Source organism: Quercus robur, chromosome 11 (genome assembly GCF_932294415.1).
Source record: "Quercus robur chromosome 11, dhQueRobu3.1, whole genome shotgun sequence".
Lineage (NCBI taxonomy): Eukaryota > Viridiplantae > Streptophyta > Magnoliopsida > Fagales > Fagaceae > Quercus > Quercus robur.
In genome coordinates, this window is record NC_065544.1 from 39348672 (window position 1) to 39420760 (window position 72089).

The 72089-nt window shown below is 37.4% G+C and overlaps 2 protein-coding genes and 1 long non-coding RNA gene across 4 annotated transcripts; 2 read left to right on the top strand and 1 right to left on the bottom strand.

The window, feature by feature from the left end:
- Nucleotides 1-18368: 18368 nt before the first annotated feature.
- LOC126707190 (uncharacterized) lies at nucleotides 18369-20464 on the top strand. 2 transcript variants are annotated; one of them, XM_050406788.1, is made up of 2 exons: nucleotides 18369-19721; nucleotides 20372-20464. In XM_050406788.1, exons 1-2 carry the CDS (start codon nucleotides 18463-18465, stop codon nucleotides 20454-20456), a joined length of 1344 nt encoding a protein of 447 aa, XP_050262745.1. In that variant the 5' UTR covers nucleotides 18369-18462; the 3' UTR covers nucleotides 20457-20464. The 2 variants fall into 2 exon arrangements, with proteins under 2 accessions (XP_050262745.1, XP_050262743.1); XM_050406786.1 differs by lacking the exon at nucleotides 20372-20464 and adding an exon at nucleotides 19843-19976.
- A 1683-nt stretch (nucleotides 20465-22147) lies between these two features.
- Nucleotides 22148-22602, top strand: LOC126706242 (uncharacterized). The gene is made up of 2 exons (XR_007648538.1): nucleotides 22148-22363; nucleotides 22563-22602. It is a non-coding gene; the product is annotated as an uncharacterized LOC126706242 (long non-coding RNA).
- A 5294-nt stretch (nucleotides 22603-27896) lies between these two features.
- On the bottom strand, nucleotides 27897-52192 carry LOC126705024 (uncharacterized). Its single transcript, XM_050403986.1, has 3 exons — nucleotides 52137-52192; nucleotides 51674-52043; nucleotides 27897-28017 (listed from the first exon to the last, which is right to left on the bottom strand). The coding sequence occupies exons 2-3, from the start codon at nucleotides 51931-51933 to the stop codon at nucleotides 27897-27899; spliced, it is 381 nt and encodes a 126-aa protein (XP_050259943.1). The 5' UTR covers nucleotides 51934-52043; nucleotides 52137-52192.
- Nucleotides 52193-72089: the final 19897 nt, after the last annotated feature.

The following is a 72089-nucleotide window of genomic DNA, read 5'->3' on the forward strand; positions in this document are numbered from 1 at the left end:
TCGCAAACTAAACAATTTCGTCAAATAAGTATTCCTCTATTTGCTGAACAAACTCGAACCAAGACTTCACCGGCTAGCAAAGTTCCAAATCATTTTAATGTTTTTAATTTATTTAATTGTTTAAGTAAATACCACACAAAATCTTTGAAAAAAGCGATTTTTTCCTGCCCTCTTTATGCTTATCAACAACTTCAAACTTCATAGCCACAGATGCTTCCATAGAATTATTCATCACCAAGAAACTCCACCAATGGCTCTCCCTCTGCAGTGAGAGAAGAAGTATTGAGCCGTACAAATCGATTCGGGCACCACAATCTATTGAAATTTTTGTCGGGTTTGATCAAGCACATGGATGAGACCATCAATTTCTACATGATTAGAACAATTTGTATGTGGCTTGATTTTACTCTATGAAAAATATCTAATTGACCATTAATTTCTCTTGAGAAGTTAGATTCCTCTTTGATAATAGAACATTCTAATGTTGATTTTTTTTTTTTAATGGATCATTTTGAAGGTTTTTTCTTCAGTTTTGTATTTTTTTGAGTGGATTCATGTTGTTAAACTGTCATTTCAATCCCATTTAAAACATGTACACCATGTGTTTGACAAAATGTCTCAATCACTCTTGTATTTTTGTTTTCATTCCCATTTAGAACATGTACACCATGTGTTTGACAAAATGTCTCACACACTCTTGCATTTTTCATTTTTTGATAATTCAATAATTATACTCCTACATTAGTTTAAGTCAACTTCATGGTTTGTCTCTTTATTTTAGTAGTCAAAGGAATCACTAACACACTGAAACACCACCCATGTGACAAACCAAAAATGCTATTGACAGTTGACAAACATGGCAGGTGTAACTTAAATGCAACTTGCACGAGTCAATCTAGAACAGCTCATAAGTAGTCTGATTCATTCATCAGCACAAGCAGCAAACTGAATGCCCAATAAAATAATATAGAACATTATCCCATTGCTTCCAATGTTTTTCTCCTTCCTCCAATTCTAGAGAAATACTTTGACATATTTTATCAAACAAGTCCACGCATTACACCAGAATGGCACACTAAATGCATTGAATGTACTAATATTGAATTTGAAAGAAAATTATATAGCTGTACATTATATCAAACAAGTTAGAGTGCTTGCAAATATTTTCATTTCAAAAAGAATGATGGCTTTGAAAGACAATTATTTAGCTAAACATCATATCAAACATGATGTGCTGTTACGTGCTAAAAAGTACAAAAACAAGTACTTCTCTTTGTATTGGAGACTAAATGTGCAGCCATAACTTATAAATTTTACTTGAAAGATGATCCACAATATTTTACCTATGAATAAGCTCAATCTTTATTGTAGGAAAATAATTTCATAATGCTCAAGTGAAATATGTGGGGATAGTGCAAAATTAGTGACACGTGAAATATAGGAGTGCTCAGAAGTGCCGGAAGTCTAGAGACCAACCATGATGTTTCCATAGGTATAGTGTTATTAGCAAAATGGGCATGTCATGGAGTTGGAGTTCATGCTAAATATGGCCTAGCTGTTATGGTACAATTAGAACCAAAAGTGGGTGAGTGAAGCTAGACAACAATGAATTTGGTGCAGATAGCTTCTAATCTTTATATGGAAATTTATGGAAGCTTAGAAAACTAATCAAACAAGAGTGGTTGTTGAAGAGTGTAGATAGAGACCTCCTGTAGGTATTAGGTATGTAATATAAGATAAATTTGGCCATCAAGGAATTGTATAACAATGCCTATCAAAAAAAGGAAATTGTAGAACATAATATGGTATGGTTCAAGAGTAGTTCGTGATAATGGAAGCCATTGTATAGGAGCTATGGCATGCAAAAAAAGTAGGGAATAACCAAATTTCCGTAATGAAATTGTCATGGTTGTTTGTAGTTGTTCCTATGAATGATTATTTGATTTAGATTTTCTTTCATTATTTACTTTTAGGTTTAGTAAGGTCTAGGACGAGTTGTTCACTTATCAAAAATAGGTCTAGGATGAGTTGTTCCCTTCACATGTTTTATAACATGTTGTAACTACTCTTTGAACATGAATGACTCATTATAATGGAGAGTTTTCATTTATCGGTTTTTATTAACAATTATTATTACAATTACAATAGTTCATATACAAATTTATTTTTTTGATAAATAACGAAATATCATTAATAAAAAAGACTCAAGTACATTGGGAGTGTACATGGATAGGAGTACATCAAGATGGTAAATTACAATGATCAAGACTAACAAAAAGAGAACATGAAAAAGAAGAAAAAACTGAGCACCAATCAAACAAATAGTGGAGTAGGAGAGATTTAATCTTAAGAATCAACCGTTGATAGTTCATATACAATTAGAAAGCTTTTATGTATAAATTATACATTCATAAGAATTTTGCCCGTGCATCACACGGGTTAGCGACTAGTAAAGACTAAAAAGAAAATAAGGCTAAGCAACAACAATGGTTATTCTTTACATTATGGCATTTTACAACATATTCTAATTTGGCTACACATATATAGCTTACTCCTTTTAATTTACTAATTCAGCAATCCAGCCCAAGGTAGGTTTTTTTGCTGCATTTTTTAGCTTCTCTCCAGTTCCTAACATCCTACTTTCATAATATTTTTTTAATTAAAACTAGCTTGTAACCTGTGTATATATATGGAGACATTTTAAAATATTAAATACATTTATAATTCCTATATATGTTAAATATGGTCATTATATAATTTTGTTAACTCTTAAAAAATTCTTGACATAATACTCTTTAGTAGAAAATTCAAATTGTTCATACTTGAGTATTTTATTTTAGAAAAAATATATATTATTTTACTTCTTAATGTAATTTTTGTTATTGTGATGTAATAAATTTAACATGTGTGCATTTTTGAAAAAATAAAAAACCAAGATCCTATCGAGAGAGTAAACGATGTCGTCTAGATGTGTAATAGAGAGGCGTAGAAGACCATGCCTTTGCATGTTGGGCTGCCTAGAACCAACTGCAAGATGAACAATAGCAACCACAAATAAATCACACCGCTTGCTTCCTATCCACACCGTTTCGTTATTAAGGATAAAAATATGAGATTTTATAATTATTAGCATTTTTTAGTTCTTTCATGGTCTCCATTTTGCCCGTTCATGTTCAATCCATCTTGAATCAGGAGATGATATTTTTGCCATCCACAAACCATGTCTCTCTCTCTCTCTCTTTTTATTTATATATATATATATATATATATAAATGTGTTATGAGTTATAACCATACTTCAAGTTTATAAATGTGATTTATTTATTTATTTATTATATATAAACCATATTTATATGTATGATAATTGAGTCATATACCAAATTGTACATTTATAAACCTTGAAATTAGCACAATTAGTATAATTTATAAAAGAAATTAAATTTTATAAGAATGCTATATAAAACATAGGTGTTTATATCCTCCAATCAAATGATGTCAAATCAGAATAGAGTAAGAGATGGTAGAGATGCAATTCATCATAAGGCTAATCCATTTATTATTAAAGCCCATTTTTACCACAATTTTTTCAATGAAAACCCATTCCACACGATCATAAGCCTCATTCATGTCAAATTTTACAGCCATATAGCCCTCTTTTCCGTATCTTTTTTTCTTCAATTAGTGCATAATTTCAAAGGCAACAAGAACATTATTAGTTATGAGTCACCCTAGGACTTTTGAGATGATTTTATAAGTTACATTACAGAGGCTAACGGGTCTAAATTCACTCATCTTAGATGGGTTGTTAGTTTTTGGGATAAGGACAATATTTGTTTTGTTTAGATCAGTTAGAGGAGCATTAGAGTTGAGGGTATTTAAAATGATATTACTCACATCTTCCCCTATAATATCCCAATATTTTTTTACGAAAGATAGTTGGCATATCGTTGGGGCTTGGTGCTTTTATCTGGTGCATTTAATTGATGACTTGGATGATCTCTTCTTTCTGGAATTCTTTTGTCAACTACTCATTCATTTCTTGAGTAATACATCTTTGCACTGTCTCAACAACCTCCACAACTTTCATTGGAAAGGATGTTGTATGGTATACAGCAAGAGGCCCATCTTCTCCTAGGCCTAATCCAACTCGGCCCATGAATAGTGTCTGGCCTTGAGCCCACTATTAATCAAGGCCATTCTTAAGTGGCCCAAAGGCGTCGGCCCATCATTCGGGAATTCAGTGCACGTCAAGACAGTCCTCATACATAGTAACTTGGTACCACTCTTGTTTGGCTATACCTCGGTGCATCGGGAGTGCCTTGGGAAACCTCGCTGTCGAGCAACATTCGGCGACTTACACTAGCTCCAACAACCACGCTTCTATTCACAACGCAAAATAACTTCTTGTTAGGAATAATCAAATTGGGCCCCACTCGCACGAGTGATGCTAGAGGGCAATCATTATCAGTCCATTACTATCAGGCTATAAATAGGTGAAGAGAAGATGAAGAAGGGGTTAGACACTGGAGAAGAGGGACTAGAAAAGTGATTGAGCATAAAAAGAAAGGTATTCGGTGAGAGAGGCTAGCTACATTAATGGGTTTCAAGTGAATCTACCCAGGAGCTACCCATTGTGGGAAACCCAAAAACCCACCAAATCAAGTAAATTGAGAGCCCAATTACCAAGTTAGCCCATCTGTGGAAAATTGGGTACGCACAGATGTTGTGAAAAGTTTCAAGAAATAATCAATGGCAATATTTGCTATCTCCCCCATGTTTTCACACCACTTCCTATAGCCCTTTGATTTCATTTTTCCTTTTTCTTTATGAAGCCCTGTGGTGAAAGTATTGTGTATTTCTATCCCCCGGTTTCAGCCAATCAACTCTTGATCTTTGATTCCATCTAATTTCTTCCTCATCAAGCAACTCATTAATCTCTCTTCTTAAACTATCAATTTCTTCCGCTTTGCTTCCATCTCGGTTTGCTTGAACAGCTTCTTGAAGTAGCTTCCTTTTTCCTTGAATCTTCTTTGAATAGAACCCCAAGTCATTTTGACTCCACTTTGTTAAATTATCAGCACATTCTTTTAGCCCTCCAATTAACTCAATTGGTGAGTGCACACCCAGTTGGCTTTTCCAAGCTTCTTGTATAATCTCCTGACATTTTTCGTGCCTAGTCCATGCTGCTTCAAAGAGAAATCGCTTTTGTCTATGCCTTTGGGGGTATTGTTGGTCTGTTAAGATTAGTGCACTGCGATTCGAGGTTAAGTCCACAACATAAATTACCCTGGCTTGGTTGTATTACTTCATTCAGGTGTTGCAAATACCCGATCCAGTCTTAACGGGGTTCTTCCTTCTCCCAATATACGGTTACACCAAGTGAATTCTGGCCATTCAAAACCCAAGTCAAGAAAGCCACAGGCATTCACTGCTCTTCTAAGGCCATCCATCTACTGTTGGGGTCTTTTTGGCCCTCCATTTTTCTCCAATGCAAACAAGATCACATTAAAATACCCTAAGTAGACCCAAGGCATCTGATACTGATTACTTAAGAATTGGAGGAGATTCCATGATTCCTTTCTTTGGTTTGTGTCTAGGTTTCCATAAAAACCAATAATTCTCCATTTGAACCTCGATCTCGAGTCAGTGACAGTTGCGTCAATATGGTTCCTTGTGTAGCTTTTTAGCTCAACATCCAAGTCTCTTTCCCATAGTAGGGCAATTCCCCCACTTCTTCCATACGCCCATTTTTATCACCCGTCGAATTGCTAGCTTCTATCAATATCTGGTGGATAATATCCGTAAGCGAATAGAAGGATGGCAAGCTAGGTATCTTTCGATGGCTGGCAAGGCCACTCTCATCAAAGTTTCGGTCACCTTTGTCCCGTTATACGCAATGCAAACCACGCTTCTCCCGCAAAAGATCTGCCACCACGTAGATAAATTGAGCTGTCACTTCCTCTGGGGAGACACCGATCATCACAGGGGTTGCCACATTGTTTACTGGGAGACTGTCATGCTTCCCAAAGAGGCTGGGATAATTATTGCATTTGGATTCCAATTCTAGTTCTAACTCTTTCCATTTTTTTGATGCCTACCTTCGTCTCCATCAAGAAGACAATTTTGGGATTCCATCGTTGCACTAGCTTATGCAATGCTTGAACTAACCAGGGCTTTCCAATTCCCTGGCAGTTCCAACTTAAGGAATTCATAGCTCTTGGCGGTGTTGCCTTGCAACTACTGCCGTTAGATTAAAAGGGTTTTTGACTCACCTGTGCACAATTTCTTTTGCTTGTCTTCATTTGTTGCTTCTTCCTCATTTCATAGACTTAGTTTAGTGCTTGATCAATTATCTGTTGTTTCCATCTCATGATATTACTATTGGGTTGGGTTCGAGCTAGCTTCTTCAGTCTTCCTTTTCTATTTTGGGCTTTTTCCCTTCCTTATCTCTACCCATTTCTTTGTTATCTTCATTAAGGCATTTTAATGGGTGGTGGCTTCCTAGTGCCCTTTATTTAAGTGGTCCCCTTGGCCCAAGTACATTATGCCACTCTCACAACCAATGAGAGATTCATAATCAGAACCTAGGCCTATATCCCCCCTTCTTTTCCCTACCTTTTCTTTCGTTGGAAAATACCTCTTTTTCCTAGCCACATCTTTTGAAATTTTTTGAATTTGAAATTATTCTGACCTTTGCATATTGTTTCCCCCCTCCTCTGACACTTTAATCAGGTGCCATTTTGCTTTTTCTCCATTGAGATTCCCGCTTGTCTTATCGCCACTATTGTCCACTGTTTGACCACCCATTTCAGCCATTTCCGGTGTTTTTTCCTTTCTCAAGTCTCCATTAGAGTTGTTGCCGAATAAGCTCACTGATGCTTTGAGTGGACCTTCCTTTGGACCCCTAGTTTTACTACTCCCTTGAGCTAGCAACCATTCTCTGTATTACAGTGGATCACTTGACTGATTATTATGGGTTGTGCAGTGTCGATCATCATGGCCCATCACTCCACAATAATAGCAAAAAATCGGTAGTCTTTCATAGCGGAAGAGAATTTGGGTTGCTTCTCCCTCTGGACTAATCACCGTTCCACATCTTCTTAATGGTTTGTCAATGGGGATATTAACCCTTATTCTCATAAATTTTGCTTGATCAACTAACCATGATCTTGTATAAGCTATTATGAAGGCACCCAAGTTGTTCCCAAAATGTCTCCCCAATTTTTCCGACATCATGTCAAAAGGCAACCCCCAAATTTGGACCCAGAACGGAAAGTGGGAGACATTGATGTTGTTTGCTGTCATTCCCCTCTCCCATCTCTTGAGGAGAAGGAGGTTGTTTTCATAATTCCATGGTCCATTTGTCTCCACCCACTGGATCTGAAACTCACTTGTGAATTTGATCTAGAGAATGTTGTTCCCCACTTCTACTATTTTTAGGTTTGGACTAATTTTCCACGTTGATCGTAGCGTATTCTTTAGAGCCCGTATGTTCTGCTTTCTATCTGTCAACAGTTTCCCAAATAGACTCAGAGAACATTCTTCAAATGCCTATGCGTTGTCTTCTTCTACAACAGAGATATGACCCTCTTCTTCCTTTGTTACATCTAGCTCCATTATCAGGATATTACATAGATTCTGAGAGTGGGACCGCTAACAGTTTATGAATGGGAAGAGATTGACTAGAGTTTTGGTTGATGACATCTATTCTATTCTATTCACTGAGGGAGAACTCACTAGAAACACAAGAGGAAGACTCCTAAGAAAGAGAGGACTCCTACTAGGGAGAGCTTACGGACATGTCTACATTGATGATAATTTGTGTACTGGAGAACTGTACAATGAAATTAAAATATTTAATCATTTATTCTTGTTAACTTGTTTGACAAGTGCTCACCTTGGTGTTCTTTGTGACAAGATTTTCAAAGAGCCTTATCACTATCAGAGATCTAAAAGTTAAATTCAAATAAAGGGAAAAAAATTTTTATGGTCAAATTGCATAGCTTATGTTGATTCCTTAAGGATGGTGCTCATCATCAAAACCTAACTCTTTATAACTACATAAAACTCATGACAATTTGTGTGTTCTTAAGAAGAACAAAACATAATATGGAGCTGAGCAGGAAGCATTTTATGTTAATTTCTTTCTTTATCATTCTTTCATGAATTATGGGGTTCAATCTCAAATTTTACAAAATGCTTCTTTATCATCAGACCAAGACACTAATCAGTTTTTAGTGTAGGCGGAGATTGAACCTCGAATCTCTTATACAACCATCAGAGACTTTACCAGTTAAGCTAACTAGAACCCACATCATATAATCAATATATATATATATATATATATATAACCGAAACCTTTGAAACTCCCATACCACTTCAGCATTATTTTAAAAAAATAAATGAATATTCTGATTTTCTTTCTTCTAAAACCTGATAATACAAAAGCCTCAATCTCATTAAACGCATACCTCCTTTCTTTCTCCTCAGTTGTTTGACAAATCTTCTTCTAACTCTTCCCTACGCAAGTCATCTTTGTCTTCCCATTCCCAATCCGCAGGCTAACCTATACAAGCCATCTTTATTTTCCTATTTGACTTTGAAGACCTTTGCTTTATTCCTCTAATCTTTGTTTTCCTATTTGACTTTGCAAATCTTTGCTTTCCTATTTGACTTTGCAAATCTTTGCTTTACTCCTCTGAGCTAAGGATGAGGAGCAAAAGAAAAAGATTAATGCTGAAGCATAACACCCAAATAAACGTACTTATTGCCTAGAAGACTTAATGGGAGACACAGGACAAGCATCTGAAATTCCATTTAAACATGGTACCAAAGATTGTGTTTTACGCAAGGAAGTGAAAATCGTACCGTACCAGCCGGTACGGCCGAAAAAATTCATGCAGGTTACCAAACCGGTATCGAAAACGTCTTAAAATGTATCGGTTTAAATACCGAATGTTTCGGTTGATACTAGATGGTTTCGTCTGTACCGACCATTTTGAATGGTATTTGTGTTTCCGGCCAGTATAAGAAATGCTCTTCAAACCTAGTCGCAAGCGCCTTCAATTTCTTCTTAGTCACTGCGTTATTTTTCTCCTCTCCTTTTCATCGACGTCAACAACTCCTTGTAATAGTGTCTTCATCGTTTCTTTCTTTTAGCTTCTCTTTCTATCTTTTGCTTTCTCTTTTTTACCCTACTCTTTTATTTCATTGCCTAGCTGTACCCCATGTTTCAAAAAGTCAGTGAAAGTATATGGTCTACCCACTAAAAAGTTGTGGACAAATCAATGAATTTATGTGGTTTGTCAACCTTCCAGGTGGCAAATACTAAGCTACTAATTATAAGTTTTGATTTTTTTATTTTTTTTTTCATTCTCAAATTAGTAGTTAATATATATTTATACTGAGTTTTAACACTTGGCTGGAGCTGAACATATTAATTTGGGATGGACTTCTCATCAAAAATAAATTTGGGATGGACTTAATTACAATTTTCAATATCTTTAATAAATTATATAAAATATTTATTAATATAATAATCAAATAGCAGTAAATCCGAAATGTTACACTGGTATTAATCGGTACCAAAACATACCATTTTTTTGCCAAACCGAAACGGCTTCCGGTATGAAATTGACTCTCTTGGTTTTACAACCATTGATCTTTGTACGTCCCTTTTTATTTTTTTAATCTGGGTTTTCTAATTCTTTTGCTTTATAAATATATAACGATTAACCATAGATCCTATACCTATGATTGTTTATGATTTTTTTTTCATTGCTTAAAGTTTAGACCCATTAAAAATTTTTGTTAATGGTTTTCCATGGATTTTTTTTCCCTTTTCCTTTTTTATTTTTTTATTTTTTTATTTTTTATTTTTTTGTAAGTTTGCTAGGAGCACAAACTAATAGGTGAGAAAAATATTTTATTTTATTTTATACAACTATGAATCACCAAACCATATACCTATAATTGTTTAATGATTCCATTTTTTTTTCATTATTTAAAGTTTAAACCCATTAAAACTTATTGCTTTTTATAGGAACATGTATTTCGCTTTTGAATAGTCATATATATTTTTGAATTGTTTGAATAACTTCTAGGCTCTAAATCTTCTAATTCTTTAATTTTGTGTGTGTGTGTGGCATTTTAGAAGTTGTAGAATCTGAATTTTACTTTAGTTTTTGCAATATTTGAACATGTTTGGTAGATTTCAACAATAAATTTTTCTCTTATATTTCTCTATTACGTAGTCATATATATTTTATTTTATTTCAATAATCTATAAGAAGTGAATCTTATGATTCTTTGGCCTTTCAAAAGTTTTAACATGTAGATTTTTTTAGTTATTTTTTTGTAATATCTAAAATTATTTGACAAATTTCAATAACTATAGCCATGAATTATTCTTTTGAGGATAACAAATCTTTCTCTTATATTTTCCTATTATGTAGTCACATATATAATTTTTATTTATTTTTGTCTATAATTTATAAGCTCTAAATCTTTTGATTTTTTTTATAAAAAATTTATACCTTTTGGAATTTTTTAAAATCTATATTTTTTTAGATTCATTTTTTTTGCAATATCTAAAACTATCCAGTAGATTTCAATAGTTATAGTCATGGATTATTCTTTTAAATTGAACATTCTTTCTCTTATATTTCTTTATCGGGTAATCATATATATATAGTTATATATATATATATATATATATTTTTTTTTTTGTTTAAATAATTTCTAAGATATCATTTCAGAAGTTTTAATATTTGAATTTTTGAGTTATTTTTTGTAAGTCATTACACGTTCAAACAATAACTTTTTTATTAAATTGTAACACAAATTGAAGTTAGATGAGTCTACCACACAACATGGTAGGTTCCCGGGTTTGCGACTAATTATATATAAACCCAAACAAAGCGGTACAACTTACTATACCATATTTACGTTTCATTATATATTATTATTTACTTGTCAGAATTTCATAATAGGAAATTCATAGTTGTTAGCATAGTTATTAAACCTGGACCGGGCGTTGACCCGGTCTATGAGCTGGGTCACTGGTTCAACTAGTGGGTCATAGGTCAAACTGCAGAGTCAATTAAAAAAATTAAAAAATTAAATGTATATAAAATTAAGTTTGAGAAATCATGACTTGAATATATAAATTTAAAAAAGAAAAAAAAAAAGGCATATGCCTAAATTAAACTCGCCATTATAATTCAAAATCAATATTTCATAAGCAATAGCATTAGAAGAAACAAACAAATTAATTTATATTTGTCAGTAAAGTTAAGGTCAGCTAAAACCTAAAGCAAAAAAAAAAAAAATTAAAGTAACAAAATAGTCAAAGCTCAAAGAAGAAACAAAGTCACACACTTACACTGCACATGACCAAAAAAAAAAAAAAAAACTTAAACAAAAGAAGATAATTGGTGGCATAGAGTTATATGGTCATACTTACATGGAAATTGTTGGCCGAGTACATTTGTTTAGACTTCAAACCATAAAAAAAAAAAAATTTATGCACAGTAGCAGCCCATAGCAGTAGGTTTTGAGAATTAAAAATTGAAAAGTGATGGTACATGTACAAATTACAAAGTACTAAGTGTGAATCTGTAGGGCACAGCGCAAGGAACAATTTTTTTTTTTTTTTTTTTTGCGTGGATTTTTTTAGGTTTTATCTTGTTTAAATTACCATACTATCACACATTTAAATAATAAAAGAGTCGATAAAATGGATCTATTAATGTAATTTTACACAATTCACAAGCCCGGCCAGGTTAATAAAACCCAACCGGGTCACATGGATTGCTTAAAACCCAATGGGTTTCATCGGGTTTCATCAGTTTTGACCGGGTTACATACTTTTCCGATCCACTCGATCACCCAGTCTGGTCAATGTGTTGGGTCACTAGTCCGACCGGCTAGGCCGGGCCGGGTTTAATAACAACGATTGTTAGTGATTAACTTTTTTTTTTTTTCCCTTCGAGAATCAAGTGATCAACAACTCTATTAAATTTCCTTTTTGTTAGCGACCTACTCTTTGCATTTTGATGCTAATTTTTCTAATAATAAATTTCTTGATAGTAAATTCATAGTTGTTAATGGTCACCTCTTTCTTTCATTCTCTTCTTCTTCTTTTTTCCTTTTTTTTTTTTTTTTTTTTTTTTTTTTTTGAGAATTAGGTGATCAACTCTATTAAAATTTCCTTTTGTTAGGGCAATTGCATCAGTCTGTGTGAAATTTTCTGTTTATTTTAGCATAAGAACCCACTGTTTTCTATTTTACACAGCCACTTATCAAAAGCTCTCACACCAGATTATCTATTATACACCCTCTTTTATTTAAATAATATCTTTTTTATTATTATTTTATTAAAAGATCTCTCACACTCATGTTTCTTCTCTCACTCTCTCATCAAAAACAGCAAAAACCTTCTCTCAAACTCTCTGCCTCTTTCTCATCCCAACTCCTCACAAAACTCTCCGCCTCTCTATCATCACAATCTTCTTAGCCGCTTGTCTCAAACCCCTCATCTCTCTCTCAGATTTCTCTTATGGCAATGGCTATGAAAGAGTGAGTGACGTCATACATAGGACTGTAATGATTTGGGTTTGGGTTGATGATTTTTCCGTTGATGGTTAATTTTGGGTTTTCCATGATTTTTGGTGATTTCGAGTTTGATTTTTCGTTGATTTTGGCTTTGATTTTCTATTGAATTTGTGGTTGGATTTTTATGTGCTGTAAAATGTTGTTGTGGGTTGTGGTGGTTGGGTGGTGGTGAGTTGCGTTGGTTGAGTGGTGATGGGCAAATGGTTGATCGGTTGTGCAAATGAAGAGAAAGAGAGTGTGAGATGAAGAAGAAGAAGAAGAAGGAGAAGAGAGAAGAAGGGATAAAGGGTTTGACTGTGAGAGAGAATAAAATATAATAAAATAATAATTTGCAAAATTACAGTAACTGTGCATATATGCACGGTTATTGTAGTGAGGTTGGATATAAGCAAAGGTATGCAAGCACTGATGTAGGTCTATTTTATGCTATATTGTGAAAATTTTTGCACATTTTGTATTTTAGACCCACTAATGCAATTGCTCTTAGCTACCCACTCTTTGCATTTTGACACTGATTTGTCTAACAATAAATTAGATGATAGGAAATTCATAATTGTTAGTGATCAACTCATTTTTTTTTTTTGTTATTTATTTTTTATTTTTTATTTTTGAGAATCAAGTGATCAATTCTATTAAATTGCCTTTTGTTAGCGACCTAATCTTTGAATTTTGACACTAAATTGTCTAATAATAAATTTCTTGATAGGAAATTCCTAGTAGTTAGTGATTAACTCTCTCTCTCTCTCTCTCTTTTTTTTTTTTTTTTTCTTTTTTTCTTTTTAAGAATCAATTGATCAACTCTATTAAATTGTCTATTGGTAGTGACCTACTCTTTGTATTTTGACATTAATTTGTCTAATTGTTACAATCTTTCAACCAACAAGGCCCTCGACTTGACAGTCACTGTACATATGACCAAGGCCCAAACAACCCTCCAACCACTTCCATCTTTGAACCCTTGTACTTGGCATTAGATGTGTTCCAACTAAACCCAATTGAGGTAAGAATTGCTTCTTCTATTTAAAAAAAAAAATGGAAAATACATTATATTAAATACAAAATTTCTTGTTGAAATTAACATATCAACCTTCCGATCATGATCAACATTGTATGTTACAATTGTTGTAGTATTTGACACTGGCTACCTTGTTGTTGAGACCATTATGTTTATTTAGTGATGAAGATCTTTCAAAGCAGCTAATGATGTCCTCTGAGAATTATGAGTCGGTTAAACAGGTTTACATCATATCCGAAAAAGATAAGGTGACAAGGAGGGATCTTCAATTGTGAACAATTGAGAGAAATCTACCCAATGATTTTAGGCCGAGTTTCTTTATACCCGAACCCACCCCGGGTTGTTTAAGAAATCTACCCCATGATTTCAGGCCGGGTTCAGTTCGGGTCGGGTATGCATAATACTTGAACCTACTTCGGGTTGAGTTTTTAAAACCCAAACCAACCCCATTTACTTAAGAGGTCGGGTTTTACCCGACCTATTAGGGTTGGGTCAGGTCGGGCCAATTTTGTCATTCCTAAAATAAGCCATTAGTATTATGGAACAAGTGATAAATATCAATAATCTTTCAAGGGGAGATACTTTTTTTATTGAATATATCAGTTGTGGAAGTGCAGTTTTCTTTCGCTTGTGAAATATTTTTTAATAATAAAATAATTATTATTTGTTCTAATTGACGTAGAAAAAGTGGTGTTGATGTCCTCTATGAAAATGATATTGTTTTAATAATAATTTATCATCTAAACAATTTATAATATTAAAAAAAAAAAAGTTGTACCCCTAAACTTCTGCAATATAAGGAAAAGTGATTGAATCAAATTTATTCATAGCATTGCTTATTTGTGTCTACAAAGTATTACTCTTACGAATTCTGAATGTTATTGGTCCCGATTTTTTTTTCTTCAATTTATTACAAGTAAAGAGGAGGAGGTTTTAAACCTGGGTAATGTCATTAAAAGTTACAAAAATCTTGTCATTTTCTACCCATTCAAAGATTAAATGCATTTAAAAATACATTATATCAAATACAAAAATCTTGTCACTAAAATTCAATTTATTTTAAAATGTTCTAAATTTATATACGTGGAAGATAATGAGGTTTTTTTTTTTTTTTGAGAGAGAGAGAGAGAGATTCAAATCTATGACATTTGCTCAAGATTATAGCTCTTTATTATCAGACCAAGACACCAATAAATTTTTTATGTAAGTGGGGATTGAATTCTAGATTTCTTATTTACCTATCAGAGACTTTATCAATTATATATATATATATATATATATGTGTGTGTGTGTGTGTATGTATGTTATATTTAAACCCCTTGAGGAAATTAACAAGATAATTTTTTTTTTTTTTTTTTTTTTTTTTTTTTTTTTTTTTAAGAATCAACGAGATAATGAGTTAATAATTATGGTGTATGGACTATGGAAAGAAGTATTATTAAATTTTTTTTTTTTTTTTTGGAAAGGAGTATTATTAATTAATTGCGTATTGAAACGTGTTCATTTTATTAGAATATATACTATAGGACTGTAGTAGGTGTTTTGGAGTTTGGACTTTGGTGTGCTTATTATGGTTTTATAATATATGTATGATAAGACAAATATGATAATACTAAAAGTCTAAAACCACTATAAAGTATTAAAAATGATATATCAATTTACAAAGTAGCATTTTCTAAAAAAAAAAAAAAATAATGACTTTAAATAAAATATAACCTCTCTTTTTCCTTTTTTTCTCCTCTCAATAGGAGCCTTCCTTCTCACCTAGGGTGAGTTTTCCTTACCCCACTTTCGTCAAGGGCGGAGACCATGGATTCCGATTTTATCGAAAGGCTGCAAAGGATCTCCTTAACAGAAGAGGAGGAAGGATTTATAGTTGTTCAGGTGAACCATCGTAAATAGGTTCTCGATGAATGTTCTTTGAGCTCATTGGGCCACTTCTAGAGCGTTAAACCACTTAACCTCAAAGCGGCAAAAAATCTATTACGTTTAGTGTGGAGGTTAGGGAATGACTTGAAAATCATCAAGGTGGGGGACAAACTGATCCAATTCAAGTTTTCTCTAGACAACCAACTGAGATGGGTCCTCGATAATAGCTTGTGGTGTTTTGATAATCAATTACTGGTGCTTCGGAGGTGGGAGAAAGGGATGACAATAATCAATGTTACCTTCCCCAAGGTACAACTTTGGGTACAGGTATAGGGGCTGCCATTTGATCTAATGAACGAAGAGGCAAGAAGGGAGATTAGTGGAAGCTTGGGTGAGGTCTTGGACGTGGATGCCAAATCCATCACCTCAGAATAGGCAAGATTTCTCCGGATTAGTTTTGATTTGCCGTTGGACAAACCTTTGCGAAGGGGAGCTCTGGTGATCAACCCTGAGGGGGACAAGTTGTGGGTGGCCTTCAAGTATGAGAGAATTGTGGGACTGTGCTACTCATGTGGACAGCTAGGCTAGAAGATGAAAACTTCCCCCATCATAGTTCATTTACTAGTGATATAGAAGCCGTCAACCTCCCTTATGGTGACTGGCTGAAAGCGGGTGGGCGGCATCGGGTGGATGAGCCTCGGGCCAATGAAAGTAGTCAGGCGACAGGGCATGAATGTGGCGGCGGTGGTACATCAAGTAGATCCTCTCCAAACCTTGGAAACCCTAATTCACTGGCTGGGACAACTGACACAAATGCGGGATATGCGGCGGATATCGTAGATGAGATTGGTTAACATAGCGTGAAATAAGGGTCTTGGAGCATGCTATTTCAGATCCACAATTAGTGGGGGTTGACCTAATGCAAAGTAGTGTATCCGGAATTGGTGAAGAATCTGTAGGAATCAATATGGATTGTCCCTTAACTTCGGCCCATCATTATGAGGGGAAAGTGGACGTGCATGGAACAAATGACGTGGTACATGTGAATGGTGGGGACAACAATACAATTGCCCCAGATAACGCGATTACTCCCAATACCAAGCAGCCTACATGGACAAGAATAATTAGACCAAAGTCTTATGAGAGTACGGATAAACATGCCGAGCAAATACAAAAAGTGGGCCAAAAAAGGGAGTTTGATGACAGTGAATTGACATTGGGACCAGAAACTTTAAAGCATGGAAAAAGGACCAAACATGGAGTGTGTAACGCTTAACCAAATATATCAACGATGGGGGTTGCCTTGTAGCCCCTCCAAGCACAATGATCATTATGAGTTGGAACTACCAAGAGGCTTAGAAACCAATAAGTAGTGGAGATACTCACTAATTTGGTGAGAAGTAAAGGACCCATTATTTTGTTCCTTATGGATACAGAACTAATTTTAATATCATCATTTTTTTTTTAATAACAAAACTCTATTATTTTTATCGATGTAGCAATGATTTGATTAGTGACACTTTAAAAAGATAATAAATAAGTATTTGAAAGAATGATGTTAGGGATATGATAAATTTTACAACATGAGGTTTACATAGATGTATCACCAATCACAAAAAGTAATTCAAAAATACATTTAATAAGTTGACCTACACAAATCAAACTAATTTTCACATCAATTTGTAAAGGTTTTGAAGTAAAACTTATAGTATTTTTAGCATTTTCCTACTTGAATTATTTCTTGTGATTACTAACACATATATTTGTAAGACCCATGTTTTTAAAGTTGTATTATCTCTAGCATTATTCAATTATTTATTTATTTATTATTATTTTTTACTTCTTAAAAGTAGAAAAAAAAAATGTAAAACAATTTTTTCCCCAAATTTCCAAAAAAATAATTTTTTTTTTCTTCAGAAAAATGTATTAATTTTTGCTCAAAATTTTGGGGGCCTTTCTCTAGTAGGGGCCCTAGGTGATGACCTAAGTGGCCTAGGCTTAGGGCCGGCCTTGAGTTCTATTCCTGCAAATGCTTATTTACTGGAAGAATATATATAATTATTTATGAATATTTGAATTTAAGAGTGCAATTTTTTTTAAAGGAAATATTGATTTTGGAGGGTGAAAGCACAGAAACAGAATTTTAATTATATAAAAAAATGAAGCAATCGGCTAAGTGATGGGAAAGTGAAATTGAAAAAGAGAGGGCAATGAAAATTTAAAATAATATGTGAAAGAGCATTTTAGATTCTAGTCCTCAAATATTATTAGTATCTTTTTAAATATTTTTTCAGGCACACAACTTCTAATAAAAGTTGCGTAAATTAATGCAAGACTAGACAGAAGAATCCACATATGAGTCTCTTGCATCAGTCATGTGATTGACTCATATGTAAAATCTCTAATAATTTGTTAACCGTCCATTGTTTTGAAAAAATAGTGGATTAAATCTTCAATTTGGGTACTAAATTTCATGTTCAATTGAAAGAGGTAAATTGTTAAAAAAAAAAAAAAAAAAAAAAATCTCACACATGAAAACTCCAAAACTAGTTGTTGGAGTTGCCAAATTAGACCTCTTCTAAATCCCAAAACCTTCTCTCTCTCTCTCTCCTATTAAACCCCTCCACTGATATCACAAATTCAAAATGGTACCCAAAAAGTTTTTTTTTTTTTTTTTTTTTTACCTGATAAATTTATTTAGTCTATGGTCTGTTATATTCCCCCGAAAAGCTTGAAACACATTGTGGGCTTTATGCCCGAATGAGCCCGTGCATAATTAATGGACAGTAAATAGCGTATAGCCCATTGATGATTTTTTTTTTTTGAATATTTAAAGGATTGGAGACACAAGCAAACGGAACCCCAACCCTAAACCCCAAATCGTAATCGATTTGAGCCTCCACACACTCTCAAAATTGAAAATTGTCATCTTTTTATTTTCTGAATCTTCAAAACACAAAACACATGGAGGGGAAAGGGAAAGGCTTGGCGATGCAATTCGAGATCGCTTTATTTGCTTCAACGTCAGCTACGAGGGATGGAATACAGGCAGAGTGGTATACCATTAAGGTCCCAGATCCTGAGTGTATTTTTCTTCATTCCGTAACTACCGTCGAGAAACCGCTCCGTCCGTTTTCTAAAGTCTGGTTAGCTTGCGCATACAGAGAACATGCAGTGATAGGGTCCCGTCTGTACTCTCTTGGCGGCATGAATCCTGATTCTGAACCTTTCGCCGGCGTAACTACCCCCGAATTCGCTCGTTTTCTTAAAGTGCGCAGCTTTGACCTTAGCACTCCTGATGATGGTTGGAAACCTGTTGCTACCATGACTTTTCCTAAGAGGTTCGAACCTCCCTGCCTCGTCCTCGACGATAAGTTATATGTGTTAGGTAGCGTTTCTGCTTCAGAAGTAGAAGCAAAAGGGTATGGCTGGATGGAGGTTTATGACCCCGATTCAAATACATGGGAACCCTTGCCCAATCCTCCTCTTGGGTTTTCACTCTCGGCTCGTTCTCTTGCTTATTACGCTACTCTCGATTCCAAAAAACAGATTCTTGTTGCACAACATGATCCTGCTTATTACGCTACTCTCGATTCCAAAAAACAGATTCTTGATGAAGATGCGAGTTTGTTTGCTACTTTCTATGTTTATCATGTGATCGATCGATGTTGGACATTACTTGAGCCTCCCAAACGCAAGCTACGTCCTTATTATCATGACCCGGTTCGTGGAAGACGAAGTACTATTGTTGATAACACTATCTATTGGGGTTTCGTTCTAGATGGGATTGTCCGCGTACAGTCTCACGATATAGATACGGATCTGTACTTCCACGGACGTTTGGACATTAAGCGATTTTTTGAGGATGGTGAATTTGCAGTTGAGAATTGTCCGAAGTTACCTTTGCTCCATGTAGCTGATCAGACATTCTGTCTTTTAATGTTCACCTTTGTTGCTAAAATGGAAGAGGAAGACAGTGGGGAAGACAGTGATATCGAACTTTTTGAAGACAATGGTATCATATTTCTTAATTGTATTGTACTTGATATCTCTCTAAATCTATTTAAAGATGAGGGCAAGCAACAGTCTAAAGAAGAGTTCGATGAAATTTATAAATATCATTTCATGGGGGATTCCAGTAAACAGCTTAATATTTCCCTTGTGTCCGTCCAAAAGTATCCCGTGCGTAATGGTAGCTTCTGGCTCAATGATGCTGTGTTGCTGTAAGTTTATTGCTCTCTCTCTCTCTCTTTATTTTGCACTTTCCTCTTTCCTCAGTCATTCTAAATGTTTTTTGTTTTAAATATATATAAAGTGCTCAAACAAATTGGATCTGACATGCAGGGATTGCCCAACTTATATGCCAATGAAGAAGACACCAAAGTTATCACATGAAACAAGTGTAATGATTAAAGATAATTTAAGGTTGTAGGTTGTTTTCTTGAAGATTATATGCATTAAGAAACAGATATATACTATGTTTCATGTTTATTCGTATGCACCCCACACTTTCAAATTTTCCTAAAGGAATCATTTTTCTTTATTTATTTATTTGATGATTGGTGCTAAGTTTTTGAATATGTGAATAGTTGGGAGAGGTATATTACCAAATTCTTTGAGATTATGCATGCACATTTTTTATCAGTATTTTCACTTGCACTTTCACCCAAAATATCATTTAACTTCTTCTCACATGGGTTAATTTACTCCCATCAACCAATCATCCATTATGTATGATGAGATAGAATCCAATAAAGACAAAAAAGACACTAAACTTCCTTTTCTTCACTTTGTAGTCATATGGGTTCAAATGCTTTAACAGAGTATACATTATAAAATTTGGTCTAATGAGCTATCATCTATTGCTTCTCAGGTTCCTCAAAGAGAGGAAGACACTAGGCCGTTTAGTTTGCGTTTGCGTTTGCATCAGATGTGTTTGCGTGGCAAATGAACAGTAACCCACGTGTGAACAATAATTTTTTTAATTATTTTTAGTTTTTAGTTTTCAACAAAATAAGTGGTATCCAAATGCATACTAGGTGTAGTAAAATGCTGCTCAACTTTTGGGAAAACAAAATTTAATGAATGGAGTCACTTCTTGGAGGTTCTATTCCTACATATGCTTATTTACAAGAAGAATATATATAATTATTTATGATATTTGAATCTAAAAGTGCAATTTTTTTTTAAAGGAATATTGATTTTGGAGGTTGAAAGCACAAAAGCAGAATTTTAATTATATCATAAATGAAGCGATCAATTTAGTGAAGGGAAAGTGAAACTGAAAAAGAGAGGGCAATGTGAAAAAATATGTGAAAGAGCATTCTAGATTCTAGTCCTTATAAATTATTAATATCTTTTTAAATATTTCTCCAGACACAGCTCCCAATAAAAGTTGCGTTAACTAATGCAAGACTACACAGAAGAATCAGTCACGTCACTGAGTCATATGTAAAATCTCTAATAATTTGTTGACTACCCACTGTTTTGATAAAGTACTAGATTAAATCTTCAATTTGGGTACTAAATTTCATGTTCAATTGAAAGAAATAAATCCTAAAAAAGAAAAAAATCACACATGAAGTGTCCATTGGGGAAAATTCTTTTTATTAAAAGTATGGTAGTTAAAGCCAAAAGCTAAGTTAATTGAAATAGTACAATGTGACCCATAAATAGTAGCAAAAATAAAATATATAGTAAAAAAAGCTGGCTTTTTCAGCCAATGATTGTCTATTCTCACTTCTAAAACCCCAACCCCAATGCTCTCTCTATAATGTGACCCATAAATAGTAGCAAAAATAAAATATATAGTAAAAAAAGCTGGCTTTTTCAGCCAATGATTGTCTATTCTCACTTCTAAAACCCCAACCCCAATGCTCTCTCTCTCTCTCTCTCTCTCTCTCTCTCTCTCTCTCTCTCTCTCTCTCTCTCTCTCTCTCTCTCTCTCTCTCTCTCTCTCTCTCTCTCTCTCTCTCTCTCTCTCTCTCTCTCTCTCAGCCAAATACAAATATCAACCCCATCCACCAATATCACAAATTCAAAATCCAACAATTTAATTCTTTGTTTAGAACAAACCCTGATAAATTTTTTTGAGATAAAAGATTGAAATTTTATTAGATAAAGTATGAGAAAACATTACATAAGAACCTTGTAAGATCAATATAGGGGAAACTAGAACTACTTTGCAGAAAACAACCAATTATGCAGAAAACAAACAATGTGCAAAAGCAACAATGTACAGAAAGCACATTGTGTAGAAAAAGACACTGTACAAAAAAACAACCAAATATGCATAAAACAATACAGTGCAGAAACAACAATGTACAGAAAACAAACATTGTGTAGAAGAAAAACATTGTAAGAGAAATAAACAGAACAAATCAGTGAGCAGCTACCAGCTTTTGATACTCCTACAGAAAACCAATTGCTCCATCAAGAATAACCTTTGGATGGGTTTGGATATGCTCAAAATAAAATTTATTTTGAACATTCCAAATTGCCCAAACAATCACTATTCAACTATAAATTTATTTCGGGCCTAAAAACCAAATAAGGCCACAATGTGTTTCAAAGTATATTTTTCGGGGAGAGGGGGAGAAGATATGTATTTGAGAAAGAAGATATTGTGATTTGATTTTTTATTTTTTTTTTTTTGAGAAAGTAATATTGTGAATTGATGTATTATTATATATTTCTAAATATACATGTAGGCTATATAATATGTGGGTGATGTTACTTTGTAATAAAAAGAATGAAGAGAGAATAAAAATAGCAAACAAATTTTTAGTGGCTTGAGGGAGCAGTAGGACCAAAACGAGGGGATGGAAGATTAGCACTTGGCAGACTAGGGGCTCTCTGTGAGCAGGTATGTTATTTTATAGAATGGGAGAATGGTTTTTTTCTTTTATTTATTTTTTATTTATTTTTAACTCTATTAGTGTCAAAATGGGCAGTTTTTACACGAGTTCTGAAAACTAAAATTATTCTAAAACAATCTCATAATAATCGTAGTTGTTGTGGCTGTTAACGTTTTCCTCACCCCATAACCAATGAAATCCATGCAGCTTAAACAATTGAACTCTGGAGGCTATGAGGTCATTTTGGCGTCTTCAGGTGCAGTTGGTTTTGGACTTGGTAACCCTCTGTTCTTTTAGCCTTCTCTTATTTAGGATATATCTTAAAATTTTCATTCTTAATTTTCCTTGTGCTTGTAAATTTTATTAGCATTATATTAGGAACAATTTGGTATTGTTATAACTGTGTTTATACTCTATATCTGGTTTTGCTTTAATACCTTGGAATGCTGTTTGAAATTTTCTAGCTAAGAATCTTAGCTATTAGTTTTTGATCAATGACAACGTATACGGAGGATAGTACCTGTAGGTGCACAACTTGGAGCCCAAACCCCTATTTTGTAAGTCTTGGTCCAAAAAGTCCAATACAGTGAATTTTTTGTAGAGTATAGATCAAAGAACTAGGTTTTAATAAGTTAAACGGAGTATTGCATGGAATAAAGTAACACATGAATAAGAACAAAAGCCATTATGTTGAAAAATCACATGATCTGATAGGGTTAAAAACTTAATTTGCGTATACAGATCAATGCAGTGGGGTTCCTTTGCATGCTACAGTACTCTCTTTTCTTTTTTCCCTTCTCCCTTTCTTATGGGGTCTTCTACACATTATATAGGTCTTTTCTTATCATTTGGGCTTTACACTTGTCGATCATCCAAACCTCCACTTGAGTATCTGTCCCATCAGACACCTCTTTCAGTTCTTTGTGAGTTGTGGTAGCCAAGGTAGCACTGTTCAAGCGTCTTCTCCACATTAATGTGGCCAGGAAAGTAGCTGTAGTGCATTCAATGTGGTGGTGACAGCTTTTGCTTAGATATTTTGTGTTTCCTTTCTTTTCACGTATTTAGGGGATGGGCTTTAGTGGCTTGGATGCCCTTTCGCTTCGGATTTTCAGTGTCTGAGGAGAAATTCCTCCTCGGACCTGTTTTCTTTGTTTCCAGTGATATGTTTAACATGGATTGCTTAAGCCACGTTAGCTCCTCGGATGGGCTGGTGTCCTCGAACGGGTCCAAGGCCCAACCTGTTACTTTGGGCCATAGTCCCCACAGTACCAATGTGTAGCACAACAAAAGAAGGCTTTGACCTTTTTTTCCACCAGGCCACCACTATTCCTTGCTCAATGATGCTTTGATGCTGTAAGTTTATTGCTCTCTCTCTCTATTTTGCATTTTCCTCTTTCCTCAGTCATTCCAAATGTTTTTTTTTGTTTTAAATATATATAAAGTGCTCAAACAAATTGGATCTGACTTGCATGGACCACCCAACTTATATGCCAATGAAGAAGAAGCCAAAGTTATCACATGAGACAACCGTAATGATCAAAGATAATTTAAGGTTGTAGGTTGTTTCCTTGACGATTATGCATTAAGAAACAGGTATACTATGTTTCATGTTTATTTGCATGCACCTTACACTCTCAAATATTCCTAAAGGAATCATTTTTCTTTATTTATTTATTTGATGATTGGTGCTAAGTTTTTGAATTTGTGAATAGTTCAGAGATGTATTTTACCAAATTCAATTAGGTTTGAGATTATGCATGCACGTTTTTTATCAGTATTTTCACTTGCACTTTCACCCAAAACATCATTGAGGTGCTAGGGTCGTTCTGACCTAACGGGAACACCTCGTCATCTAGTGTGTCTGCGAAGGGGTGGGCTACAATGAGGTGTTCCCGTTAGATCAGAATGACCCTGGCACCTCAAGTGAAGAAAGGAATCAGTCGGCCACCTCACCTTCTAAAAGGGTAAGGATTTGGACACAAATAGGTTAGAGGGTGATTCTACTGATGGCCTAGTTGGTGCTGAACCCCCAACCCAATCTATCATAGGTCCTGATGGACTTAGGGAGTTTATAATACTTCCCTTGTGGATGGTCAACGACTTCATTTCTACAGTTAAAGAGTCGCACTTCAAAACGCTTAGGGAGAAGTACCAAATACCCGATCACATACCCCTCCGTCTACCCTACAAATAGAGAAGTGTTATTACGAGGGTGTCGAAGGCGTCAGAGTCTATGAGCAAATGCTGAAAGCAGGGCTTAGATTCCCCCTGAGCACCCTCCACTGTCATCTCCTTCAATACTTAGGGTTGGCTGTCACCCAAATCGCCCTAAACGCTTGGAGGGTTTTCCTTGGTGTGGAGGTCTTGTATGGGGCCATGTCCAACGGGGCACGTAGGTTGATGGTGGAAGAATTTTTCCACTGTTACCATCCAACTGAGATCGTTTAGTCCAAGGGCATGTACAGTTTTGTGCCCAGGAGCCCTTTATTGAGGCTCGTGTGTGACACCCCCGACTCTAACAGGAACTGGAAGAGTTGTTGTTTTTTCATAAAGGGTGACAAGTGGATGTGTCACCCTGGTGACCAAGAGTTCATGCCCGTCAACAAAACATGGGGTATAATACCCCCATCTGGTATGCATTCGTTTGTATTTAGGTTTTTCATTGTGTTAGTTTTACTTGTTACTTTAACTGCCTCCTTTTGCAGCCTAGGACTGTCTACAAGTCTTACTTGAGCAGTGGAGCTTTTTGAAAAAAAAAAAAAAAATTAACAAAACCAAGCTATTAGAGAGGACGTGGGCTAAGTTAGCCAACTTAGATACTCTCCACTGGTATTGTGACAGACCAGAGCCCACAGCAGCTGCCCGACGCTACGACCGTCAAGTACACCAATGTAAGTCCGTTGCCCAATACTTTGGTTTCTTTGTTTTAAATTATCTAACTCCTAATATTTGTCCACCTTTGTGCATAAATGGAAGACAGCAAGAGAAGGGCATTCATCAAGCAGCAAGTTGCGAAGAAAAAACAAGAGGAGACTCAACCCCCTAAGGGGAAAGCCAACCCATCTACCAAAAGGAAGTCATCGGAGAAGACTGACCATCTTTCAAAAAAGCCCAAAGTTGTCCATGAGTCCATCGTGGGGTTAAAGGCTAAAACCAAGAAGATGGTCACTAAGATAGGTCCAGGAAAGGGCAAGGGACTCATGATGGGCCCTGTCCACACCGAAAAACCACCCGTCCTCCTCCGTGAGGTCTTTAAGTATGCGTTGGAGCAGCTCTCGTCCATAATCACAACTGATGACTATGAGGACTTGAGCAACCACGTAATAGAAGTTATGGAGGAGACGGGCCTTTTTAGCATTGCACAGGTAATTGTGTCCGTCCCCTTTCTCTTTTTCTTTCTTTTTCCTGGTTTCTAACCCTTCTTTTGTTTCCAGGCAATGCTAATGATGAAAGGGTTGCCTAAACCACGAGCCAGCGCTAAACCATGTTAGGGCGAAGGCGAGGTTGACAGAAGATAAGCTTGCTGAACTTGAAGGCTTGGAAGACGGTTCAGGAGAAGAAGCTAGCTCTCTGTCAGAGAAAGTCCGAAGTGAGTTGGAGAAGCAGACGGAGGTACTATGGTAGATTCTTGAGGATAAAGAAAAAGAGATCCAAACTGCCAACGATCAGCTCCGTCAGGCCAAGGAAGAGGCAACGCAAGAGTATCACGACTCCGACGCTTACTTGACAAAGCTCGGTGGTACTTATGTAGACGGCTTCGACGACTGCCTCCATCAAGTCAAAACTTCTTTTCCAAACCTAGATTTGTCACATGTTAGTATTGACGCCCAGGCCCAAACCTCAGTTCAGCCCATTCACTCTGAGAACACAGATGAATTATTCGCTAATGATGCCCTTGTTGACAACCTTCCTGGTGACGGAGAGACTGCTCCTATTGAAAGTCAAATCAAACCCGTTGATGACAGCACCCGTCAACCTGATGAAGTTCAAGTTGTAGAAGAGAGAGATGAGGATACTCCCGTCCAGCAGTAATTTTTTTATTTTTTATTTTTCATTTTTTTTATGGCTAATATGTAAAGATTTTGAAGAACAGTTTATGTTTATTTTAATCGTTGCTTTCTGTATCTAGACTTCTCCCTTCATGGGCTTTCATAATATATTGATTACTTATTATAAATTATTCGTCTACTTTTATTCCTGTAGATGAATCCGTTCAGTTTATGGTTATATAAATATAACTCATTCTTTAGGATGAATCCATCTACCTTGTAGGTTTAAGCAAAAAAATTCGAGCCTGACGAGCTCAAGTCGTCCTCTTGGGATGATTTGTTTGCTATATGGACTTTGTAAATTTGAGCTATTATTTTTGGGATGATTTCATCCAATTTAAGGACCTATTAAATATAAGCTCTTTCAAGATGAGTCTGTCCACTTTATGGACTTGAAGTTGAACCTGTACACTTTTATGGACTGATCATCCTCTTGGATGAACCTGTCTTCTTATGGACTTGTGATTTTAACTCGTGTGGTTGAACCCATCTGCTTTATGAACTTCCCATTAGCCATCATCCTTTAGGGATGAGACCCGTTCACTTTGGGCTTGTCATTAGTCATCCTTTGAGGATGAAACCCATCCACCTTGTGGACTTGAATCTGTCCACTTTATGGACTTATAATTAATCATCCATAACTTGAATTCGTCCACTTTATGGACTTATCATTAGTCATCATTTGAGGATGAAACCCGTCCACTTTGTGGACTTCAATCCATCCACTTTATGGACTTACCATTAATCATCCGTTAAGGATGAAATTCGTTTATTTTGATATTTGTAGAAATGTAGATATAAACATGTGGCATTTCTGAATAACTCGTCTTATTATTATGGTAATTCATGTGTAAAAATTGTTCTTAAAAGATAAAAAACCTGCCCTTGGGCTTAAAAGAAACTGTAGACAATAAAAATTAAACTAAAAGGAAATAAACTGGAAATGGGGAGTGTCGCCGCTCGTCTACTGATAGTACTTCTTTAAGTGCTCTATGTTCCATGGGTGATGCAACTTTTGCCCATCCAATATCTCCAGGTGGTATGTTCCCTTCCTATGCCATGATGTGACTATATACGGTCCTTCCTAGTTAGGTCCTACTTTCCCTGGGAGGTGTCTTTTATGGCACCCATCACTTTTCTTAGGACAAGATGTCCAACCTGAAAGTCCCTGTGTCTGACCCTGGAGTTGTAGTGCTTGGCTATGAGATTCTGGTACCATGCTAACCTGCTTGGCTATTGCTCTTACTTCATCATTCTTGCTTTCGTTATGGTTTCCTACCCAGTAGCTTGTAAGTCCCACTTTAGCTGGGATGACTGCCTCACTTCCGTATGCTAGACAAAATGGGGTTTCTCTTGTAGAAGTCCTCTCCGTTGTCTTGTAAGCCCATAAAACACTTGGTAGTTCGTCCAGCCATATACACTTTGCCCCCTCGAGCCGAGTCTTGATGATTTTGAGCAAGGATCGGTTCGTGACCCCAACTTGCCCATTGACCTATGGGTGGGCGGGTGATGAGTAATGGTTCTTGATCCCCAGTTGTGAGCAAAAATCTCTGAATGCATCATTGTCGAATTGCTTCCCGTTGTCCGAGACCAGCACCCCAGGTATATCGTACCTGCAAATAATGTTTTTCCATACGAAGTTTCGTACATTCTTCTCAGTAATGGTGGCCAAGGCTTCTGCTTCTACCCACTTGGTGAATTAGTTTATACCAACTACCAGGAACTTCAACTATCTAACCACCGGTAGGAACAAGCCCATGATATCCAACCCCTATTGAGTGAACGGCCATGGGGCCGTCATTAGGGTGAGCTCCTCTGTTGGTTACCTGATGAGGTTGTCAAATCTCTTACATTTGTCGTAAGCTTTGACATATACCTAGGTATCCTTTTGCATGGTTGACCAATAGTATCCTGCTCGGATTAGTTTATGCACCAACGATCATGACCCAGAGTGATTTCTGCAGACTCCTTCGTGGACTTCTCTCATGACATAGTCTGCCTTCTCGGGAACGAGGCACCTCATGTACGATCAAGAGAAGCCCCTCTTATATAGGACGTTTTTAATCAAAATGAAGCGAGTTGCTTGAACCTTCAACTTCCTTGAAGCCTCCTTATCGTTTGGTAGCGTATCATCCTTTAGGTAGAAGGCTATTGGTGTTGTCCAATAGTTCTCGGACCCTATCTCCTGCACACTGGCATTGTCTATTAATGATGAGACTTGTATGAAGGATAATACTTGATCGAGGATGATCATACGCTCCGCCGAAGTAGCTTTAGCAAGTCAGTCAACGCTCTCATTCTCCTCCCTTGGAATTTGAACAAACTTTACTTAGAGGTTGCTAACTCGATCCTTCACTTGCTCGAGGTACTTCTTCATCTATTCATTCTTGCACTCATTGTCGCCATTAACTTGGCTAGTTACTACTTAGGAATCACAGTATATGACCAGATTTTCAGCTCCTGCCGCCTTGGCAAGGTCCAACCCTGCAATCAAAGCTTCGTACTCTGCTTTGTTATTGGGCATAGGGAAGTCAAAACGAACCATGCATTCGATCTTATCTCCTTCCGAGCTGTGGAGTACCACACCAGCTCCACTTGCTTGCCTATTGGAGGATCCATTTGTGTGGATGCTCCACTGTGGGATCTCTTCTGCCCCCTAGCCTTCCACGAGAGTGAATTCTGCGATGAAGTCAGTTACTACTTGCCTCTTTATGGCCGTGCGTGGTTGATACGATATGTCGAATTCACTCAACTCGACTGCCCACAATGCCATCCGTCCTACAGCTTCAAGACTACTCATAGCTCTACACAAGGGCTTATCCGTTAGGACGATCACAGGGTGTGCCTGGAAATACTGCTTAAGCTTTCACGTTGCAGTTACTAACGCGAAAGCAAGCTTTTCCATCTGTGGGTACCTCTCTTCTGCTCCTCAGAGTGCTCAACTTGTTAAGTATACGAGCTTTTACACCCCATCTTCTTCTCTAACTAAAGTTGCGCTGATAGCAGCCGGGGAGACGGCCAGTTATAGGAACAGTTCTTCCCCGAGCTTAGATGAGCTTAGTAATGGCAGAGAAGAAAGATATGCCTTCAGATCTTTAAACGCTTGCTGTCATTTGGTCGTCCATTCAAATGACTTCCTCAATGTGCGGAAGAAAGGTAGGCATTTATCCATTGCTCTTGAGACGAACCTGTTTAATGCAGCTATTTTGCCGTTCAAGCTCTGCACTTCCTTGACCATCTTTGGTGAAGCTAACTCCATTATGGCTTGTATCTTTTCTGGATTGACCTCAATACCCCTTTAGGATACCATGAATCCTAGGAATTTTCCTACCGTCACTCCAAACACATACTTGTTCGGATTCAGTTTCATGTTGTACGACCGAAGGGTGTCGAATGTCTCTTGGAGGTCGTTCAAGTGGTCGTCCTCTAGTATGCTTTTTACCAACATGTCGTCTACGTAAACTTACACATTCCTTCCAATTTGATGCGCGAACACTCTGTTTATCAGCCTTTGGTATGTGGCACCCGCATTCTTAAGTCCGAATGGCATCACTTTGTAGCAAAAGAGACCTTGACTGGTTACAAATGAAGTCTTCTCCTGATCCTCTCTCTCTAACTAACAAAGAAACACAAAGGACCAAATAGTCTTTACTTACACAACTTTTTATATCTTGTTTTCTCACTATTTTGGAGAGATTGTGATTTGGTGAGTAGAAGAGAAAACAACCAAGTCTTACCAGTTTTATCTCTCCCTTCTTTCCAACCAAATAATCTCTTAACTATTTCCTCTTTTATTTTCCACTTGCTTTTTTCCATCCTCCCCAAAATCATCCCAATCAAACATGCCATAACAGTAGCTTTAGTATCTTTTCGGTAAAGGGAAGGAACAAAGATTTTAAGTTAGGGGGCGAGAGCATAAGTAAAAAAATAATCATGAAAAATTGAAATAAACATCCATTTAGTATTAATAAACTATCAATAAATAAAAAGATACAAAATTACTATTTCCTAATACATTACAATGCAATCAAAATATGTACACAAAATCAAATGTATATATTGATTTAGGGTCTTATGCGATTTTACAACATTTGATGCAAATGTTCTTAGAATGAAATCAATGTAAAATTGTATTGGACGGGATCAAGATTTTTGAGAGAAGTGTTTAGAATATAAAATTGTAGAGAATATATATAGTTTTCTTTTTTGGGGTTGATTGAAATTTGAAGAGCTTTAGGAAATAAAAAAATGTTTTGGTAAATATACCTAGTTAGAGAGAGAGAGACTTAGGAGGAAATAGCTGGGCGAGAGAGGCACAACATAGGAAGAGAAGAGTGATCATTTCACCATAACTTTAGCAATTGCTTTAGTTTTTTAGGAAATCAAATGTTTGGTAAAGCCAAGTTACGAAACATTGGAGAGAGAAGATGAACGTGTTTTGGTTCTTCTCTCATGCTCTCTGTATGTACCTCTTTTTCAATTCTCAACTTTCATCTTCTTCATCACTATTATATGTTGCACTTTTTGTTTGTGTTCTCTCTCAGGCCGTAGTGGCACACCTTTTGTTTTTAACCATTTTAGCAATTGTTCTAAGCTATGCAATTGATCGGACAATTTCCAAGATGAGTCTAGGCTATCTAGAATCACTACTTGTTATCATTATGTCTGATAAATTTGTGTGGTGAAAAAAATATATTTTAAACTTATATTTTGTCTCTCTACACAAACTAGAATAAGTTTGTTGTTGTTATAACTTATAAGGCTACTTATTATTATTCATTAGCGATTTTCCTAGATGGTAATTTTGTTACAACAACAATCAAGTCTTAATCCCAAATTTTGGTCGACTATAAATCTTCAACAAATTAGTATGAATCAACCACATATATTGAGAGACGCCCCAATGTGGTCCTACTACCACAACCCTCTTCCTTTGTATATATGATACTAAGCACAGACACAAGTGGGGGGATTAGATGATCATATTATTAATATTATCATAAAATGATAAGTGACACAAGAGGGATAAGACACGTGTGACAACTAACAAGTCAAGGAGGGCTACAAAGACAAAGAAATTGCATGATTAACACATAATGGATGAGATAAAGGTTCCATATTAAAAGCGCTATGAGTAGGGGCGCCATTTATTATCTTTTTAGGATTTTAACAGAGAAGTTAACACTTAATGATAACACCGTGGACAAATATTTTAGAAGTCAAAGATGATACACCATGTCACAAATAACCATATATTATAACCATCAAAATCTTAAGGGTAAACTACGTATTTGGTCCCTATCTTATACACTATATTTCAATTTGATCTCTAACCTTTCAATTATGTCAATTTGGTCCCTAACCTTTCAGTACTGTGTCAATTTAGTCCTCCCCGTTATCTTTTGGATGAAAATTGATGATGTGTCTAATGGTTAAAACAAAAAATTAGCTTCCATTGATGTGACAATAAACTTAAATTTTATTTTGGTCATTTGCCATGTCATCAATTTTTATTTAAGATATAATAGCAAGGACTAAATTGACATGACATTAAAAGGTTAGGGACCAAATTGACAATTAAAATACGGTGTAAAGGTTAGGAACTAAATATGTAGTTTACCCAAATCTTAAATATAAACAGAGGCTCACGTTTTGAGAAAAAAAAAAAAAAAAAAAAAAAAAAGACACCTGAGATGGAAAAAAGATACAGAAGGTATTTCACTTCATCAATTACTGTAGCTTAGTATCGACATAGTTGTTGCATCATATTAGCCTTTGGATAAAAAATGTGGGAAGACTGTAGCTGATGGACATGCAATTTGATCATGATTGATGATGGTTGAAGTACCAATTGGCTATTCATGCAAAAAAGTTATGGTGCTGGCTGGTATTGTCATTATATATATTCTTATTCCATTCATTGATTTTTTTCCATTTCTTAATCTCTTTTTTGTTTATTTATTTTTATTTTTTTAGAAGATCATACAAATACAATCAGACTTAAAACGAACAGCCATAAACCCTGCAAGTTGCAACTGTATGGGCCTCTTCTTGACAAGCTTTCTTGGATCCTTAATGGGCCCCCATATAGTTAAGTCCTAGAGTGAATAAAAATACATCTTACCAAAACTTTATCAGTAACTTTACCATAGTTTTTGAGTAGGGTTGTGGTGTGGTTTTGTGTTAAAACTTCTTTTTCCTCTTCCTTTTGTGTGTTTGTTTCTCAAAAAAAAAAAAAAAAAAAAAAAAAATCAAATGTTTCTGTAAAGCCAAGTTGCAAAACCTTAAAGAGAGAGAAAAAGATGAGTGTGTTTAGAGAAGATAGCTGGGGTAGAGAGGCACAACACAGGAAGAGAAGACTGGATGATTTGTTGTTGGAAGAATTGGTTGATGGGTCTTCTTATAAGAAGCTCTCCAATGGCAAATACGCCTGCCTTGTTTGCTCCGACTCTCTCATCCTCAATTCTCCTCTCATTCTCTCTGTACGTACCTTTCTTTCAATTCTCAACTTTCATCTTTATCATCACCATTATATGTTGTACTATTTGCTTGTGTTCTTTCTTGGGTCGTAGTGGTAGCGTCACACCTTTTGTTTTTAACCTTTTATTACTAATGATTGTTCTAAGCTATGTAATTGATCGGAAAATTTCCAAGCATGAGTATTGTGAAAAACCATTTTTTAACTTGTATTTTGGCTCTCTGCACAAACTAGAATAAGTTTGTCTTGTTCTAAGGCGACTTACTAATCAAGTGTGATTTTCCACGATGGTCACATTGTTACAACAACAAGACGTAAGCCTTTAGTCATAAATTGGGGGTCGGCTATGGATTCTTAACAAATTAGTTCGAGTCTCCTGCACGTATTAGGGAATGTCCCAACGTATATCTGTGGTGGATCCTATTAGAAATATGTCATTAAATGATTAAATTTACCATATTTCAATAGCTTAAACTTTTGGAACAATAGATAATTTAATATGGTATTAGAGTAGAATGGTCTTTGAGTTCGATTTCTGCAGAGATTAGATGGTATATTGTTAGTATTGTAATAAAATGACAAGTTGCAGACTAGGGATGAGAAACGTGTGACAAGTCATAGAGGGCTGCAAAGGCAACAAAGTGGCATGATTAACACATGATGGATGAGATGGCAATTCCTCATTAAAAGCAATATGAGTGAGGATTGCCATTTACTATATTTTCAGGATTTTAAAAGAGAAGTTAACCCGTAATGATAACACAGTGGACAATTTCCAAGCAAAAGATGCCTTCTCAGACTAAGAACTCTTTTATTTTGCTTAGTTATTTCTTGTTTAGTGCGCTTTGAAAAAAAATTTAAGGCGTAGATGCAAGTAAGTAGTTTTATGTGTCGTAGTTAATTACTTTTTTTTAAGGCGTAGATACAAGAACTGGCAGACACTTTGTGATAATTCACGGAGCATGCCTTGGACCTTGGTTATGGTACAAGCTTGTGGCACTACTAAAATCTTCTGGTCACAATGCCACTGCACTAGACTTAGCTACTTCTGGGATCAGTCCACTACAGGGCAAATGGTCTCCAATCAAGTTCTAACTACTTCAAGCCCCTTCATGGAAGCTCTTCCTCTTCATGAAAGAGTAATCCTTGTTGGTCATAACTTTGGTGGGTTGGCAATTTCTCAAGCCATGGAATATTTTCTAAGTAAGATCTATGTTGCTGTTTTTGTCACTGCCAATATTTCCACCCTCAATCAAATGGTATTCACTGCCTTAATACACTTTGTTTTACTTTTTCATTTTAATGGTAAAGTACAATATTAATTAGGTTTAATAGATGTAACTAGTATGTAAGTGCTGATTGTAACCCTTTTACTCTCTGCAATTTCTCCCCAACAAAATTCATGAGCTTTTTCTTCTCAAAAAAAAAAAAAAATTATAAAAAGAAAATACATGAGCTTTTATACCATTGAGATTCAGGCCCAAGTTAACATTTTAACTATGACTTGAGATGTCGTGCAATGTTTAGGCCCAATCATGAGCTCTTATTAAAGCTAGCACTGGCCCAAATGTTGAGGAGGGTCAAAAAATTATTCAGGCCTCCTGACTATCATCTCAACCTACCCATCATCTTTTTTTTTTTTTTTTTTTTTTTTTTTTTTAAATCTACCTAAAGAAAATACATCATATAATCTATATATATATATATATATATATATAACTGAAACCTCTGAAACTCCCACAAATTTCTACATCATCATTTTAATTTATAAAAAATTTTAATTTTTTAAACGAAATAGTGAAAGAGTCCTAACAGGAGTCTCTTATATATATATATATATATATATATATATAATATCTCACTCCCCTCTCATCCACTTCTCTCAAACCCTAAAACATCTCACGTAGCCTCTTTCATTCGTTTCTCTCAAACCTGAGAAAACACACAAAGGCTGAAACTAAGCACGTATTAGAGGATGTAATCTGCTATTTAAAATCATATTTTGCCTGGCAAATTCACCAATTTTGTCACTGTCTCTTTGTAATTCTCTCTCTCTAATGATTTTGTTGGTGTAACGTTTGAAGAACGAATTTAAAAGTGGTATCTTTTGTTTCTCTATTTTTTATTGGATTGCTTAATTGGTGACTGAACAACAATAAACATTTACCTATTGGGTGGCTAAGCAACAAAGAATGATCATATCACATTACCTAGAATTGCCAGATCTCCTTTGATTCGTTTCATTATTGTTAGACAATTTTTGAATCTGCATAGGATTTAAAGGACTCTGAAACTATGGGGACAATTTGAGAGGTAATTTTTTGTTTTGTTTTAATTATTCCAATCTTTTGTTAAATTTGATTGCAATAGTAAGTTTATAATTTAATCTCCATTATGAGTTCAAATTTAATTTTAATTTCCTGTATTGGTTTAATAGTTATCGTCATTGAAAGTGTTAAAGTTTATAATTTCAATACAAACTTACTATTGCAATCAAATTTAACAAAAAATTATGTTGGAAGCCTATATTATTTGCACCTTCAAAGTGTTTGACAATGTTTGAACCAAATTTTTCATCAATTAGGAAGAATTGGATAAAAAGAAACTTAGAAAAGCTTTCCATCCTTACTAAAATTGTCTTGCAATAATGACTATATTTTTTTGATTTGTTTTTATAATTTGTAGGTTTTGAATCTTTTGATTTTTAATTTTATTGTTTTTTGAAAGTTTGATCATCTAAATTTTTTGAAGGTAACCTATCTTTCTCTTATATTTCTCTATTTGGTAGTAATATATATTTTGTTTTGTTTCAATAATTTCTAGACAGTGCCAGTGAATTTTCTGATTTTTTTATTCCTTTCGGAAGTTTTAACATTAGAATTTTTTAGTTATTTTTTTGCAATATCTAAATCTGTTAGCTAGATGTTTAGCAACCCGTTGCATATTCAAGCAATGATTTATTCATCAAATTGTAACTCAAAAAGATAGTATAGTTTCATAATCAATTTAAAATTTTATAAAATTATTTTAGTCTATTATAAATAGGTAAGTTCTCGTGCGTTGCACGGGTTTCCGACTAGTTATATATAGACCCAAACAAAGCGGTACAATTTACTATACCATATTTACGTTTCATTATATATTATTATTTACCCATCCAAATTTCATAATAGGAAATTCATAGTTGTTAGCATAGTTATTAAACCCAGACCGGACGTTGACTCGATCTATGAGCTAGGTCATTGGTTCAACTAGTGGGTCATCGGTCAAACCGTAGGGTCAAATATATACAAATTTAAAAAATTAAATGTATATAAAATTAAGTTTGAGAAATCATAACTTGAATATATAAATTTAAAAAAGAAAAAAAAAAAGGCATATGCCTAAATTAAACTCGCCATTATAATTCAAAATCAATATTTTATAAGCAATAGCATTAGAAGAAATAAACAAATTAATTTATATTTGTTAGTAAAGTTAAGGTCAGCTAAAACCTAAAGCAAAAAAAATAAAATAAAATAAAGCAACAAAATAGTCAAAACCTAGAGAAGAAACAAAGTCACACACTCTCACTGCACACACACAAAAAAACAAAAACAAAAAAAAAGAAAAAAGAAAAAAAGAAGAAGATAGTTGGTGGCATAGAGTTATATGGTCATACTTACATGCAAATTGTTGGCCAAGTACATTTGTTCATACTTCAAACCATAAATAAATAAAATTATGCACAGTAGTAGCCTATAGCAGTAGGTTTTGAGAATTGAAAACTGAAAAGTGATGGTACACGTACAAACTACAAAGTACAAAGTGTGAATCTGCAAAGGCAGGGTGCAAGGAACAATGTTTTTTTTTGGATTTTTTAGGTTTTCTCTTGTTTAAATTACCATAATATCACACATTTAAATAATAAAAGAGTCGATAAAGTGGATCTATTAATGTAATTTTTCACAATTTACAAGTCCGATCAATAAAGTGGATCTATTAATGTAATTTTACACAATTTACAAGTCCGGTCAATAAAGTGTATCTATTAATGTAATTTTACACAATTTAGAAGTCCGGTCAGGTTAATAAACCCCAACCGAGTCACACGGATTGCTTAAAACCCAACGGGTTTCATCGATTTTGACCGGGTTACATACTTTTCTAATCCAATTGATCACCCAGTCTGGTCAATGCGCCAAGTCACCGGTCCGACCGGCTAGGCTAGGCCGAGTTTAATAACACCAGTTGTTAGTAAGGATGGCAATTTTGCCCTGCTTTGCTTAACCCGCCCCTCCTTGCTTTGCTCCGCACAAGTTTTCTCCGCACCACAAAAGTGGTGGGGCGGGGATGGAGCAAGATTTTAGCCCCACACTACAAGGCAAGGTAGGGATGGGTTTAGACTTTTTAGACACACCCCGCATTGCCCCTCCCCGTCCCCACCCAGCCCCACCCCGCCTTGCCCTGCGTTGCTAGGGGTTATAATTGTAAATTTTTCATACCCTAAAATCTTACTATCTAAACAAACATATCAATATTAGCTTATTTTATTCCACTTGATAGGCCATAAACTGAATGACCCATTGTGATAGAAATTAATTAATTAATTAGCCAAGTTATTAATTAATCAATTTATCATGCAAATGCGTGGTAGCACAAACAAATCACCAATAAACTAAATATGCAGCGGAAAATAAATAACATGGTGATTTGTTTATGAATAGGGAAAACCTAACGGTAAAAACCCCACCAGGTGATTTTCAGGTCACCACTCTCAAAACTCCACTATTATCACAACAAGCGGTTACAAGTAAAGGAATCCAAGTACCTTACCAACTTACAGTTGAACCCTTACCCCAATACCCAATTGGACTTGTTCTGTAGTGACAGTTCCCCTTTCAGATGCACGACTCTCATGTACGTGACTAACCAATTGCGCGGATCCCAGTACGCAACTTCAATCACTAACTAAGAAGGTTGTTAGTTGCAAAATTCTTCAGTTTATCCACACGATGAAGATCAAGAAGATGCTTGGTCACAAAACCCTACGATGCACATACACAGCAACTTCTTCAAGAGAAAGAGATGAATTAGGACAAGAACTTCGTCTCCAATCACAATTTGCTTGAACAGAGTTTGCTCAAAGCTTGTGCAACTTGTGAACTCTTTGACGGCTCTTAAACTGATCCTTTTATATGTCTAAGGTTAGGAGAAAAGAAAGCCCAAAGACACATTCACGGATCCCAAGAAAATCGGATTAGAATTCTAAGAATCTTAAATCTCGACAGATAGCAGCTGTCGAGTAGCTGTTGATCAGGTGTCGAGCACACCGAATGCAAAACAACTTCCTTAAGCTCAATAGATGCAGCTGTCGAGTTTTAATGATTTTGCACTCTGAACTTGTTTTCTTGAACAGACTTGAAGGCTTCAATACTTGATTTTGAAACAAGGTTTCTTGAAGTATTTAAAGACATCTTAAATCTACCCAAATACAAGTAAAGTGCGTTTTGTCAAAGGATAAACCAATTACATAAAATCATGACATATGTTCTTAACATGTGAAACACATATGTCCTAACAATCTCCCCATTTGGCAATCCGTAACAAAACCACAACAAATAAATGAACATATGAGAGAAGTCATAAATCACTCAATTGAATACAATAAAATCTATCCTAACACAAACTCTTGAAAAACTTTGCAAGAAGAGAGTTTATGGCAAGTAGACTTTAACAACCTGTATATCTGAAACACTTTAAACAAAACTCATTAAGGCATCTTTGTGTGAAACAAAAATAATAGATTGCATACAAGAATAAGAAACATGTATATAAAAGGATAAAAGAAACAACACATGAAGGGGTAAGTGAAAGAAAAACATACATCAATATAAAGAAATAGATAAGTACAATGTATGTCTATAAATGGTCACAAGACCTCATGTACAAGAGTAATGTATCTAAAAAGAAAGAAAAGAAAAGATACATACTATCCTCACTACATCCCTCAAAATGTATCAACACTCCCCCTAACAAAATGGTCTTATACTAACTCTCCCCCTAAGATAGACTACTCTCATACCAAAACTACTCCCCCTTTTTGTCACGAGTGACAAAGGGTAAGAGTGTCAAGTGGACATCTCATCGGTAAAGCTAGCATCTCCATCAGCATCATCGTCATCACCATCATCATCATCTTCATCCTCAGAAGCAGAAGCCATGGGAGAAGGTGGTGAAGGAGTAGCCTTAGGAGCAAAACCACCCATGGATGCCTGTCGCTGTGCAATACGATCGACACGAACGTTCATTTGATACAACTCCGTAGAGAGAGTATCTAGGCAAGCATTCATGCGCTGCAGCTGTGCCATGATGTCTACTAAAGACACATCGCCCGAAGAAGAAGGAGGAGTCGATGTGGATAGAGCAGAACGGGAGGAAGAAGCTGCGGAATCCGACTGCCGCGACCGAAGCTAGGCCTCGCTACGTTTAATGGTAGCGTAATCTATGGCACATATGACAGTAAAATGGTCGGAAGAGGGAAAAGGAACAGAAAAATAGCGTAAGATCCTCTTGATAGCAGAAGGAAAGATGAGCTTATCACGGGACGTCGAATCTAGATGAACATCTATAATAGACAGAATGAAATGAGAAGGGAAGTCTATGGTAAGATGCTTAAGAAGAGACAACAAAATTCGAGCACGAGGCTCTGTGATGGAGTTGTAGTGAGAGGGGGGATGCAAAACAAAAGTCATCACCATGTTCATGAATCTAGGACCTTTAGCAAAAGGTCGACATGGTGTAAACAGACGCTCGCCCCAAGCAATAGGGCGCTCAAAGAAAGCAAACATGAGCTCATCCCTGGACACAATCCTCAGACGCTCACAACTAGGATAGTCAGGAAACTCTATCCTAGGGACCCGAAGCAAATCCGCAACAAGCTGTGGTGTGATAGGAATGCACGTACCTCGAACACGAGTGAAGAAAAGAGGTACTGAATGATCAATCTCGTGCATGTTGGAGTAGAACTCCTGGATAAGTACGAGAGGACAGGTGACCGGGACGTCACACAATGACTCTGATCCCCTACTGTGAATGACAAAGGGAAGGTCGGTGTCGACAAAGTCCGTCAAAATGACTTGGTGTTCCGAATGAATGCCTTGTCTAGAAAAGTTCTCCAAAAATGCCTTAAAGGCATCATTATCACGGAACCGGATATGAGATAGAGTAGAATCAGACGATGAAGAAGCACTGGAATGAAGAGGATTCTGGGCTGGAGTGGATTTACGCTTAGGTGCCATAGACACGACTAACGTAAACTAACAGAGAGGGAGAGAAAGAAAGACAATCAGAAAAGTCCCAAGCAGTTTCAAAATATATCAAGTATATTGAAGAGAAGTACGTATGCATGGGAAATGCATGAACATGTGACATGCAAAAGAAATTGCATCATGGACTCAGCCCAATCCAAACCTATCAGCACACAAACAGATAGCACACATCTAAGTGCATGACAATACCATTATAATGCTAATGTGATGCAATGTATGGGGTTTTAAACACATATAAGTGAAAACCCATCCCAAAATTTCAATGAAAGCTCATCAATTTTGAAAAACCCCAAAATTTTCAAAAACCCCAAAACCTAAGTTTCAAAACATGAATTGCATGAATGAGAAAGGATTAAAAGCTTACCAAGTAAAGAGAAACTTGAAAAAGCTTGAAGAATCCTTGAGGAACAAGTTTGGAGTGAGATGAGAGTGTTTTGGGAGAGAAAACAGAGAAGTATTGAGAGAGAGATCGAAGAGAATGATTTTCGGATCGCACAGAGGCCTTATAGAGTAGCCAGTAAATCTCGACAGATGCAGGTATCGAGAGGTATCGAGGGATCTGTCGAGGAGGTGTCGAGAAAATGCTCGTCAACAGCTGAGGTGTTGAGGAGGTATCGAGGAACAACACATCAGAATCAAGAACAGAAGCTCGATCGATCCACCAGGTGTCGAGAAGCTATCGAGGATACAGACCCAATCTTGATCGATCCACTAGGTATCGAGGTGCAGGCGAGATTGCGATAAAAAAAAGCTTTAGGAAGCTTGACAGATAGCTAGCTGTCAAGGAGGTATCGAGGAGGTGTCGAGCCAGCTTTTAAAAGCAGTTTTTCAAGATGTGAAAAACACAGACATGAATGCAATCCAACATGCAACTTAATCAACAATCCAATCAACAAATTAAGCTTTCAAAATCATCTCTCAAATAAAATTTAAGCACATGGATCTCCAAAAACATGCACACACACTAAACAAGTCTAACCAATTTTATATTTCAAAAACAAGTCAAGACAGTTTAGTGAGCATATATTAATACATGTAAAACCTCGTGATGACCAAATCACATTGTACCTTCACATGTATCAAGATAGCAAAAAATATTGCGTGTTGTGTGTGAAAAACATCGTAAGATTGCATAAGTGTATGCATGTTATGACGATTTGAGATATGAGAAAATCACTTTAACTCACACACAATCATAACTGCTTGATGGGGACTATCACCTTTGAGGTACATTCTATAACTCCCACATCTCCTAGAATACACGCTTGCAATTATTTTAAAAGCATTTTTTATCTTTTTGCTTTTGATTTTTCTTTGCATATTTTTCTTTTAAACATAACATGCATGAGCTTATTAGAGAGAGAAAAGAAATACCCAATGATATTTGACATTCCAATTTTGCTATGCCGAAGCATATAGGTGTCATATTATGATTGGCGGGCAACAGTGGTGAGATGGTTATTTATGCCTTTCTCTTAGGATTTTTTAGTTATTCCCGTCAAAAAGAGTGATATGCGTGTTAAGTTTAAGAGACAACTTAATCGTACTCATCACAAACACGAGCCACAAAGCTCACTTGCTTAGTTGTGCATAGAGATGCTCATCTAAGCTACAAATGATACAAAGTTTAGAAGACTTTATTTCAATGGCCATCCAAGGTATACAAGTACCAAAGTACACAAAACACACATTGTTTTTTGTATTTTTTTTTTTTCTGATTTTTCAATTTTTTTTATATGAAAAACAAAACAAGCAAAAACTGAAAAATAATCAAACAAAAACATGTTAAACAACCAAAGCATAAAAACTAGACTGACTCAAAGCATGAAATCAAAACACCTAAGTAATGCACACACAAAAACAAGAAGAGAGAGAGAAAAGTGACAGAATCACTTGGAGCCCTTTTCCTTCCACACCTTGGTTGAACCTTTCCGTCTAACAAACCCTTGAACCGGTGGTGAAGGGGAAGAATTAAAACCGTTCAAGTTTGAAAGGAACATGAGGGCTTTGAGAAGATCTCCAAGGGGAGCAAGAGAGGATTGAAGCTGATTCTAGTTCCCAGATGCTATCATGCCGTTGCTCTATTGAGTGGCAAGCCACTTGTAGCAATTTGGTCAAGTATGACTAGCAGCTCCACAATGATGACAGAGATACTGTTTCTTTTGTTTAGGATTTTGAGAGTTAGCCTTCTTAGCCCTAGGGTTTTTAACATCTTTCTTCTCAAGTTCAAGGGGTGCTCCTAAGATAGATTTACCCTTGTCTATATTCTCACTAGCTAATTCAGTTTTAATCTCATTGTTCTCAGTTTTAACATTATTAGCAGGAGGAGCAAAAACAGTAGTACTAGAAGAAGCAATATTAGAGGAAGAAAGTCCATACCTTAAACCTGTTCGATCTGAAGCAGATTTCTGAATGCTTAGCATCTCATCCAGCTTTGCGCTTGAAGTCCTTTCCAGTTGAGCTCTGACTTGACATAGCTCTGCTTCAAGCTTCTTGGTCTTTTCAACCAAGAAATTGTTCTCAAACCTCAGCGCCCCAATAGTTTGATTAGCCTCATCAAACTTTGTGGAAAGCTCCTCACGATCAAGTTCCACATCACTAAGCTTCTTGGTGGTTAGCCTATACAGTTTCTCATGCTTCTCAGAAAGCTTGTACAGTTTCTCATAGGCTATATGGATGTCATCTTGATCATTCATCTTCTCAAATTTGGATTCCACCACTTCCTCTTCTTCAACCACATTTTCAACAATCCCATTAGTAGGATTGACAGTGGCCATGAAGGCATTTAAGATTCCGTCATTCTTATTGTCGGAATCATCCTCAAGCTCAGTGTCGCTCAAGGTTACAGCAAGTGCCTTGCTCTTCCTAATGCTCTTGAGGTATGTAGGACACTCATGCTTCATGTGACCAAAGCCTTGACACCCAAAGCACTTAGGTCCTGAGGGAACAGTGTACTGACCACCTTTTTTAGCATCCTTCTTCCCTTTATCTTAGCCTTTTAACTGAGAAGAACTGGATTGCCTGCGGTCCTTGTCAAAACCCTTTCCATTGGCGTTCTTCATAAACTTCTTGAACTACCTGGTAATGTAGGACTTTGTTGAGGTCTAAAAAATCACAGTAAAATAAGCCCAAGAAAGAATAAGCTGAGCCCAAGAAAGAGTGAGTTAAGCCCAGAAAAAAGAAAACTCAGACCAAGTCCAAAGGGATTATACGAAAGGCCCTGAGGATCCCGAAGCCCAGAAAAGAAAAAGCAACCAAAGAAAAAAAGAGAGAGAACATCACAGCAAAGTATAAAACGCAAAGATCCTCAGGCACCATCAATAAGCGCAAAGAAAAAGAAGACCAGGACAGATTGATAGAAAGAAGACAGAAAAAGAAAACAAGAAAAACAAAAGAACGCAAGTGACCCTTCATGGCACAGACAGAAAAGGCGTCGGGGAACCAAGACAAGAAAGAAGAATGATAACAAAACAATTTCAAAAGAGCAGAACAGGATTCCGCCCAAATAGGAAAGAAACAGAAAGGTAAAAGACGCCAGAAATGAGGATGCCGAGAAGGGCATACCTCAGCACATCCCAAAGAGGATGGCCAACCAGAAGCTTTCGAAGGAATCAGAACCAAGAGAAGGAAAGAATGAGAGAAAACGGAAAAGGGGACTTACCGAGATGATGAGGACAGAACATACTCTGTTTGCAAAAGACCAAAACAGGGGAACCAACGGTTCCCCAAGACGCCCAGAAAAACTCCACTATAAAAGGAGAGAATGGGTTGTGAAGAAGGCAGCGAGAAAAAAAGAAAGGAACAATAGAAAGAAGAGATTCACTAGAAAAAATCATCAGAAAGTCCAGGCAGAAAGAATACTAAGGGAAAAACAAATACTGCTTCCCGATATCCTGTAAAAGCAACTATGGCACATACTCGGATCCAACGAGAATCAAACTTCGCAAGTTTTGAAGGCTGAAATAGCCATTCAAGGCTGCAATTTTTGAGCTCGATTGGACCTTGTATCACGTCCTAGTAAGCTTGCTGTAATCAAACAGATAATGCTTTAATGAAATACTGTTTCATAATTCCCAGGATCCCCACAGTACTTTTTTTTATCGTCTTGCTAATCCTGCTTTTCTTTTCTTTCTGAGCTTACGTTGTTAATTTCTGGCACTCCTCGATATCCTTGTTTGTCATTTTTGTATGTTGTCAGGAGTATTCTCTGCATTCACTTGATTCTTAAACAGCCATTTAGCTGTGGTGAGTCAAGGCCCAGTCTACCAAATCCTTTCTTTTTTCATTCAGGCCCGGGATCTTTGGGCCTGAGTATCCCGAAAAAAGCACTCTCACATTTTGGCGACTCCACTGGGGACTGGGCAAAGAAGAAGGAAGAAACAATCTCTTCACAGAGAATGCCTCCAAGACAAAGAAACAGCAAAGGAACCAATGTGCCACCTACGGCCTCTGAGCCTGTAGGAGAAAACGAGGAAGTCTCCAGGCAAGGAGGTGGGATACCCTTGGTGGAACAGGAGGTTGTGTCGGAACAAAGACACGCAAGACAGGAACCAGACCTAATGGCCAGGATGACAGCAATGTTAAAGGATTTGGAGTAAGAAGTTCGTCTTCTCAAAGAAGGCAGGACACAGGAAGTCAGAGACAACATTCCCCCTACTGGCCACCAAGATGGGACCCAGCCAGAAGGAGGGTCAGCAGTAGGAGGAAGAGCCAACCCTCAGTATTTGACACTAGCAGACGTCAATGCCCTCCTGGAGCAAGAAAGGGAAAAACTCTCAGGGATCCCCAAGCAATTCTCTCGGGATCCCCCGTTCCCTCCAGAACTCCTTGGCAAACCATATCCTAAGGGATACGAACCCCCAAAGTTCCATCCTTTCGATGGGAGGAATGGAAGTGCCGTGGAACATGTGAGCAGGTTTGTCCACACTATGGGCCCCTATGCAGGAGATAAAGAATTATGTCTAAGGGAATTTGCCAAATCTTTGGTAGATAGGGCATACACCTGGTACACCACGCTGAGACCCGGGTCCATCAAGACCTGGGATGAGATGATGGAAAAAATTCTGCGCCAAATATTACCCTGGTGAAGACAAAATCACTTTCCAGAACCTGCAGATGGTGAGGCAGAGACCTGGAGAAGATCCTGTTCAGTTTATTAAAAGATTCGAAGATGTGTCTCTAGACTGCTATGGAGACCATGAAGAAAAGGAGCTCGTGGAAACCTGTATAGCCAACATGCTTTTTGATTACAGGCTCAACCTTGAAAATTTATGTATCACACAGTTTGCTGACCTGCTACAGAGAACTAGAAGGACAGCGCAAACTATGAGAACAAAAAGGCTGCCCGCATCCCAAGCTATGACAGCATCAGCAGGAGAGAAAAGGAAGAGACCAGATGGGAAGGTGTTTGAGGAACCGCCAGTGATCCCATGCACAGCTGAGGAGTTAAGCCATGTCCTAGACAAATGGATTGGAGATGAGGTTGTCAGGCCATTCACTGTGTCCAGGCCACCAACCGAGGAAGAAAGGAAGAATCCTTTATTTTGCAGAATCCATAATTATGTGAAGCACTCCACTAAAGACTGCTGGACCCTTCGCAGGCTCTTCCACAAAAAGTTGAGGGAAGGAACCTTGGAACTCACTCAGAAGGAACCGGAAGTGCAGAGGAACCCCTTACCTAACCACAAAGGAAAAGGGGTGGTAGCAGTAGTAATACATGGGAACCCAGCAGAGGCAGGAGAATCTGAAGGATCCTTCCACCCGAGTACAGTCAAGACCCTCCAGAAGAATCCTAAGTTCAGGTCACTATTCAATCAACTAGGATTCGGACCAGAAGCAAGAAGAGTAGCCACAGAGTCTCTCATGAGTATAGCAGCAGATTCAGGGATGGAATGTTTTACAGCTGAGTCACATGCTAGTCGAGCTTTCCTGGAGACAACCAATGTAATAACTTTCACTGATGAGGACATGGAGATTGAGCACCCAGACCACCGTAGACCCCTTTATCTAATGGCCACCATAAACGGCGTTCAAGTCAGGAGAGCACTGGTGGATACAGGGGCATCACTCAACCTCATAGCCTTGAGTACCTTGGAAGCTGTTGGCTTAGCTGACAGAAGGATCCTGGGGACCCCCATGGAGATAACAGGATTTGGAGGATCGGTGGAAGCAACAGAAGGATACGTGCAGCTAGCCTTAAGGGTAGGGCCAATAGTAGCTTTGACAAGGTTTCATGTGATTAATGCAGAAGTTTCTTATCACGTGCTGCTGGGACGCCCGTGACTTCATAAACATCGCCTTATTCCATCCACGTTCCATCAATGCATTAAAGGGAGACTGAATGGGAGGCCCATAAGGATCCCTGCCAATCATAATCCTTTCAGCCAGGGAGAAGTGAACTTTGCAGAAACGATGTTTTATGATGAGTTGGAGCCAGATGATGAGAACCCCACCCCAGGGACCCCGGGGGCACCTATCCTAGAAGAAGAAGAAGGAGGAAGGGGCACCCGTGACCTGAGAAACCTTTTAGAAAGAAAAAGACAAAAGAGGGAGCCCAGCTCTTCAGGATCCCGAGAATGTGTGGTGGTGCGGGAACCTGGGGGAAGGCTAATTTATCGTTTGTGAAGGTGCGCGGGACCCGAATGCATTGTGCAGGAAGGTCCCGGACCACCAAGCTGCATGATGGCCCAAGAAGAAATCCCAGAAGAACCAGTTAAGGAGGCCCAGATTCAGCCCGAGGAAGAACTGAAGGAAGTAGACCTGGGAACAGAACCAGGACCCCGGAAACCTGTTTTCATTAGCAGTCAATTGGTGGCTCAAGAAAGAGAACAACTGGTAACCTTACTTCAAAAATACAGAGATGTGTTTGCATGGACTTATGATGAGATGCCTGGTCTAGACCCGGAGTTGGTAGTCCATTCTCTTAATGTGGAACCAGGGGTGAAGCCAGTAGTCCAACCAGCCAGGGTCTTCCACACTGAGGTAGAAGCTCAAATAGTCCAAGAAGTCAAGAAATTACTAACAGCTGGTTTTATCAAACCCATCCAACACCCAAAATGGCTTTCCAACATTGTACCTGTAAAGAAGAAGAATGGTCAAATCCGCTGCTGTGTAGACTTTCGCAACTTGAACAAGGCATGTCCTAAAGATGAGTTCCCCTTGCCCAATATCGATCTCCTTGTAGATTCAGCTGCAGGAAACTCAATGTTCTCGTTTATGGATGGGTACAGTGGATACAATCAAATTCGCATGGCAGCCAAAGATGCAGAGAAGACGGCATTCAGAACTCCGATTGGGAACTTTTACTACACTGTAATGCCCTTTGGCCTCAAAAATGCGGGGGCTACGTATCAACGGACCATGACAGCCATTTTCCATGACATGATGCATGAGGAGATGGAAGATTATGTAGACGATATTGTGGTCAAGTCAAAAACCAGAACAGGACATTTCCAAGTACTTGAGCAGGTCTTTGAAAGATGCAAGAAATACAAGTTACGTATGAACCCCATGAAGTGCGCCTTTGGAGTGTCTGCTGGAAAGTTCCTTGGGTTCCTGGTACATCACAAAGGCATAAGCGTGGATCCAGCCAAGGCCACAGCTATTGCCACGATGAGAAGACCAACTACTGTTAGAGAACTCAAAAGCTTCCTGGGAAGAGTCTCCTATATCAGGAGGTTTGTGCCTGGTTTAGCCTCAGCTACGGCACGCTTATCAAAATTACTGAAAAAGGGAAATGAATTCACCTGGGGAACAGAGCAGCAGGAAGCTTTTCAAAGAATTCAAAGCATTATGAACCATCTGCCCACCCTCCAGGCACCAGTACGTGGGCGACCTCTGTTGCTATACTTAGCATCGAACTCTCAGGCAATAGGAGCTTTGCTGGCACAAGAAGATGACCAAGAAAATGAGCAGCCCATATATTATGTAAGCAGAACACTCAAGGATACCGAGACCAGGTACCCCAGAATAGAGAAAGCCTGCCTAGTAATCGTTTATGCCTCCCAAAGGTTGAAGAGGTACTTCTCAGCTCACCAAATCCTCTTGGTAACCAAGTCCCACCCCATAAAAGCACTCCTGCACCAGCCCCTCCTCACGGGAAGGATGGCACAATGGCTAGTATTGCTCTCACAATATGATATAGGCACAAGAACTCCCAAGGCTGTAAAGAGCCAGGCCATAGCAGATTTGCTAGCTCAATTCCCAGGGAAGGAAGAAGGCCCGCTGAGCGAAGAAATCCCTGGTGAGGTAGCAGTGATGGAGATCCCAGGGAAGAAATGAACTATGAGGTTTGACGGGTCAGCTACAGCAACTTCAAATGGGGTAGGAATTGTGCTAAGCTGTGAAAATGGGGATGTCATGCCCCTGTCTTTCAAGCTTGGTTTCTCATGCTCTAATAATGCAGCTGAGTATGAGGCATACTTGACTGGGTTGACTATAGCACTCAGCATAGGAGTGAAACACATGAGAGTGCTGGGAGATTCTAATCTTGTAGTCTCCCAAGTAAAAGGTGACTTTGCATTACGGGAACAAAGCTTAGCAGCCTACAGGACTTGGGCACAAAGACTGGAAATGGAGTTTCAAACCTTCAGCATAGAATACACTCAAAGAAGTGAAAACAGGTTCGCAGATGCTCTCGCCACCCTGGGATCCCAAATACCATTTGATGGGAGAGATACACTGATAAAAATAGGAAGGCAGGAACATTCTATTGTGAGGATCCTCCAAGGGATGTACCCAGGGGGATCCAAACAGTGGGATTGGAGGGACGAAGTCAAAGAAAGGATGAAAGAGGTAAACCCTAGAGGGAACATCAAAGAGCTAATGGATTACACTCAGATAGAAGGAGAATTGTACAGAAGATTGCCAGGAGGAATACTGTCTAGATGTATCGCCGAGAAGGAAGGAAAGTTGAAATTAGAAGAATTACACGCCCAAACATGTGGAGTTGCAGAAAAAGTCAGCCTATATAGGAGGATGCAACGCATGGGGTATTACTGGCCAGATATGGACAGGGAAGCAGCAGTCATACAGGGGAAATGTAAGGAATGTCGTTTGGCAATCGATAAAGAAGAAAGCTACGCTGTGTTTGTTACGGAAGATTGGCGGGTTCCTTTCATAGGATACCTGGCTCAGGGTATCCTGCCAACCGACAAGGAACTGGCCCATAAGCTCAAGAAACTAGCGTGTAGGTATTTCTTGCAGAACGACATTTTGTTCAAAAAAGGATACCACGGGGATCCCCTCAGATGCCTGGGACCGAAGGAAGCTAGAGAAGTAGTCAGAGAGGTGCACTCTGGAGATTGCGGAAGTCACCCAGGGAAGAGAAGGCTGCACAAGCAGTTACTGTTGTTGGGGTATTACTGGCCAACGATGAAAAGAGACTCTGAGGAGCTGGTCAAAACATGTCATGCTTGCCAAGTCCTAGGGGATGCGATTCACACTCACCCAAATGTCCTACAGGATATGACGACACCATGGCCTTTTCATACTTGGGGGCTCGATCTCATAGGGCCCATAAATCCTCCATCCAATGGTTACATATGGATCCTGGCAGCCACGGAGTACTTTACAAAATGGGTAGAGGCCATCCCTTTGAAAAAAGCTACTGGAGCAGCTGTAGCAAATTTCATTCGAGACCACATCATTACAAGATTTGGGATCCCCAAAAGATTGATCAGTGACAATGGAACCCCATTCATAAACAAAGATGTGAAGGGATTAACTGAAGCATACCACATCAAGCAGGGAAGATCTACCCCATACTACCCACAAGGAAACGGCCAAGCTGAAGCTACTAACAGGGTAATATTAAAAATCCTTAAGAAAATGAAGCATGAGTATGGAGGAAAATGGAGTGACCATTTGGCAGATGTGCTTTGGGCATGTAGGAGCTCTGTAAAGACAGCCACAGGATTCTCCCCATTCTCCCTGGTTTATGGAACAGAGGCCATCAACCCTGTGGAGTTAATCATTCCTACACCAAGGGTAGTTCTTGAGGAAAATCAGGGAGAAAGTGAAGACGCAAGCAATGAAAAGAGATTAGTAGATCTGGAAGGAGTAGAAGAAGAAAGGGAACTGGCCAAGAAAAGGAGCCAAAGATACCAGCAAAGAATGACCAGAGCATATGCACAAGCAGTACGCCCAAGAGTGTTCACCAAAGGGCAATTAGTGCTAAGGATGGCGGAGCACGTGAGGAGGAACCTGCCAGGGCCTTCCAAGTTCACCCCAAAATGGGAAGGACCCTACATCATCAATGCAGCTCATGAAAGTGGATATTATTACCTTGCCAAAGAAGATGGAACAGTCCTGACAGAACCCATAAACGGGAAATAGCTGAAGCAATATTATGCATAAGGACAAGGGGACCCCCAGTACCTCAGGGTCCTTTCACCAGCTTCACTATCTGCTAAGTTCCTTTTTTATTTTTGTCTTTTTATTTTCAGCCTTTATCAAGAATTCTGGTCTAAGATAATTTTGTTCAGGAACATGTGATAGATTGACACTTTGTGGTCAATGCTGCACCAAAAGAATTTTTATTTGTTCCTAAAAAAAAAATGATCATGTTTTAATGGAATTCCTGTTTCTGCAACATTTAAGTTTTTCTTTACTGCAAAGACCAAATATGGATAAATTCAAGGAAGGATACCTGAGTCAAAAAAAAAGGGGAGAATGTGTAATACCCTTTTACATATGGCCCAGGATCCACCTCACAAATAATTTCGGATATCCCACAAACAGTCCCAAGTGCATAGGTCTAGGATCACAGAATAAAAGAAAATATCTAGGATACCTAGCCTAGCACTTGGCAAAGGGGGAACCTGTCAAAGTTCATGAACTGGGACCAAAAAAAAAAACATACATAGAAAAGGATACTAGTGTACCCAGTTCAGTACTTGCACAATAAATCACCAGGTACCTGGACCAGAACTTACAGTGAAGCCTGTGGGAACCATGGTCCAGGACTCAGAAAAGAAAAGAGTCACGAGAAAGTAAAGACAATATATATCCAAGGAAAAAGGCAGATTCACATACTAAGAAATAAGAAGCAGTTTTGAAGCACAAAAGAGAAAGCAAAGAGCAGAGCAATGTTCAAAAAAAAAAACTTATACAACCCCAAATTGTTCATATAAATGAAAAAAAAAAAAAAGCTAAGGAATGAGGCCGGCCTACAGAGAAGCATCTGGAGAAATGGCAGGAACAGCCAAAGAAGAAAGGATCCTCTGCCGCTTGACTTTCAAATCTTGTAAAACTTTGTGAGCATGAGCCAAAGCTTCCTCAGAAACAACTATCTCAGTGTCTATACTCTTGAATGATTGCCTTTGAAACAGCATATGAGCCAGCAGACGCAAGTGATCCAGCAGGAAAGACAAATTAAACTTGGCCTCTAGAAGGTCCTGCACCACCCCTCTCCATTCCAGAAGCTTTTCTTCAGACAACGAATCAACAGAGAAATTCCTTAGAGAAATCAACACAGCACACAGCAACTCCATCAAAATATTGCCTAGAAAAATGCCTCCCCTGAAGCCACTGGTAAAATCCCCGTGACTCTTGAGCAGGCTCTCTAGCAGCGGCAAGCCCTCCACAGGAACAGAGAAGCGCAGGAAGCTGCCATAAGAAGACCCAAAGACATGAAAGTGGCTGGCAGGAAGACTGTTGAATTCCAAAAGATCGAAGCGAGCCAGGAAAGAAGAAAGCTTTGAATCAAGATCTGAGGCAGCCACCTTCGAGGCATCCCCCATCACCGCGTCACCACTTGCAGAAACCTGAGGACTTGCAGCCTTTTGCTCTGGATGAAGGTCAGCAACTTCAACAGGTCTCACAATTCCTTCAGGGATAACAGGCTCAGAACCTGCAAAGCCTGTATCAATATTCAAAAAGAAAAAAAAAAAAAAAAAAAAAAAAAAAAAAAAAAAAAGGAAGAACAGATTTAGAAGAAACAAACCGGTTCCAGTTTCTTGAGGCAGAACCTCTTCTTCCTGATCTCCTGACGTCCCCGAAGATTCTGGGAAGGAACATAAGGCAAGTTGAAGAAAAGGTGAAGGACCGATGGCAAATTGGCTAAAGGAAGGGATAGATGCAGGGGGCTTCGCCATATATATAAAAAAAAAAAAAAAAGAGAAAGGGGGGAAAGAAAAAGGAAAACACGATGGAGCAGCTTACACTCACCTTCTGAGCTCTCTGATTCTAAAGAAGAGGCAACACTGGGAGCGGGTTTCTCACTGGTTTGACCTAAAAGGAAAAAGAAGGAACTCAAGAGAAACTGGAAAAGAAAGTAAAGCATAACGCCACTTCAAAAGAAACAAGGTTTACCTGTTTGTTTGGATAAAGGAGTGTCTCCCAAAGCATCCTTATCTGACAAGGATTGAGGAAACACAGTCCTGATAGGACTAGGAGTGCGTGCAAGATAGGGACTTTGAGATGATGGGATCCTAGAAGCTTTGGGATCCTGAGAATCCTGGGAACCTTGCATCGGCTGCCCAGTTTCCTCAGCAGGGTCATCAGTAGGGGGCTCCTCCCCCATAACAGGAAAAATGACAGAAAGAGCTGTGATAGTTTCCTCCCCCAGAGCCTTGCCAGTCACAGGAGGGGATACCTCCACCTAAAGAAAGGAGAAGCAGAGAAGGCAATACTAAGTAAAAAAAAAAAAAAAAAAAAAAAAGAGCAGGAATACTAGCAACACAGAAAGAACAGAAGAAGGGGGAACACACGTACCACGTCGTCTCCAGAAGATTGGCTCTTACCCTTCTTATAATCAGACTTGCGCTTGGACTGCAAAGGAAATCACCACTCGTCAGCAAAGATAGAAAATGAATGCGAAAAAAAAAAAAGAGAGAAGAAGGAAAGAAGTCTTGCCCTTCTCTCTCTCTCTACAGATTCTCTGGAAGTCTTTTGCTTACTACGAGTACGCCCAGAGGGTCCTAAAGGAGGCTGGGATACCAAACCAGAGGATCCTAAAGAACCATGGACTGAAGCAGTCACAGGAACCTGGGGAAAAGAAGACTCTACCTTGGTCTTCTTCCGGGTCCTTGAAACTAAAGGTTCCCTGACATCCTTGCCTTCGTGAGATGCCAAGTGTGCTTGAGATTTCCCCGTTTTCCTTCTTTTTGCTTCAGAGCCTATCTCCACACCCCCTGCACTTTCGCCAACATCAGCAGCTTTCATTTTCTTCAACTTAACATCCTTACCTTTAGCAGTAGCAGCACTAATTGTCTCTGTTGCACCTTTTTTGATGGGCACCCCAGAGGAGGTACCAATGATAAGACTGTCACCCAGCCAGGCCTCAGGAAAATCCTGTCCATAAGTCACCCAACCTCCCCTGGAGGAATGCCACTCTGCAAACCCAGTCTTGCTGCTTGCAGCAACAGAAACAATCCCAGCAGTAGGAAGGGATAAACGTCTATTAGCTGTCGGAGCAGAAACAATGCTAGAATTCGGGACTTCCCGAATTGTACCAGTGCCAACATAGTCAACAAAAGATTTTTGTACTCTTCTCCAATAACCAGTATAGCCACTGGAAGCAAAGACTCCTCTCTGGGAGTTAGGCACTACGAACTGGGGGCTCCTCCGCGACCAATAAGAAAAGGCCTGCAGCCTCAAGAAAGGATCCAAGGAAGGAAGGGATGGCACCACATACTTAAAGACTGGCAGAATGTCCTGATCAAAACCAAACTGTCGGAGCACCCGGTGTGCTGAGTAATGAGTATATTTTGGGCCACTTGAGGAAGGCACAGGAAGCCAAGAGGGGCTAATGCAGGCAAGATAAGCCAGACTGCCCTCATCACCACGGCGCAAGTCAAAGGTATTACCTGTTGAAGATAAAAAAGAAGATAACACAGAATCACACGCAAAGCCAGGACCAAACTCACGAGGGGATCTCCAATATAAGCTCCCTGCTTAGTCAAACAACTCCACAAGATTGAGGCCACCACCCTTCAAGCTAATCCAACGAAAAATAATGGGAAAGGCATCAGTAGAATTGCCACAAAGACCCTTCACTATGTCGGGGGATCCTTGGAACTTGTCCTTCACAAACTTCAAATTTCTACACTTAGCCAAGGTAGCTGCAGAACGGTCCCACATGAAAATTTGAAGAATGGCACAATGAAGAGATGAAGTAATCACATAGCAAGAGTCACCCTCAGCCTCATCTCCATGAAGCTGGTCCAGTTGAGAATAAACATGACCCAAAAACAGAGGGGCCAAAGGATACTGGGTACCCCGAGCCAACTTGATTGCCAACGGAAAAAATGAAGACTTAACTCCGTACCTAGGGAACTCACTGAACAAAAATTTACTAAGCCAAAAGGCCAGGAAACCGGCCCACCTCACTTCCTTATCCTTTTCACGAGAGAGGGTCATCACCCATCTCCCCATCCTAGCCGGCTTACCACCAGGAGAGGCGGAGCGACCACCAAAATGACCAAATAATTTCTCTTCTACCACGAGATCCTCACCAGAAAGATCAATATCAAAGGGATTTTCTTCACCAAACACCGGGAGGAGGAAGTTATTAACCACATCCTCCAAGGTGATTGTCAATTCACCAGTAGAAAAGAAAAAAGTATGAAGGGAAGGACACCAACGACGTACCAGATGCCTGAGCCCTTTGGCGTCTCTGAAACCCTCAAGGTTTCTGGAAATAGCCACTGCCTTTAGGATGCCGGCGCGCTCCAAACGACCCACAAACTCAGCATCAGACAGTTCTTTGTCTACCCATATAGGCCAACCCTGAATCTTTCCCGGAACAAAATCGAAGAAAATAGGAACCGCCTCTCGGATTCCTTGTCTGATCTGGAGATCAAAAATCTCTCTAGGGTCAGGAACCTGGGCGGAACCAGCGAAACCCACTTGGCCAGAAAATAGCCAAACGTGAGGGGATGGAGGAGCCTCACCATGAGATATATGAGGAAAAAATAAACTGAGAGAATACCAAGGATCCCGTAAAGGGAAGGCCGGACGTTCAGCAACCTCGCGGGAATCGCTCGGAGCAGAACCAGAAGAACCTTCCCCCTCAGAAGGACTGGGGGTACGCTCTCTCCTCTTTCGAGAAGAAGAAGAAGCCATGGAAACAGCACACACTCTGAGAAGAAAAGAGATTGAAAGTGCGAAAAAGGGAAGACCAGAGTAACAGAGAAGAAGAAAAATTCAGGGAATGAAAAAAGTTCAGAGAAGCAAAATGATAAGGTGAAACGGCTACAATAAAGGCGCAAGTAGCAGTTGGGAAAAACAGTTTATGAAAAGACGTGCCAGTTGCAAAAAATTTAATTTGAAGAGGGAGTTAATCAGCAGTTATTAATGAGAAGCAATGGGAAACGAGATAAGTGGGTAGAAGAGTTTTATCTCAAATACTCAACTGCCACGTCTCGTGTAAAGAGGAAGCTGCGAAAAGTAATAATTATAAAAGAACATAACACGCAAAAAAGGAAGCGACCAAAAGCAGCATAAGGGAGCTGGGATCCCACAAAAACCTAAGGAAACCTAAATCACTCACGCGTGGGCTTCAGGCAACCCACGAGCTCGGGGGGCTAAATGTTGAGGTCTAAAAAATCACAATAAAATAAGCCCAAGAAAGAATAAGCTGAGCTCAAGAAAGAGTGAGTTAAGCTCAGAAAAAAGAAAACTCAGACCAAGTCCAAAGGGATTATACGAAAGGCCCTGAGGATCCCGAAGCCCAGAAAAGGAAAAGCAACCAAAGAAAAAAAGAGAGAGAACATCACAGCAAAGTATAAAACGCAAGGATCCTCAGGCACCATCAATAAGCGCAAAGAAAAAGAAGACCAGGACAGATCGATAGAAAGAAGACAGAAAAAGAAAACAAGAAAAACAAAAGAACGCAAGCGACCCTTCATGGCACAGACAGAAAAGGCGTCGGGGAACCAAGACAAGGAAGAAGAATGATAACAAAACAATTTCAAAAGAGCAGAACAGGATTCCGCCCAAATAGGAAAGAAACAGAGAGGTAAAAGACGCCAGAAGTGAGGATGCCGAGAAGGGCATACCTCAGCACATCCCAAAGAGGATGGCCAACCAGAAGCTTTCGAAGGAATCAGAACCAAGAGAAGGAAAGAATGAGAGAAAACGGAAAAGGGGACTTACCGAGATGATGAGGACAGAACATACTCTGTTTGCAAAAGACCAAAACAGGGGAACCAACGGTTCCCCAAGACGCCCAGAAAAACTCCACTATAAAAGGAGAGGATGGGTTGTGAAGAAGGCAGCGAGAAAAAAAGAAAGGAACAATAGAAAGAAGAGATTCACTAGAAAAAATCATCAGAAAGTCCAGGCAGAAAGAATACTAAGGGAAAAACAAATACTGCTTCCCGATATCCTGTAAAAGCAACTATGGCACATACTCGGATCCAACGAGAATCAAACTTCGCAAGTTTTGAAGGCTGAAATAGCCATTCAAGGCTGCAATTTTTGAGCTCGATTGGACCTTGTATCACGTCCTAGTAAGCTTGCTGTAATCAAACAGATAATGCTTTAATGAAATACTGTTTCATAATTCCCAGGATCCCCACAGTACTTTTTTTTATCGTCTTGCTAATCCTGCTTTTCTTTTCTTTCTGAGCTTACGTTGTTAATTTCTGGCACTCCTCGATATCCTTGTTTGTCATTTTTGTATGTTGTCAGGAGTATTCTCTGCATTCACTTGATTCTTAAACAGCCATTTAGCTGCGGTGAGTCAAGGCCTAGTCCACCAAATCCTTTCTTTTTTCATTCAGCCCCGGGATCTTTGGGCCTGAGTATCCCGAAAAAAGCACTCTCACAGACTTCATCTTGGAATCTTCATTTTCAGAAGATTCATCTGTTTCACTGCTCTTGGCCTTCAGTGCCATACTCTTGCTTTTACCCGACTTGCCTATTCTTGTCAACCCTAGCTCATAGGTCTGCAAATTTCCAACCAGCTCAGTCAGAGGAATCTTGTCAATCTCCTTTGATTCCTCTATTGCCATAATCTTGGCATGAAATCTCTCGGGCAGAGATCTGAGCATTTTCCTCACAATCTTGGGTTTAGGAATGGTTTTCCCAAGATTGAAGGTTGAGTTCACTATGTCCTTTAGCTTGGCATAGAACTCATCGAAAGACTCATCCTCCTCCATCTTTATCTCTTCAAAGCTTGTAGTGAGCCTCTGAAGCTTTGACTCCTTGACAACCTTAGTACCTTCATAGGTTGTCTTGAGAATGGTCTAAGCCTCCTTGGCAGTTTCAGTTAAGGATATCTTCTTGAACTCCTCATTGGTGATTGCATTGAACAATGCATTCAATGCGCTGCTGTTGAAGTTTGCTGCCTTAATCTTGGCATCATCCCAGTTGGCTGGCGCTTCTGTAGGCTTAGTCTAGCCTCTCTCCACAGCTTGCCACACTTTCTCATCTGAAGACTGCAAGAAAGCTCTCATGCGTACTTTTCAGTATGCATAGTTAGTGCCATCAAATAAAGGAGGTATGATTAATGACTGTCCTCTATCCATTGACCCCTAATGGATCAATCACAGCAAAGATTAAACCCTAATCAGAGTCACCCATCTCCCCATCCTAGCTAACTTACCACCAGGAGAAGCAGCACGACCACCAAAATGGCCAAACAGTTTATCTTCCACCATGAGATCCTTTTCGGAAAGGTTGATATCAAAGGGACTCTCATCACCAAACACCGGGAGAAGGAAGTTGTTAACCACGTCCTCCAAGGTAATCGTCAATTCACCAACAGAAAAGAAAAAAGTATGAAGGGAAGGGCACCAACGACGTACCAGATGCCTGAGCCCTTTGGCATCTCTGAAACCCTCAAGATTTCTGGAAATAGCTACCGCCTTTAAGATACCGGCGCGCTCCAGGCGACCCACAAACTCCGCATCAAACAACTCCTTGTCTACCCAGATGGGCCAGCCTTGGATTTTTCCCGGAACAAAATCAAAGAAGATAGGCACCGCCTCTCAAATTCCTTGTCTAATCTGAAGGTCAAAAATCTCTCTAGGGTCTGGAACCTGAGCGGAACCGGCAAAACCCGCTTGGCCAGAAAACATCCAGGCATGAAGAGACAGAGGAGCCTTGCCATGAGATACATGAGGAAAAAACGGACTGGGAGAATACTAGGGATCCCGTAAAGGGAAGGCCGAACGTTCAGTAACCTCGTGAGAATCACTCGGAGCGGAACCAGAAGAACCTTCGCCCTCAGAAGGACTGGGGGTACGCTCTCTCCTTTTTCAAGAAGAAGAAGAAGCCATGGGAACAACACGAGTAATGAGGAGAGAAGAAATTGAAAGTGCAAAAAAGGGGAAGACCAGAATAACATAGAAGAAAAGAAAAAGAAAGAGAGACCCAAGAATGAAAGACTCAGAGAAGCAAAGTGATAAGGTGAAACGGCTACAATAAAGGCGCAAAGAGTAGTTGGAGAAGACAGTGTATGGAAAGACGTGCCAGTTGCAAAAAATTTAATTTTGAAGAAGGGATTAATCAGCGGTTATTAATGAAAAGTAACGGGAAACGAGAAAAGTGGGTAGAGGAATTTTACCTCAAATACTCAACCGCCACATCCCGTGCAAAGAGGAAACTGCAAGATAAGGGAGCGCAGCACAAAAAAAAAAAGAACTAAGGTGACCAAAAGCAGCAGAAAAAGGCCGGGATCCTAAGTAAGAAAGAAGGGAACCCAAGAGAAGTTAAAAAAAAAAAAGGGGGATCCTACGAAAATCTTAGAAAACCTGAATTACTCATGCGTGGGCTTCAGGCAACCCACGAGCTCGGGGGGCTAAATGTTGAGGTCTAAAAAGAATCATAATAAGGGAGGCCCAAAAAAAGTGAGCCAGGCCCAAAAGGAAAAGAACAAGCTAAATCCAAAGAAGCAGTTGTAAGCGAACCACAAAGGAATAAAGAGGCCCAGGAGGCTTGAAGCCCAGATGAAGAAGCATCAAGAAGAAAAAAGAAATCCACGGCAAGAGGATAAGTAGTCAGGATCCTCAGCAACCATCAAGAGACGCGGATCCTTCCAGGCACACAGTCAAAAGAAAGACTAGGACAGCTCGAAAGAAAAGGACAGAAAATAAGAAAATAAGAAACGAATCAAAAGAACACAAGCGCCAAGAAAACCCAGCGACCTCTCATGGCACAAGCAGACAGAGTCTCGGGGAACCAGAACAGAGAAACACAAAAAAAGAATGGTAACAAGCGGCTTTCAAGTTGGCAGAATAGGATTCCGCCTAGATGGGAAAAAAAGGGAAAAAGTGGAATTGCCAAACGGTGATCCCGAGAAGGGCATACCTTAGCACATCCCAAAGAAGGTGGCCAACCAGGGACTTTCAAAAGAATCAGAGCTGAAAGAGGGAAAGAATGAGAAAAACGGGAAATGGGACTTACCAAGTGATAGGCACGGAACAGGCTCTGTTCACAAGAAGGCAAAATATGGGAACCAACGGTTCCCCGGGAAGACCAGAACTCCATTATAAAAGGAAGGGGTGAGTTGCGAAGAAAAAGGCAGCGAAAAAGAGAGAAAAAGAAGAGATTTTCTAGAGAAAAGAACTATCAGTAAGGTTGTGGTGAAGAGAAAGAAAACACTAAGGGAAAAATGAATATTGCTTCCTGGTATCTTGTAAAAGCCACTATTGCACATACTCGGATTCAAAGAGAATCAAACTTTGCAAGTTTTGAAGGCTGAAATAGCCATCCAAGACTGTAATTTTTGAGATTGATTGAACCTTGTATCACATCCTAGTGAGCTTTCTGTAACTTAACAAAGAATACATTAATGAAATATGTCTCATTAATCCCAGGATCCCCTTAACATTATTTTGTACCTCTTTATTGATCCTGTTGAATTTATCTTGTTGTTTTGGCATGCCTCTCCATACGAATATCCTTACTTGTCATTTTATTTGTATTGTAGGAAGTATCCCATGTGCATCACTTGATTCTTAAACAGCTTGTTAGCTGCAGTGAGTCAAGGCCCGGTTTACCAAACCTCTTATTCAGGCCCGGGATCCTTGGGCCTGAGTGTCACAAAAAAAGGCACTCTCACAGCCACAAGTCCTCATGTGCTCGAGACAAAACCTACGCAACAAAAAAGAAGACAACCTTACATGGAGTACCGATGTGGTATTGGCCAAATACCCTTCGAAGGTTAAGTTAGAGAACTTTCTCAACTCTTGAGTAACAAAACTGGGGTGAATTATGCGTACTTTGATTTCTGAGGGTTTTGAATTTTTATAGTAGTGTGGAACCGACCTTTGTTTCTTGGCAAAGAAGGTGTTTTCTTGTGAGGAAGATCCTCATAAATACACGTATTTTGCCGGATTCTTCTCATATAAGGACTTCATTGATCGTAGGGCGCAAGACATTTCCATTTAAGGTTTCTTGGAGACCACTTAGGCCACACGGCTTCACTACCCATCTCCCTTGTGTCCGTTTAATTGGAATTCGTCCACTATGGAGGGTCCGCTTGTCTTCCTTCTTCTCCGATCGAAACATGATTTATTTTGCTCGTTGTTCATCAGTACGTTTAGACCATCCCTTTCCTTAGTATCGTCGCTTATGATTGACTTTCTTTGAACGGATCAGTCTATCTCAATTTTTATCCCCTTCAATATTTAAAAGGATCATCCTATCTCAAATTTTATCCCCTTCAATATTTAAAATAAAATGAGATGAAAAAAAAAAAAAAAAAAAAAAAAAAAAAGAAAGTAGGATTCCTAAAATTAAAAATTGTTAAAAAAAAAAAAAAAAGTAGGTTACAACCGAAGCTGGATCTGCTATGAAAAAAGGCGATCGACTTTTTCAGTGAGATGTCTCATTCATCCTGCAATTCACTCCAATCATTTTACAATATTTTGTAACGGTTGCAATTTGAATTTATTTTTTTGTAATTTTAAATTTTAACTATTCATACGAATTCCATCAGCTCTCAATCAAAGCATTTTTTTCAAAGTATTGTCAGACTATACTCATTAAGTGCATAAGTTAAAGTGACATAATTTTTCTTCTTCTTCACTCAAAGTAACAATCCCCATTCATCGGATGCCATGTCTTGTCTGGGAGTAGAAAAGTGATTGATTACTGCAATTTTCAGAGGGAGAAAGAGATCAAATTAAATGCAATTTCAGAGCTGAGGTGAAAAGAGAAGAAAGAGAAGGGACTTTCAAAAGAATTTAGGGGGTGTTTTCGTCTTTTGCTGGTGTTGGTCCATTGAACAAATGTGTCAATTTTTAATTGGTTTCGTGCCAGGCTTAAGTTTCCCAAGGGCGTTCACGTGGTGAGACACATTACGTTAATGCAGATTTTGTGGGGATCGAGCATGCGGGAAAAATCAGAAACAGCAGCAAATAGAGCTAGCTGTGTGTCAGGAAGATATTTAAAACGATTACTAAACAAAACGATATTTTCGTGGAAAATTCTAAACCACAAAATTTGTCAGTAAGTTGTTTATGAAAAATAAAAAAAAATTGACATAAAAATTAATTGTTTTTCGCTTTCACGTACAAATTTTTCTAAAATGGTCAGTAAACGAAACGTTATTTTAATGGAATAGGCGATTAGGTGATTAACGTGAGAGACTTTGGGTGTGTATGAATATTGTTTATTTTGTTAAAAATTAGTAAAAATATTATAACAAAATAATTTTTAAATATGTAAATAGTACCGTAAGATCCATTTTTAATGAAAATTTTGTTTAAAAAAGAGGTTTGTGAGTCCCAAGGACAGTGCACGGACCCACTGGGAAAGCTAAAATGCGCTTCTAAAAAAAAAAATGCAGATGTAGATGCCCAGCTAATAAGATATATTCAAACATTACCTTCGTGTGCATTTGCTAACAGTTGAAATTATATTTCAGCTACGTTAGACCTTTTTTTGGGTCTTACGACACTGTTTATGGGACCACCAAATTCAACAAAATGTGCATACTCATGCATTTTTTGTCTCACAGCATTATTCACACCTTTAAAAATTATTTTGTTACAGTATTTTCAATAATAAGTTTTCAGTTTTTAACAAATAAATGGTATCCAAATAAGTTTTCAGCGTAATTTTGATGTGGATGAAATTTGCTAACTTATTTTACTATCCAGTTTATTTTTGCTATTATCTATAGGTCTCACTATACTTTTTAGTACTATTCATGAGTCTCATTCTACTATTCCAACTAACTTTTACCTTTATTTATAAATCTTTCAGTAAAAAATTTAAAATTTCAGTAAAATAAAAGAATCCCAAACAGACCCTCATTAAAGAATTTTGATGTCTAGTCTTGCATTAGTTAATGCAACTCTTATTGCGAGTTGTGTGTCATGAAATATATTTAAAAATATACTGATTAATAATTTATAAAAGGACCAGAATCTATTATGCTTTTTTCACATATTATTTTCAATATTCATTGGAGCATTCTCATTAAGAGTGTTAAAAATACTAGATGTTATTTTTTAGCATTTTTAACACCTTAAATCATAAAAATCCATCTTTATCAAAGATGTCAAATTTAAAAAAAATTTAGCAACTTCTTACAGTGAGGTTTTATTTCTAACACCTCACTATAGTAAGGTGCTATAATTTTTTATTATTTATTTCTTTCCTTTTCCCTCTCTCGTGTGCTCTCCGTCCCTCTCTCCTTCAGGTGTCTCTCTCTCTCAGGCGAGCCCTCCATAGCTCGCTAAAACATGCCACTGTCGTTATTCTTTAAACCCACATGCTTTCTCCTCGTCATCATTATCGTTCTTGTCTCCATCCCCACTGTCCGATCCGAATACGATTCCTCCACCATCTGAATACCCTTTGATCTCTACGCTATCTCCATACCCACATGCTGTTGTTGATCTCGTGCTCTTTGTCCACTCCTTCTTTCCTTTTCACTGTCTCTCTCGTGCTCTCCGTCCACTCCTTCTTACTCTTTCTTTCATTTTCTCTTTATCTCTCTGTTTCCCTTTCTCTTTGCATCTCGAGTTCATGGGTCTTGGGCGTGGTCGGGATGCGATGCTGGGTTTTGCGATTTGATATTGATGATTTTTAATTTCAGTGGTTTTGATTGATTTTGGTGGGTTCTTGATTTCGGTGGCTGGGTTTGTGGGTTGATCGGGGTGGCTTTGGGTGCTGGGTGTAGGTTGATCGGGGTGGTTTTGGGTCTTTGTTATGATTTGGTGATTCTATGATTTGGATGATTCATTGATGTGGTGGTTGTGATATTGGTGGGTGGATGTGGTGCTTGTGATATGGGTGGGTGGATATGCTGGCCGGCGGCGCTAGGTTGAGAAAGAGAGACATAGAGGAGAGAGAGACAGACAGAGAGAGGAAGAATTAAAAATGATAAAAAATGATAAAGAAAGAATTTTTAAATGAAGTGTTAAAAAAATAGAAGTTTTGATGTAAAGGATGTTGTAAAGTGATGTGTTATATGTTATAAAAATTGGTTTTTGAGATGGTAAATGTTAAATTTTTTAGAATGTTTGATAGGAATGCTCTTACCCTCCCCTTTTCAGTTTCACTTAACTAATCGCATCATTTTTTATATATAATTAAAATTATATTTCTATGCTTTTTCCCTCCAAAATCAATAATTTCTTTTAAAAAAATTGCACTCTTAGATTCAAATATTCATAAATAATGCTTCTAAAAAAAATAATAATAAATAACTATATACATTATTATTGTATAGAAAATATGTTATATACATAAACAAATGTTTAGTTTATATTCAATTAAATATAAAAATTAAGTATTTTAAACACACAATATTATTTTAAATTATCAAAATCTTACATAAACAGAAGATATATATTTAAAGAGTTCAAATTTGGGAAGGATAAGATGTAAAACGTTTAAAAAAAATGATTATCATATCAGTATTTTACTTATTATCCATTACATCATATCACAATTAATAACATTTTAATAAACTCCAAATTTGGTTTGGATTTATACATGGGTATTAGAATTGTTTGAGTGTGGTTACGCTTATTCTTAAATATGTGATAAGATGAAGTGACATGTTAGGATTGGAGGGGGTAAAACATGAGTTTTATACCATATCCTCACAGAATTTAATCTCATATTTAAAATGGAAAAAAATTAATTGATGACCTAAGGGTATTAATTTATGAAATATTTTTAGAAATATTTTATGGGAAAAAAATAAAACGATTAATTTTTTAAAAAACTTTATATTTATATATATATATATATATATTTGTGAAAGGCCTCGTCAATGGGCCGGCCCGACCCATTTTTACTTGGCCCATGGGTTTAATGGGCTGGGCTTAATGGGCTGTTGACTAGTCAATGGGCTGGGTCGGGCCGGGTTAGATGGAAAAACCATAGCCCATGGCCCTACCCATGGGCAATGCCTATTTAGGCTTTAGCGGGCTGGACTAGTGAGATGGGTTTAATGGGCTACACATGGGCATTTTTAACAGGTCTTCAATGGGGTTATAAAAATTTAACCAAAAAAATTATAATTATATATTATTACAAACTATCAAATTAAACAATTAAATCTACTAAAAAGATTCTATTAAAAAAAATACTAAGACATACCTCTTAAAAAGGTACTAAAATAAGATTAATTAACTTTTATTGATAAGAATAAATAAGTACATTGAATTAAATATCAACTCTTAAAGGAAATATTTGAAGAATAAAATATCAATTCTTAAAGGAAATATATGAAGAATCAAATATCAACTCATTAAGGAAAGAATTTCTTCCAACCAATGGTAAGCTTTTTTTTTTTTTTCTTTTTTTGAAGGAATTTCTTCTATAATTGTAACTTGTAAGGAAAGAATTGAAAGTGATACCAAAATATATATTTATTATGCATATTGTATCACAATCAGTCCAAGTATTTAGTGGTTAGGTGTGTGGTCTTAAAGTTTTTATAATGTCTAAAGTTCAATCCCTCAACCACCCAACCCCCAAATTATTTTGTTATAAATTTTGGGCAATGAGTCAGGCTAACAGGTCGGGCTACTGGGTAGGGCTAACGGGCCGGCCCACCGGGCGCCCATGGGTAAAGAAACCAACCCATAGCCTGTCCCATTGGGCTATTGGGCTGCCCACGGGTTTCAATATTACCAGGCTGGGCTACCCATTAGCCTGGTGGGCTAGCGGGCTACTGGGCCAGCCCATGGGTCATGGGCTATTTGATGACCTGAAAGTGATATTAAAACTTTTCTAAAATGGTTTATTAATGATTGCTCTAATGGCCATGTTAACTTAACCCACTTAAATTTTATAATGCTAAAATTTTTATAAGAAATTGTTGGATCCACGATTTAAAATAATAAATTAATTTGATAATTCACAACTTTGTAACAAGCTTACAATAAATACATGAAATTTTACTTTTCTTCTCAAAGTATTCATATAAATAATAATATCTTATAGCATTTTTAATAGGAGAGCTAAACACAAATTCATCTCTACTATAGAGAGTAAACCCACAAAATAGGTCTTCAATGGACTCTATACCCGGAATTTTTTTTGGCTCATGAACAGTAGCTCATCAAGTCTGATGGGCTACTGTTCATTCTTCAAATGTTTTGTTTTTTTTATTATAATAATCAGGTATTGGATAAAAAAATGTTGGAAGATGTGTAGTTGTTAAAAAAAATAATAAATAATGAATGAATAAATAATATTTAAATGAAATAGAGAATCTGTTGGAAAGTGTATTTGAAAAAGTAGGTAGTTAAAATATAAAAGTTACTATTAATTCTCCAAACAATACAAAAATTTGTCTAATATGCTAGAGGTGGTCTTACATGTAAATAGTTCTATAAAAATAAAAATTATGAGATATAATATCACTGTGGTATATGGGGCATGAAGCTTGTTCTATTTAAGACGTTTTGCGTCACTGTTGGAGCAAAAACTTATAATACTTGACAGAGCAAAAACGTCCACCACAAGAACACCCATCTTTGTCAAATCATTCTCAAAATATGTAAACTTGTAAATTACTTTCTTACATATATACATAAATATTGTTATAATATAGACATGTAATTATAGGAATGGTGCAAATGGGCACACATATGATATATAGGCTCACATAAATCACTTAAGAATAATGAGCCGTATCACCAAATTTATTTTCATAAATATTATACTTATTATTGTATTAATAGAAGTTATTTAGAATTAAGGCTTTGTGTTATATGCAATAATGTAACTGTCTATTATTTTTGAAACTCCTACACCTTTTCAATTACTATAAAAATCAATATAAATAATATAGCATAAGTAAATATTTCAACTTATTTGCCAATTGTTTCTTAAAAAAAATAAAAATTATTTGCCAATTAATATTAAAATGCTCCAATAAAAACAAATTGATATTTAGTGGGAATAAATCGTGGCACTCCATATTCACGGTACAACTTTGAAGAATGGGACTAATATAAAGAGAATATAGTAAAAGGAAACTAAAATTATGAAGAGATAGAAAGAGGAGAATAGTTATTCGGATTTTTACGTGGTTTAAAAATACTCTAAAATCTTACTTTTAATAGGAAGAAAACTTGAGAACAATTTGGTAAAAATATATATCAAATTTCACTTAAAATGCTTAGAGCATTCTCATCAACAATTGTAAAAATTTCAGCATTTACAATCTCAAAATACTACTTTTATAATTTTAACATCTCATTTTACAATATACCAAACATCAAACATTCTATTTTTTTTTACAACTTCATTTAAATATTATTTCTTTAATATTTTTATTCATTTTTTTAACTTATTTCTCACTCTCCCTTTGTCTCTCTCTCCTACTATCTCTCCATCTTTCTCAACCCACAACACAACCTACACCCGAGACTAGCCACTACCAACCACCTGTTCATAAAAGAAGAATCACATGATTACAAAATAGTGTAACAAATAATCAACTTGTATTTGACTTGTATATATGTGAGTACAATCCTCTATATGGCTCTTTACAATGAAAGAATACAATAAAACTCCTCTGATTCGATCTCCAAGTAACTTTACGATTCGAAGGGCTATGAACCTTGATCTTGAATCGTACTTTGATGTCTCCAAGTTGGATGTGTGATTGGATGTACTTGAGTTTTGATTTGAAGTTGAGGGCCGTTGGCTTGATCTCGAACTTAATTGAAGGAAAATCTCTACTTTGATTTGAAGAAATAGAAATGAGCCTTGATTTTGAGGGAGCAAGGATGCTTTTTTGGACTTAGAGATGACTATTTATTTTGGTAGAGTGTTAGAAGGGTTTTTCTCTCTAAGTTTCTCTTCATTTTTTCATATGAGAAGCCTCTATTTATAGGCGACTCAATGATCTTTAATTTGGAATTTTTTTTCTCTTAGCATTTATTGAGAGTTAATTACAAATTTAGAATTTAAATACAAATTTGAGTTTAATTTTGGTCTTGCATTTAATGAGAACATTCCATATGAGTCTTTTCTTTTGAAGTTGTCACTTGGCCTTCTTCATTTGATGTTGCCACGTGGCTTGAATTCATTTGTTGACTGTCCAGATCATCAATTATAACTTAATTTAATTAAAAAATACATGATCATGATCAATTGGACGTCTATGAATGCATCATAAAATTTTGATGTCTACACCACCACCGCAGCCCAACCTCACCCTAATACCAACAACCACAACAGCCACCACAAAACCCACCACCCACCCACTTCGATCTCAACCCCAACCAAAAACCCATCACCAAAACCACACCCACGGCCAAACACTACGCCGAACCAAAACCACTACCACAAACCACAAAAAAAAAAAAACCTCCATTGCTGCCACCACAAAACCCACCACCCACCCACCCCGATTTCAACCCCAACCAAAACCCACCACCTCGTTCTTAACCCCAACCAAAACCCACCACCTTGATCTCAACCCCAGCCAAAACCTACCACCCAGATCTCAACCCCATCAAAATCGTCACTGAGCACCACCGATACCCACCAAATCAAACCTATGAAACCCACCAAATCATGACCACAATCGTCGACCACAAACCCTTGAAGCTTAACAGAGAGCAGATGAGTTTCAGAACGGAGGCAGCGTGATGAAAAGGGAAAGGAGATGATGCCTAGGTTATAAGGGAGAACCAAAGAACGAGAGGGAGAGTCTAAGAGTCTGAGGAGAGAGAATTATAAATAATAAAATATTATACAATCTTGCTATAGTGAGCACTCAAAAATGAGAGTGCACTGTAGTAAGATTGCAAATTTTATAGCATATACAAGTTTTGATGGAGTGGGTTTTTTGGGTTTTAGATGCTAAAAAATAGCATTTACAATTGTTGATGAGAATGCTATTACAAAATAGGACATTTTTCTATTAATCTATGTCTTTAAAAATGAAAATTATGACACTAAACAAAAAAAAATCTCATCACACACAAAAAACACGTGTGATAAGACTAATGTGATATAATATAATAAGATGTTAAGTTAATTTCTTTTAATTAATTAGCAGGTCAAGTTTCCTTTATAATTGTGGATTTAAATTAAGTTCCTTAGCTGCAATTCAAGTTATACTCTGAATTTATAACGCAGGCAAATTAAGGTCTGTCCCAATTGCTAGAAAATTTCCATGACCTTAAAAAGATGTCACTTCATGTTTTTATCCATTTCCATTTCAATCCATATACCTTTCATAGCAATGAATTTAAAATTTTTAGCATTTAGTAATTTAAAAAATTATTTTATCTATTTTAATAACTCATTTTATAATATATCTAGCATTAAAGACTTTATTTTAACGTTCAATGTATTAAAATAATATAAATAACATAATAAAATAATATATTCAGTATAATAAATAACAATTATAATCATTAACACATTAAAATACTATTTTTTTAATATTTCACATTAAAAAATTATTTTTTATTTAAAGTTTTAAGCTAACTACAAATTCTTCTAGAGCAATGGCATCAATCTGCTTAAATTTTTCCTTTAATTTTACGCTAAAACTTACCTTTTTTTTTTTTTGGGTTTTTTTACCCTACTACTACTCAAAAACAATCTTTTATCTGTTTTCAAAAAAAAAAAAAAAAAAAAAAAAAATCTTTTATCTATTTAACAATCTATTATATTTAAATAATAATATATTTTTTAATTTTTTAATTTTCTTTTGTCCCTATCTCTCTATCTTCTTTTTCTTTTGTACTTGTCTCATTACTCCATCAGGTCAGACGATCAGCCCTTTCTCAACTCAGCTCTTCACCCTCTCCAAAACACCCTACTCTTCTTCTTCTTCTACTTCCATCCTTTCCCGGTCATATCACCTCTACTCCATAAGCATCTTCTTCTCTCTCACGGTCAGATCATCTCTTCACCACAAGCATCAAACCCACAAACTCTGATCCACAAACTCAGATCATCTCTTCGCCATCTCCGTTGCCGGCACTGATCCACAACTCCTCCATAAACACCTTCTTCTTTCTCTCACGGTCAGATCATCTCTTCACCACAAGCATCAAAACCCACAAACTCTGATCCACAAACTCAGATCATCTCTTCACCGATCTCAGTCTCTGTTTCTTTGTCTGTGTGGGTGAGTTTGTGCGTCTGTGTTGGTTTCTGTGTGGGTGTGTTTGTGTGTCTGTGTGGGTGTGTTTGTGGGTATCAGAGGAAGAAGAAGATGATGAGAGAGAGCAGAAGTCTGAGTTTGTTATGCAGATGTAGAAGAGAGAAAAAAAAGATCGAAATTATGAAATTAATAAAATATTAGAATGCCTGTAAAACTGTGTATATTTACACGGTTGCTGTAGCAAAAATGGAAATCTAGAGTAGTTTAGAAGGACGGATGTGGGGTTTTTTAGAAGAAAAATGTGTGAAATTGATAACTCCTTGTATTTTGCAAGGACTGGTGTGATTACTCTGAACTTTGGCTTCTTTGCTGTAGAAGGTGTGCTCCTATATTTTCATCTTTTTCCAGTGGAGAGAAGAATCATCATCTGCCCCCTTGAGAGGCACAACCCCAAACCACTCCACCTATCTCCATTCCCACGACTGGTCAGCTAACCTTTTGGTTTTCACCCTCCAACATCCCTAACCTCTATCCAAAATCCCCAACAGCCAACATCCCAAGTCCCGCAAAGTTGTCATTCTTTTCACATCCACCCGAAAACACCATACAACAGTGATCTTCAACCATTCCAAGGCCATAACACAGCCCCTCAAAACACTAGAAACAAACCACCAAGAAAACCCATGAAAATCCTTGCTTTTTCCCTAACCCGAAATCAAATGGCAGAAACTCTAATCCTCCATCAACCCCCATCTCTCTCCATCAAATAGTCATAAAAAACACAGAAAGTTCCTTCCTCTCAAGAAGCACAAGCAGCAGCAATAACAAATATCTGCATCAAAGAAAAGTGAAGTGAGGAAGAAGCAGAGCAGAGACGTCACAATACTAGCAACAGAGCACAGGAGCAGAACAACGAGAAGCAGAGCAAACAGCAGAAAACAGAGAACCAAAATTAGTAACCTCTATTCCCTTCTTCAAATTATCTCTCTTAAAAATGTCGTGCAATCACATGTTAATATTTATCTCGTCTTGCCGTTTAAAATAAATTTTTTACATGTACATGTCATTACTCGTCATTGTAGGATAAGTTTGATCATTGTTTCATTTCACGTGTTCATTCTTTTTAAAATCAAATGCTAAATATTTTAGTTGTTGCTTAAATGGTGAGATTTTAAGATTAAATGTGAGATGAGGTACTATCCTTTTTGATAGGGATTGTGGGGGTGTCTAAATCTTTGATTTTTGGTTCAAGATGTTCTTTTATATTTTAGTATTTAGCTGAAGAGCCTTTATGAGTTTCCTAGATGAATTAGAAAATAAGATAAATAAGATTTTGGTGGCCAATCACACCTTCCAATGATTGGTCTCTACTCCTTAAAAATTAATAAGGTTAATTGGGATTATTATGAGTGGGTATTATTGTGTAGCATAGATTACCCACTCCTTTGCCTGTTCGTTGCTTAATACAAGAATATAACGATACGTAAATTTCAAATTAAAATAAAAAACAATTTTGCCTTAAAAGCTGTAAAAGAAACATAAATAACAATTATTGCTGGCTGTGGGCGCAACAGGGACAAAATGCGGTGTCTACACTAGCACAATAACAACAAAAGTTAGAAATTTTTCTGTATAATAATACCGGTTTAGAACTAGTAGAGAGATATAGACGTATCAAATTAAATATACATAAAATTCTAAAATCAGATTTTAAAATCACAAAACAAGTGACTGGCAAAATAATTCGTACGCATCTTAAGTATTATGCAATCATCTACAAAATGAAATCACACAAAATAAGTCACATGCAAATATATATATATATATATATATTTGATTAATGTAAATGTCCTTAGACCACACGTTAATTGACTATTTTAGGAATTTTTTTTTATGAGAAATTGAAAAAGTTGTCAAAAAAGTTAAATCACTTCGCTTTCCACACAAAATTTTCTAAAATGGTTTATAGAGGTATTTGCTTCTTTTACCATATCGTTTTGATTTGATAAAATAAGAATGTCATGGTGAAGCAATTTTTTGATGCTGGAGTCATATTCCTTATTGTGAAATGTCCTCTGCATCGAAAAATTGTTTCACTGTGACATTCTTGTTTTATCAAATCAAAACGATTTGGTGAAGAAGCAAACACCTTTGAAGATGTTAACAATATAAATGATTAAAAAAACTTCTACTTGTGATAAATGACAAAAAGAACGTAACAAAAAATGTTATATATTTTTACATATGAATCCAATTAATGGTTAATGCTGTTGTTTTTATTATATCTAGCTACTACTCAAACTTACGAATCAATCTCTCTTAGATGGATTAGGGAAATGATATTGTTAGACGAAATAGGAAAAAAACATAAATAACAATTATAGTAGCACAATAACAACA

Coding starts and splice junctions, on each gene's coding strand:
- LOC126707190 (XM_050406786.1), top strand. CDS start 18,463: ATGGAGGGGAAAGGGAAAGGCTTGGCGATGCAATTCGAGATCGCTTTA. Junction 19,722..19,842: donor CTCAATGATGCTGTGTTGCT/GTAAGTTTATTG, acceptor TCTGACATGCAG/GGATTGCCCAACTTATATGC.
- LOC126705024 (XM_050403986.1), bottom strand. CDS start 51,933: ATGGGGGATGCCTCGAAGGTGGCTGCCTCAGATCTTGATTCAAAGCTT. Junction 28,018..51,673: donor AATATTTTGATGGAGTTGCT/GTGTGCTGTGTT, acceptor CATTATTTGCAG/GTACGATATACCTGGGGTGC.